General features: G+C 42.0%; 1 protein-coding gene across 1 annotated transcript; it reads right to left on the bottom strand.

Annotated features, from left to right (window-relative positions):
- Nucleotides 1-5202: 5202 nt before the first annotated feature.
- LOC136837998 (peroxinectin A-like) lies at nt 5203-33771 on the bottom strand (the record flags this gene model as incomplete). The annotated part of the gene is given in 12 exon segments (XM_067102861.1): nt 5203-5372; nt 5486-5682; nt 6288-6452; nt 10156-10295; nt 10418-10615; nt 10998-11100; nt 14265-14383; nt 28002-28412; nt 29216-29386; nt 32438-32562; nt 32765-32938; nt 33545-33771. Coding segments are annotated over 12 exon segments (2200 nt in total), but the record flags the coding sequence as incomplete, so codon positions are not given.
- Between the last annotated feature and the right edge of the window lie 26334 nt (nt 33772-60105).

Here is a 60105-nt window from a genome sequence, read left to right as displayed (position 1 = left end):
GGGCTTGCATTTTGATTAGTAGAACACTGACAAGTGTCTGTCACCTGTGCTCATTCAGGTCCAGCTTATATCAAGGACCAAATGTCCACATGTATGGGTTGTGGGAGAAAGGATGGGTCTGTACATAAGCCACCTCTCCTTCAGGAGCCGTGTACTCTGGTCAAAGCTCTAATAGCTGTGGGGTACTTAAACTGTTCTAGGAAGTAACTTTCACCACATGCTCCAACAAAAAATTAAAAAGGGACTTGTGGGTAACATCCAAGCTGGTGGTTTTAAACTGTCACATCCATTCCTCTTGGACCAAAAAGTTCTTCTGAAGGAGAGAAGGGGGGCCTAGTGTGCCTTCTGTCATGAGCTTGTCGACAAGTTAGAGGGTCCTCTAAAATGCCAAGGGACTCAGACTGAGGATTACCACCTCTAGCCAGGAGACTGGAGTCTCATTACCACCACCTTGCAACATCCTGTACTCTCAAAATTGCACATGCACTATGGTCTGAGGTTCATCCTTCTGAAGTTAACATTTAGGGCATGAATGAGCCCTCACAACATTATGCTCTTCAATGAATTACTGAAGAGAAGGAATCTATGTTGTCTGGCTCTCCAATGAATTATTGAAGAGGAATAATCTAGTAATTCTTGAACCCTGGGTTTGGAACAAATTTACTTCTGTCACAAAGTCCAAGATGGAGAACAAGAAAAAGCCAAAAGAATTTAGAAAACTTTCTAGAGCTAATTTGTCCCAGTGACAGTAACACTAAACTTGCAAGAGTGGTTTAGTTCAGACAGTGCAGAAAAGTGCAGGCTGGTAAAAATGTATCTCAACCAATCTCCAAAGACTCAGAGGAAAAAAAAATTAGGAAAATGATCTTGTCAAGAGAAGACAGAAGCTGCCATTCCTACCAAGGAATGATGGTATGAGAGCAATCTCCACCCTACCGAAAACAGAGTAATATGGCAAGCCAAGACACTTGTGCATCATATGCTAAAACCAGTCAAGAACATAAAAGGTGAAGAGACTGACAGAAAAATTGTCTTTAAAAATGCCTTGTGGTGATCAAAGTGCTAAGAACAGAAGTCACTTGAGGCTGAAGTTCCAGAGATGTTGGCTAACAAATTAGATAAAGACTAAAAACTCAAAGTCCTGGCCTTTACATCACATACTGAAAAAGACCCTGACTGCTCGGTAGGAAGGAAAGTCTGCAAACTGAGCATAAAGTTCGAAGCACAGATTCACTCTTGATACTCATAGTAGCAGTTCCCTGAAAGAGTCATGGCCTGAACTCTCACAGGCCAGGCTATTCTTTAATATTCTTTAATACCCCAAGACTGGGCAACTACGGTCAGCCAATTTTTAAAAATCACTGGAAAGAAGATATGAAAATGCACATCTACAAGAAAAAAATTAATTTTCTGTACCTTCCATGGGAAGTGGAAGGTAAATATTTCCAACCCTATGCAGAACATGTTTTCTAAGACTAGTAACATACTATAAATTTTAGTAGTTATACAGGTCTTTACTTTAATTGGAAAAATAATTACAGCTCACAAACTAAAATCAGCAACAGTCCCAAAGTATATTTATGGACAAATTTACAATATGTCCTGGGACAGGGAGATTTATCTTTTAGTCAGTTAAATGTTTTTATATTTTTGTACTCTGCAAAATTAAAATTACAACTGACATACTGTTGTAAATTATAACTAAAACCAACAGCAATCCCAGAGCATATTTGTGGGCAAATGCATACTGTACAAGACGTACTGGGACATGGAGATTAGTACAATCCCCATGAAATCTAAGGTCAGCCTAGCCTAATCCCCCTTGTATTCTGAGCTAGGGTGTGTTGCCATGTTACAAAGTCATTTATGGCCCATTCAAGTGACGTTCCTGCAAAATTCTTTCAAATACGGCAAAAAATAAGGATTACCATATGATATGCACCAGAAGATTTTTGCCATTTTTATACACAAGATGCCTGTCACTCTTAGAGGGTTAAAGGTGCTAATTTAACTTGAACCAAGACAAAAGAAAACCCTTCAAGGAACCTAAGCTGAGCCAAATGCAGAAACCAATATTCCTGGGAAAAGGTTGTTGCCAGTCCAAAATAACATTACTTAGTAAACTATTCCACCTTAGGAAAAGTAGAGATACTACCCAGTCAAGAAGAATGGGTACGAAGTACCTACCCTTGAATTCTCAAAGGTAGGAAGTCTCTTCTCTGATGGGTTAATAGCCATACCCATCAAAAAGACTACAGTATTTACTAGAGTTTGTAACAATCTCCATAGGGAAGAGGTCAAACCTCTAACTCCTCATTCCTTATTCTTCCCTAACAGGAATTGTCATTAGACCAGGAAATTATTAAATGGCTTCTAACAATTCTGCCCCATTGAGAAGCAGTCATGCAAGTCCAGAGAAAAGTTAGGACAATAAAGTCATAAGCTCTAGCTGTTCCAAAGCTAATTTACAAAAATGGTTCTGCTCCCTGGACCTGCCTGTAGGGGTTACCCTCTGTGGCACTGGAGGGGGAAGGGAGAACTTTCACTTACCTTACCCCCCACCCCCCAGTATTTCAAAAGTGGTAAACAAGAGGGAACTATTTATTTTACTCAAAGGAGGATGGGTTCATGTCTGCCCAACCATACCAAAGTGAGAAGAGATCACACTAATCCAGTTTCAAGCAAGAGCACATTTCATGCGTTGAACCAATTTCCTCCAGTTGAACTGCCCTTAAAAGTGCCAATGAGAGTCTTAATAAATCACCTCCCTAACTGCTGTCTTGTAGCTGACAATATGCCAGACATGCTGTAGATCATTAGCACACTAACCATACATTAAACCAATATTAGTATAAAGTTAGAATGAGACTGCTACTATTCAACCCTTCATTTAAACCTATGTTACCAGGAAAAACTTAAATGGGAGACCTCTACATAAGATGAAGTTGGTCTTGTCTGTTATCCAGACAAAAACAATTTTCAAAACACACTAGCATTTCCAGCCAGGATTGATAATTCACAAAGGCACAAGTTTCGTGCAAAGGAAACAACCAACACCTGTAAGAATACTGAATGCATGAAAGTCTGCAACAATGGGGCCCAAACAATGAGAATTGTCTTGGGTGAGTGGGCATTCTTCCTCCATCTACACCTGGATACCACTCTTTCTAGTCAGTAAAGAGCCAGTCCAAGGCATGAGTGGAAGAATACTCCATGCATAAAGGGCAGTGTTTTTAATAGTTTAATAAAAAGGCTATTTTACATACAGTAGTTCCCAGTCATAGGTAACTAAATCAAGTTTGGTTATTTTCCACATGTTTTTTATACTTTAGATTATATGAGAGAGAGAGAGAGAGAGAGAGAGAGAGAGAGAGAGAGAGAGAGAGAGAGAGAGAGAGAGAGAGAGAGAGAGAGATATGGTGAAGAAACAGCAAACTTTCAACCCAACTGTCAGCTTATGGCTTGAGGATTATGCAGCTAAAGTTGATTGCAGACAAACTTGAAACAAATCAGAGCCAACAATTTAAGAAAAAAAATTTCTCAGTCACTGGAAAGTTTCAGTAGGTCTCTTCCAGATGAAAAGATACATGAAAATCATTTAGGAACTAATACAATTTTCCAAGCCATGAAAAAAGAACCATAGTAACTGCCTTTGCTAAAACTAAGGAGCCATGTCTCATGCAGTCTCTACAAAATAATGGTAAAGACAAATTCCCAAGAAATCCTCAAATTTGAATCTCAAAACCTGATCCACAGATCAGCTTGGAGAGGATTTTAATGAAAGCAAACAGTGGAGAGTATTTTAAAAGCAAACAACAGCAGTGTTGCTGATGTTCAAAAAGCATGACAACTTCGTTAAACTCAAAATTTATGGTTTGAAAGTCATGGTATCTCAGATTTATGAGGAACTTACCAAGAAATTTTTTCATGTGCATCAACACCTAAACCCTCACACATTGCTACAGCAACATTTACATTACATACCAGTAAATATCACTGAAGGACTACCTATTGCTTTTAAGCAATTATGAAATCTTATTCATATTTAACTAAAACCCAACTTTTGTAAATCCCACTAAACACTGTGATCAATGCTGTCCATTTGCAGTACTTAGCAGTGAGCACTGCTGTGTTTAATAAAGCAGCTGTACGAGGCTAATGTGACCTACTCAAGATTTTGGATGCCATTTACATATTAGCAGCAAACCTCAATGACAAGTTCATACTGAAGGGCTTTGAGTCTGTTCTGGATCTTCTGGATCTTAAATATCATTAACTGAACTTATTGGAATGAAACACTGCCAACCCCTTGTACTGTGACTTTTCAACTATTTTCATCAAGGAGTCCTTTACATAATCACTGCCTCATTAAGACAATTTAATTACTCTCATCTAATAAGTGCCTCACCACTGAAGGACTATGGCCACCTTAAAAGCACATACAAATTATACCAGCTTCACAAAAACATGTCCTCATGGACACTAGGGACTTCTAAGAGTTCTTAATTATTCAGTTTTCTTAATTATTCAGTTCTATAAGTCCTAAAAAACTGAATTTAAAAATCTGAAACATACTAAGGCAAAGTAAACTACTCCAAATATTCTGAAAGTAAAGAACTCACTGTTTATCTCAAATTAGCTAAAATACTTTGTAAATTACTCATATGTACTCCTTAAATGTACAATTTTTAATGCTTTTCATGAAACTGCCCAATAAATTCAGGATGGAGTTTACCTCACTAATATTTTTTCTAATATTTTTTCCATTGATGTACCTTAAATGTATAGAGCTACCTCAACTTCCATAATCTCCACACAGCACAAATATAACCTATAACGTGAAACACTTGGCATATCTTAATATTCTGTCATTGCACAGTTTGCCTTCAATAGCAAAAATAACCCAGTTTGTTAGCCTTCTAAGTTTTTGAGTAACAACTATTCTAATTTGTCAAATACTTAATGCATTACATGCATTACAAATTTGTACTTTGTGGGGCATTACAAATTTATACGTAGTATGACAATCTAGACAAAATGAAATTTCCACTGCTAAATTATTACAGCCAGTCCAAGTGATTTATGAAACTTAAAACACTTTACACACTTTACTAACTAATCCAGGGCCTAGAAAAACTTATACAAAGAAAACTCAATGCACAGAAAACATTTTGTAATTATCAAACTTAATACTGTACTTACTTTTAGTGAAAGCACCAGGGCTGTCTTTATATTCATACCAAAATCTATCTCCTCTTTTCATTCTTAAAAACTGGTCAGCAATTATGCAGCTAAAAGTGGGTCCCAGTATGCCATCGAGGAAAGGGCGCTCTGAAACCCCTCCTATGTATAAATCTACATCTTCCAGGTCACTGAAAGTTAAAACAGTACTGGTATTATGATACACCGGTTCTAACCCAATTTAGAATTACCTATTAGTCAACTATTAGGAATTCATAAAAGAAAGCTTCATCACTAAATTTACCTGTAAACTTCCTGAAGAGAATCAATAACTTCCTTATCCATAACTGATGACAGATCAGTAAATTGGGATACTACTGCACCACAAAGTGACTTCCAGTGAACATATCCAGGTAAACCATGGTCTCTTCCTCTTTGAATGTTGAGTGCTACCAAATCTAAACCAAATTTACCAGACCCCTTGAACAGCTTGCCAGCTACCTATAAAAAAAAATCTTGCTTGTTTCCAAGTTTAACACACCCTCAATACATGGGATCACAGCCCAAGAGCATGCAGTTGGACAGGTTTGCTATACGATTAACACTTAGATTTGCTATTATAAAATCAAATTATATGGGGACTAATTACACAGATACTGTTAACTACACTTTACATACAGCAATACCTGTGCACTATTGAATATAAACTTGCAGATTTGTATACAATGGTAATATAGTAAGTCATCATGGTACTTAATTGTTCCATTAAGTTTAGGCATTTGAAAATTATCATGTAAACAAAAAAATCATGCAAAGTACTAAAAACCCCTAAAACTTTAATACTTCTTGTAAAAACTACCAAGGTCAGTTAATAATCTGGTCTTCATAGGCAGTTCACAAAATGCAGAAGGCAACACTGGAAAATAGGCATATCACCATAATGAAGTAAGTAGCTGGATTTAAACATGCATTAATCAAGATATTCACAAAATATCTGATTAGAACTTTTAACTTTAATGGTTTACGACTATAATTTTTGATATGCTGTGCATTTAGATTTAAATTAACTTAATACTACAGTCAATGGAAAAATCCTGTATTTTTACCTCTTCAGTGAAATAAGCATCAACCTTCCGAGCTCTGTAGGATGTACTTCCTCTACCAAGATCTTCAACAGCTTCATTTTCATACATGGTGAATGGGTTGAAGAACATTGATGATGTATGTGCAGTCTCGACCACACCATAAATGTTAATTCTTTGTATGAAATCCTGAAATCACATTGATTGTGGTGGTTTATAAAAAACTGATTACAAGTCACATACAATGCAGTACAACTAAATTTACAAGACCTACTACCTGTTTAATCAATATTTTGAAACTAGCAAGATACTTCCTGGTTAGGTTTAGGCCATTACATAATCCTCCGACTCAATACTAATCTTCCCTAGCTGAAAGGGAGCGAGTAAACTTATTGTCAGAAAACAGTTTCCACAAGGACAAACCACTACCCAAAGTCTAAATTTGTAAGCCATAGCAGAAACAGCTCTCCTTAGAAACAATTTATGCAAGGATTTTAACTCATGCAACCATAGATCAGTATGCTCTAGTTTCATTCATTGTCAAAACTGCATCAGTAGTCATGATGAAAACTGGACAGACCAAAATGTTCTTCTCTTTTGCCCCCTCAAAACATGCAAGACTATGGATTTCTCACCCATTTCTTACAGATAAGACTAACATTCATTATACAATACAGTCCAACCTCAAAAAACTGGCAACCTTGGGACCCAGCCACTGCCAGACCAGAAATTCTGGATTTTAGAAATCACTCCCAACAAAACACCTGTGTAAACAGTTAAGTCATTCCACAGTGCTGCTATCAAAAGGAGAACAAAGCTTATGAATAATCACTCATTCGTTTGGTTAGTTCCTAAGCAAAATCCTGCTCTGCTCCGTAAGCTTTTCTCCAGAAACTCGTTAGGTTAGTTCCTAAGCAAAATCCTGGCCTGCTCTGTAAGCTTCTCTCCAGAAACTCGTTAGTTTAGTTCCTAAGCAAAATCCTGGCCTGCTCTGTAAGCTTCTCTCCAGAAATGCTTGTACCTTTGCTATGGAGCTTAAGGGGCATGCCAACCACTGAAATTCGAGGAATTATCCTGCAACATTAATGCTAAAAAATGTTTTTAAAATGGTTTATTGAAAATTTTATTCATTGCTTGTATGGCACTGAACAAATTGTTAAAAAGACTGACTAATTCTTGATAGGTCCAAGTGAGTTATAGACTGTTTTGGACAGTTGTGTATAAAACATCTTGAAGTGTTATGGCTGGAAAAAAAATATGTTTAGATTGATTCACAGAAATCTGTTCATTGCTTGTATGGCACTGGCCAAAAAACAAGTCTGACTAATTCTGGATAGGTCCAAGTGAGTTATAGACTGTCTTGGACAGTTAACATCTTTAAGCATTGCTAAACAGTACTAAAAAAAATTTTTAGATTGGCACAGAATTTTGTTAATCGCTTGTAAGGCACTGAACAACAAATTGCAAAATTGCTGTAGGAAAGTATCAATAACTGGTGCAAAAATAATTGTCACCAACTAGAATATCCCATTTTCTCCAGTAGTAGCACCAGGGAAAATGGGTTATAATGATAGGGTAACTCACTCAAGATGTCCAGTAGCACCAGGAAAATGGGTTATAATGATTTTAACTTTTGCCAAGATGTCCAAAACTTTCAAGTATTTTTTTGTTTTGCCATTCCAAAAACTTAACCAAGACTTAACCAAGTTCAACGAAACTTTTACAGTGTAGTATAACTATGCGTTATCGGGAAAATTTTTTAGAGCAACTTTTTTATTGCATTTTTGAAGATTTTTTCAATGGCAAAATAATGAACGTCAAATTTACAAATTTCCTCAAGAGAGAACTTTCACTATTAGTTGTAGAATAGGTGGTAAAAATGTGAGGCAAATCCCTTCAATCATAAGGCAGAAACAGTCATTTGAAGAAAGTGTGCAGGCCACAAAATGTTTTGGATGAGCCAAGAGCAACACCTGATACTAGTGATATCACAGTTTTACTTAATCTATTTACTCCTATTTATAAATACTTTAAGTTGCATTTTTAAACTCTGGTAATTTACGTATAAAATGAATCTCCGAAATGAATTTCATTCAGCTTCATTCAGCAACAAATGGCTGTGATGTTTGTAAAACACAATCAGCTGATAATTTCAAGAATGTAAACATAAGCAGAATGCAAATGGCATGTTTGATATGTATAAATTATAATACTGTACAATATGACAGTACAGTACAGCTGTACTGTGATGCATGAGCAGTTTTACACTGCCATACAGCACAGATTTACTAAAATTATTCTTAACACTATTTTTTTGACTTATGCAAATGGATATGTCAGTGTAATCAATCAAGAGTGTTTAAAGTAATAAAGGCAGCAGATTTTTAGATTTTCCCTGTAAACTAACTTTGAAGTGCTGAAAAATGAAAAATGATGAAGGTTGGAGATCAGAATTTGACATGCACTAATGAGGTTAAGGAGAGTGCCTATGCCATAAGGCCCCATTATAAAGTATCCACAGCTACAACCATACATTTAGAGGCATACTCTCATAATATGTTCCTCCATGAGTGAAGGATGGATAAAGAATTTATGGAGGTCACTTAAAAAGCAGCAAATTTTTAACAAGCTAATAACTAACAACCCTTAATGTGTAAGTATGGTAACTGACATCAGCAAACAGCTATTTCTCCATTTGTCAGTATTTGCTATAGTTTACACCAGTGTCTTGCACACAGCAGTAAGTGGTTCTTAATTATAAGAGTGATGAGTTCTTATACAAGTCCAACTCTGATGTAACATGCACCATCAATGGTATCAAAACCTAGACAAGCACAGAAAGAAAAACAGTAAAAAACTGAAAATACATTGTACACGATGTATATGATGAAATGTTTTTGGACATTTTAACAAACGCCTGATACACTACATCAGAAGATACACTAGCACATAAGCAAATTACTGTTCTTTTCTATGCTGTACAGTTTGTATGCTGTATATTTTTGAGTTTCACAATGCTTTCATTGGAAAAACTGCCTGTATATTTACAGGAGCAAGCTTCAGTTCCAGAATCAGAATAAAATCTAAAATCTGAAATTGTGGCACCACCCTTATAGCTGCTCAAGAACTAATAGCCAATTCCAAAAATGGGATGCTGGATTTTTGAGGTCGACCATACACGTTAAAAGTACCAAATTAGGCACACATTCTGAAAAACCACCCTCTCCTGAGAGTGCTTATGACAACAGGGAAAGAGCTTCCTCAGCCTCCAAGAGCTCATGTACTAGTTTTAAGGGGTCAACCAACCAAATTTTTCAACATGAGGGGGAGAAAGGGGCCCTTGAGTATTACCAGGAAAAAGCAGGAATCCCATTTGTAAAATTAACTTTCAATGCCACCTGATATTCTAATTAGTGTATTTTTTACTCTATATACTATACCTTACATTGTGTACCTATACATGATTTATATAATGTCATGTTTAATCTACAATAAATAATTTGACAGTATTAAACTTAAATTCAAAGACCAAAAATCATCTACACCACTGGCTTTGAAATACTGCAATATAAGTTAAAACAGGTTAAACAGGCGTAAAAATTAAAAAATCACAGAAAATTTACCACAACATACATTACAAATCCAAATATAAATTACTGGTTATAATTAAACATTTTCCTTTGGAAAACCACTGATATGTAAGACAAGTAGCTTTGTACTCATGAAACTTCTAAATCTCAAACACACCAGACATTTACCTCACCAGTTTAGGTGCTCAAATTCATAGTAATGTCAAACTTAGAAAGTGAAAAGTAAGCGACAAAACTGAATGAACGGTTCAGCATTCAAGATAAACTAAAACTTAAAATTAAATTAAAATTAAATTACTCACAGAGATCTGACTATGTCCATATCTATATGCAGCAGTTGCAAAAGAATTAGCTATTGCAGCATCCAGTGTCTCATCATAATCTGATGTGTATTGATTACCACTGAGAGGTTTTAACTTTAATGTTTCCATTAACACATTACCTGCAATACAGATTAAAATAAAAACTACCAGTAAAAACAGTTAAAAGTAAAAACAGTTCTATTCAAATTCTCACAAGCAGCATAATACTGCCCACACTTAACAGCTTATGAACTATCCTTACCTAAAACAGCTGGAAGAAACTCATTGTATGTAACATGCTGCAGTTCAGCAATTACAATCCTTCGTGTTTCTTGGAATAATTTCTCATCATCCCAGTCCTGGTGGAACTCCTTTAAGACTGTCGCTATCCTATTGTGTTCACGGGCCCAAACAGTTTGCATAAATACCAAAAGTATTTGTTCATTGACACGCCCATCACCTAAAAAATAATTTTCAATTAAAGCTAAGCACTTCAAACAACATAAGACTTAACTATGATTACCACAGCAAGCAGTATTTTGAGGTCTCGTCTAAGCCGACCACAGCTGTACTGTCCCAGTGGTAAAGGTTTGCTCAAGCAGCAAGATCCACAAATAGTATATTTTACAATCACAGGGCATGCCTGGATACTTTGAGGCTCAGAAGTTTAGACGTCAAGAGAAAAATAAAACTAAAAAACAAGAAGGCAATGCAACTAGATTAAGAAACCTACAAATAGAAAATTTCTATTCAGAAAAATGAACTAGTTTAAAAATACAGTACTGTACTGAATACCTTAAAGAACAAACTTCAGTGGAATCACCAAAGCATTAAAAACTTACCAGCTCTAAAGCAGAAAAATCCATCAGCATACTTGTCATGAACATTACAACCATCATCAGGATTTTCCTCGCCAGGTAACAAGATTTTGCCTTCCAATGTAACCTAGAAAATTTACATTCAGAATTAACAGACAAAATTCTAGTCAAAGTTCTAGTGACATTCTGGCCCTTAAAGCAAACTGTACAAACCAGATTAATAAAGAAATTAGTACCTCTGAAACTAAATTACTACAGTACTGTAAATGCCATTGTCTCTTATGTTAAAAGCACTTAGGGTCAGAAGAAAAATTTACAGTTCCTCTGCCATATGGAGATTATAACCACTCAATTTAGTTCAAAATCCACCCAAATTTCTCCACTCAGTAAAAGTGAAACTGCACTATCAGACTTAATATAAAGCTGGTGCAAAGCTGTACAGAAAAATATATAGCCATAGCTACAAATTTATGGCCCTTTTACCACAATTTACTCCTGCTACTCATGTTTTGGTACAGTTTGCTTCATTAATACTGGCCATTACAACTTCACTGCAGAATATTAAACAATGGGGTCCTGGATTACTGCTAGCAAGAAAAAAATTTAGGTTGAAATTAAGCTTTTATCTACAGACTTCCACCAGAGACAACCATTCCACATCTTCGGGTTATTTTCTCATAGCCAACATCCCAAGTTTACCAAATACCAAATATGGTTTTTGTTCATTAAGCCTTAAAATTTGTCATACTTCATTACGGGTATATTTACTTACAATATTCCTTTGAATCTAGTCCCCTTCAGTTTAGTGCCAGAGGTGAGCAATAATGAATTACTTTAAAAGAGGCAAAACTTTATAGAAGACTTAGCTTATTTTTAGTGCAGTTACCCTCTATCATTTGGTAGAACTCATAAGAACACTATTCCAAATGTTACTGGCTATTTTAAATTGTCCTCTATATAAAAACCTAGCCTCAGCCATAGGGTTATTAACCAAATATAAATGCCGAGTTCTATTTACAAAAATGTCTCCTGTATGGAAAAGGCTGATATGTAAGACAAGTAGCTTTGTACTCAAAAAGTTTTCAAAAAATCACAGCACGCTTAGTTTTTAAGATTAAGAGTTCATTTTTGGTGCCAAATTTTTGTAATTGTCAAAGTTTAGTATGCAACCATCAGAAATGGAAAAATATAAATATTGAAATGACAGCACAAAAATTAAATTAATATAATTTTATACAAATCTGGGCTATGAGCAAAACGGTGCAAAGCTAAAGGTTATTTTGTTTTTTCTTTCTCATTCATAACTAAATTGCGATGATTTTGGTGTATAATTGTAAAATGATCAAAGCAACACAGAAAATATCAAAAATGATGCATGAACAGTAAAACGTAAAAAAGTTTTTTCAAAATTCACCATAAATCGAAATATTGTGCTAGAGACTTGTTGTTTGTTGAAAAATTAAGCTAATTGATTGAATATTACATAGACTAAGTGTTTTAGCTATTACAATTGCAGTTTTCGACCATTTCGGTCGAGTTAAAGTTGACCGAAAGTCAAATTTTTCTATCGTGATTTATATGAAAATATTTCAAAACTGATAAAAAGCTACAACCATGAGTTATTTTCTGTTGTATTGTACATGAAATTGCGCACATTTTCATATATAAAACTATGTCAAACAACTAATATAAAACTCTGCAAATATTACGACAACGTGACGAAAGAATTTCCGAGATGTCCCGCGAAGTTTGTCTCAAGCAGCAAATCCAAATGGTAAATTTTTTTTTTTTTTTTTTTTTTTCAGAAATTCACCATAAATTGAAATATTGTGCTAGAGACTTAGTTTATTGCAAAATGAAGGTACATGATTGAATATTACTAGAATGTAAGAGATCTAGCTTTTAATACAGTACTTTTTTACCATTTCGGTCGAGTTAAAGTTGACCAAAGGTTGAAATTTTGGCAGTTATCTGATATGAAAATATTTCAAAACTGATAAAAGCTACAACCATGAGTTATTTTCTGTTGTATTCTACATGAAATTGCACACATTCCAATGTATATAAAACTTAACGTAACGACTAATATAAAATGGTGCAAACATTAGTGACAACGTGATTTAAAGAATTTCTACAAACCCGGATTAATGGAAAAGGTTTACAAAAATTCACCATAAATCGAAATATTGTGCTAGACTTCCAATTGGTTGCAAAATGAAGGTAAATGATTGAATATTACTAGAATTTAAGAGTTTTAGCTACAATTGCGTTTTTTTACCATTTCGGTCGAGTCAAATTGACCCAAGGTTGAAATTTTGGTAAGTTATCTGGTTTTTATGAAAATATTTCCAAACTGATAAAAGCTACAACCATGGGTTGTATTTTGCTGTACTTACATGAAATTGCGCACATTTTCAAATATAAAACTTTATGTAACGGCATTAATATAGAACATTGCAAAAATTACGACAAAATGACAAGAATTTCTGAAATTTTCGCCAAGCAAGAAAAAATTTAGGTTGAAAATTTTTTTAAAACTTCACCATAAATCGAAATAGTGCTAGAGACTTCCAAATTGTTGCAAAATGAAGGTACATGATTGAATATTATTACTAGAATGTAAGAGTTTTAGCTTACAATTGCGTTTTTCTACCATTTCGGTCGAGTCAAAAGTTGACCAAGGTTGAAATTTTTTGAAGTCGACTTATTTTAGTGCAGTTACATCCACTTGGCACCCAACAGAATTTTAGTCGATGTATGATACGTCCAGTAGGCGTTTAAGGGTTAAAATGCAACAAACAAACACCAAAAATGTTCCTGAGAATACCAGGAATTCCAGTAGTAACATTTCCACTAATCACTAAAACGTCAAAAGGAAAGACAGTATACGAAGGGAAAGGTAACCCAAATCAACTTCAAGCTTCTGTCCCCTATAACCATCAACCATTTTCAAGGACAATGATATAAGGGAGAAGGAATCTCTCATCAGTGAGGACAAGACCCTAAATAGTCTAGCAAAATTAGGTTATTAATGCCACAATGGAGATGTGTCACTATATTAGCCCAAGTATCAATGTAACTCCAGTATGCCTATCTCCTGGTACTTTGATTTATTTGATTAAACTACTGGTAGGTTAAAAACAACTGACATTTAATGGATTATTTTCATAACTCAAAAAGTGGGTTGAAACCACTTTAATGAAATTAAGATTAAAATATTAATAAAAAGTCAGTGTCAATCAAAATTAGTATCAAAAACATATTTTGCACATGCCAAAACTCAAACCTTACCTGCATCTTTAAGAGTCCATCTTTTAATTGTCTAAGCGAGTCTGTAATTTCCTTCCTTGAACCATAAATAACAGAGCCATCCAAATAAGCACTATTCTGATTTAACTGCTCTCTAGGACCTGTAAAATAAATAGCTACAGTATTTTAAGTTAATCCACAGTAACTTAGGAAATTTAGAAGACAGGCAAACATGTTACATGTACTTAGGCATTAAACTGACCTTTAGAAAGGAAATTTAGAAAGAACCATTAAAAGGAATGGACTGGCAAAATGAAGTTTTCTTTAGAAAGAACCTTGGTTTGCAAAAGTTTTCACCTGTAAAATTTTTTAGGCAACTTGTATTTTTTGCATCTTTTCTAGGTATGCACTGACTAAAGGGTACCCAGTTGATAGGGGACAGGATGCCCATGCTCACAACTGACTACCCATTATCTCCCAGATTGTATTAAAAAAAAACTGAAGGGAAATAGAGGGGGGCAGATGAGGAAAGTTACCTTGAACATGCAAGGCTACAGTTTGTATACTTAGGAAAAATACAAATTGCTTCAAAACCTTTACAGTTGTTCCTGTGGGGATACAAACAAACTTTCATATATGGAAGCTAACTAATTTGGTGGGAGGCATTATCACAGCAGCTCTCTAACGAAGTGGAGCAGAGTACCACTGTGCAGAAAGAAAATATGTGCTGCTCAGTTTATGTCATCAGGGAGGGAAGATTTGTGCTGCTCTGCTGACATTGCCCCAGTGTCTGCTTTGCCATCCCAGAGGGTGGGTTATGATGCTCTGCTGACACTATCCCAAGGGCAGGGCACCACCATAGTAGGGCAGTACTTCCCTCCTCCTCAGACCTGACCTCCATGTAACAGTGTTTAATCCTGAAGAGCCCAGTGACCCCTCTGCAGATGTGGGAACCATCAGTTGGCAGCCTTTGTACTACCTGTGCAATTAAAAGGTTTGGTGAAAAAGCTTAACTACCTCCCCTGCCTCCCCCACCTTGTTATAAAAGGAGACTAATCCATCTCTAAAATAGCCAATTACATAATATACTTACCAACTGCATATTCTATGAATTTTAGGCCTTCACACCAAGGACTAGGGCACTTTCAGCCATTTAACACAAATGAAAAAGGTGGAGCTAAAATTTTTGAAGCTACAGGGTATAACTGAAAACACCCTTAATGTCTACAGTGCAAATGTGAGGTTCTGACTGCATTAGCCACCTACAGGAACATTTTAAATATGCAGTCAGTAAATATGAACAGACAAAAACAAGACTTCCCAAATTGCCAATTAAGACAAACTTCCAAGCAAAGCTGCTTAGACAAACTGAAGCTGCTTACACAAGGAACTGAATCACACAAGACTGCTTTCTATCATGGCAACTCGCTCACTGCCACTTCAGTATTTCCTACCAAGATTTCAAAATACACTGAGCGAGTGCATGCTCATATGCACTTGAAAAGTAAACTTTTCTTAACATGCAAGACTAACCAAAACTCAATGTGCAACATGCCATTGTCTAGGTTAACTTTCGCAAGGTAAAGGATATACTTTACCTTACAGCAGTGATACCATTCACCAAAAATGACTTACCCAAGCACTTGCAAAATATTTTGCTTTCACAAAATATTTCTGCAATATCAAACTGCCTAACAAAAATTTACCTAAAGTCCTAAAGAATCAGGTCTAAATTATGAGTATAGTTTGGAATGTTTGAGGAACTATTCTTATACACTATCAGAGAACATCCTTATCTATTTCACTGTACACCCACACATTCTCTTAAACTACATATACACCAGTTCCAGTTGCTGTAGTATAAGTTTTTAATTCAAACACTGCTTCATCAGTAAGGGGCACCTACAACTTAGGTGGAAAGAGTGCACGTCATCTGGTCCAGGTGGAAAGATCGCACATCTGGTCCAGGGACCCTAAGCAGCAGGGACAATCTGATCTGCAGCTAGCCTTCCAAGACTTCATCTTCAGAGCTCTTATGTAGATGCAGCATCTGGATTAAGGACTACCACTTCCCTGCTGTGGCCTTGAGCGATTAGGAAAAGAATTTCAGCTTCACTCATCAATGCTTTTCTTGCCTGGTGTTCACTCAAGATACCTCCCAAGTGTGACATAGTACATTATTCTTTTCTGTTCCTGACAGTGTAGTTCCTTCCCTTAGATGACACCATGACCATAACTATATATGTGAAAGCCCTGGCTGTGCCTGTTCTTATCTGTCAAGTTAACTATTTCTTCTTCACAGCCAACCTCACCATTTCGTAGGATGTTCATAGCCCAGACTAATCCAGGAACAGTCTGGGGACTTGCATCCTTCCTATTCAAGGAATGCAGATGAGCTGTTCAGATGAGATGTTGAGTATCCCAAAAGCCCAGATGTTAATTGCAATTGCCACCTCTTTATGATGTAATTTTTTTTTTATTTCAAGAAAAACTATTCATATGGAACAAGCCCAGAGGGGCCATTGACTTTAAACTCAAGCCTCCAAAGAATATGGTGCTCATTAGAAAGTAGGTGACCGGAAAGGTGACGGGAAAGGTGACGGGAAATAGAGATCTCACTTTTTAAAAAGTATATTAAATACATAAAAATAAAAATGTAATAAAATGAAAGGGGAATTGTATTAGGGTAGTAAAAGGATTTTGACAAAGGAAAAATCTATTTCTGGAGAGGGGCCCGTGTCACCCGGTGAAATAGTCCATTCAGCACTTATTTCTAGGTAATTCCGTTGCTAGATACCAGAGAAAGCTAAATGAAATGCTGGAGTTACTACCCCCAGAGCGAGCTCCACTAGATGGAGTCGTGTATGGAAAAGGGTGAACTACAAAAACACGGAACCTTATCCTATAGAGATTCCCAATGTCAAAAGTCCCAACGAGAGAGGTGCCGATACAAGCCCATGCACTACTCGCGGACTGTATACAAGGCAACACTAGCCGCATTCCATGTTAGCACCCACCTCACTAGAATGAAGTTTATCAAGGGAGGGAGAGAATGAAAAACAGGGTGGGTCATTGGTGACACGGGCCCTCTCCAGAAATAGATTTTTCCTTTGTCAAAATCCTTTTTCTGGATCGGGGTCCCTGTCACCCGGTGAAATAGTAACAGAGAAATAAACATCATTCTTATGCTATTAAAGACTTAAATAGAAACGTTGAAAACTAGGAGAATTCTACCCTGAACATAAGTAAGGTCCTCTAAGTTCATGTAATGAAAATAATGTAAGTGGTCACCGTCTAAGATCATGAGCTTAGAATAGCACCTGAATAGGCTTGTATTAAGAAAATACTTCCTGCCTAATAGCAGACCCAATGACAGTGCCCCCCTTTTTTAAAGGAGAGGACCTGACAAAATTGCGAGGTCCTGTCTAAAAAGCCTGCAAGGAGAAAACTGGACACAGAAACAGACCTTGTAAAAGGGGGAGTACTTTCCAAGGTGACCACCAAAAATGAGGACCTTCAACTGTAGATAGAAAGTTAGGTGAGGAATTCACAACACTACCCCTGAAGAGGGGAAACCAAACTGATTGGTTCCCGCCAGACAAACCAAACTGATTGGTTCCCAGACAGGGCAGACAGTACAGGAAAAACTAACACTAGAAGCTAAGCTGATTAAAAATTTTTGGGACTTCCTTAACAAGGAAAGATAAGAACAAGGTGATTGTTGGTTACCAAAGCTAACTCCGATACATTACTCAAAGACCAGGAAACCAAATGTGGACGGAGTACTGTTCTTAGACGAACACAGACCTTAGGGATGAAAGTTAAGGGCCTGTGAGTCTGGTTCCAACAAAACACTTTCTCGAGGCCAATGCGGTCGCATCAGTACTATAGCTTCGAAAACTATGTGAAGAGTGCTAGTTACTTAACTGCAGAACCATACTGCAGTAGAGTAGGATCCCTTAACTGATTTCAGGAAAACAGTAATAACAGGACCAATATCAGTTTCCTCCTCAACTGTAAGATTCACAAAGACCACAAAGCCAGGACATCAGAGTTTGAGGGGGCTGACGCAGGCTGAGTTTATACCAGACGGGACAGCTTGATAGTTTGTGGCTGAATTGGGTTGCAAACAGACCTACTTCCAGGCCCAGGAAAAGGTCACAAGACTACCTGAATGATGCTCCGCCTAAGGACTATTCCGACACCAGGGGGGAGGCCCTGGATAGGAAAAAGCAGTGACTTTTTTTGGACCCCCTACGAGAAGGGTGGTAGACAGAGGCACCTGCGTCTGCTGGTTATGGAGAAGAATGAACCATAACCTGAACGGAGCAATTCGAGTCCAAAACCACCTGTTTACGCAGCGCACTATTGCTGTTTTTGTACAGAACCAGCCTAAAAGGAAACCTCTTGGGGGAGAGTTTCCAAGGACAGGAAGACTGTCACCGCCCTCCAAAGCGTTGATATGGAACTGTCGGAACGTGACCGACTAAGTACCATGTACCCACTGGGCCAAAAATAACCACCTCACCCGCCAGAGAGGTGACGGTGTGGAATACTGAGGCCGGAGGGGAAAGCTGGAGAGGAACTGACTTGCAAGCACTTGACAGTTGTGCAAGGCCGGAGGCCACTATTCAAGTAGGAGGAATCAAGGAGACACGTCCCTGACTCCACCATACCTGGTCATAAACTCCAGCTTTGACTTCAGAAGGAGAACTGTCACTGAAGCAAACTGGAGAAAACCAGGACCTTTTCTTGGGCACGGGAGAGGTATGCTTGAGATGATGAAATGATAAGATGCCCTTGCTATCTCTTTCCACTTCCACTGGATTCATAACTACGGAAGGCTACCCTCCTGAATCAGGTGGGATTCCTTCCTGGTTACTTAGAAGCCCAAAGACTAGAAACCGATTATAATGACCGGCGCCCTCAGGCACCCCGACGCTGGGTGCCCAAATGAGCCAGGCAACTAGATATGCAGCTAGCATAGCCTCCTAATACCGGAGCTGTTGAACTACGGTATTGTTCAAACTGGCAAAGACTCTGGAGCCGCATTGAGGAGGGCATGAACCTGAAGGGGTACGCCTGCTCCCCGAGTCTGAATCCCAAGAAGGGATAGGACCTTCTGCAACCAAGATGTGAAAGGAAGCGTCGGAAAGGTCTATAGAGGTGGTTACGGCTCCACGGCGCAGTAGGATCCGAACCCACAAGACTGTAAGCAACCGAGACTTGCCGCATGAATAGTGGAAGGGAACTTCCTTGGCAGACTGAAAAAGCCTGACAGGCCATTCACAAAGACCCCAGAACTCTGGCCGGAGGCTGATTGAACCTGATTTGGGGAACAACAGTCCAGCTCCACCCCGGCCCTGATAACTATACTCTGGGCCCAGGAACTGAAGTTCCAGTGGCCCTGAAAATGGTACAGCCTCCCACCCATATGAGAAATACTACAGGGAGGCGGCTTGATTGCCTCCCCGTGAAGCGAAAGCCTTCCCAATTTCTCGGAGAGGAGTAGGATGCATCCCTGCTCCTATGATAACCCCGAGGGTCAGAGCCTCTTGCCAAATGTCTAGTGAAAATTTTTTCCCTAGGTTTTCGTATGAAGCAAAGAAAACCCGGGCGGGCATTGCTATCTCTTTCCCGGGGGGAGGCAGAGACACACGGGGGGCGTTACAAGGGGCTGATGTGTTGGCTGAACCCGCACACATCGAGGTGGAGGCTGGGAGTGAGAGCTGACGGCTGTCTAGGGGCAGAGACCTGAAGAGCCTGCACCACCGCCTGAGCAGGGGCTCTTGAACTACATGAACTTCTTGCCAGACTTAGGCAGGTCCCAGCAAGATCAGACCGTTTCTGCTCGTAGGGTAGACACCCATGAGAACGGAGGCTCTGGTAACAATAGTAGCCCCAGATGGGCCATAACAACGCCCACCTGGGAAAAGATTAATTCTCCAGGTGAAACCGTTAAGATTTTTCAGCTCAAGGCGGAACGGGCAAGCCTGACTTACACAGAAAACCTGTTTCAGCTTCCGAAAATTGACTCCGGAAGCTTAGGAGCTGTACGCTGAATAAATTAGAAGCGTAGTCCAGGGTTAGAAGATTCACTGTGAATGTATCTGTGATATCTGTCTCCCGAAATGCCTCATACACATTTTCAAAACAAGCCTGTTGATAAGAGGGGCTACATTCGGAGCACAAGGGGTAAGAAACAGGGCTCTCCAAGAGAGCACGGTAAGACCCCACAGCTGGCATGAACTTGGAATTCTCCGCCTGCCACTCCGTTAGAGTCCTCAGGGAGACGATGTGTCCAGCCCCCAGCTGAGGGCTCACTTATGGATCCTGCCAGACAGATGCCATGCTCGTCCTGACAGTCTGGTAAAACCCGGATAAGAGGATACCAGACCGGAAGGGAAGAAATGCCCTTCCACCAACCTCCGTGTGCCCACACCCCGACAGGAGGGTGCCTTCATGCTGGGAAGCATAAAGGGAAGGCACCAAGATTCCCCAGACTGGAGGGGAAAAGAGGTGGAGATGTCCGAACGATAGAATTCCAGAACGGAGCAGGACTTAACAGGTGATCCATTGACAATGAGCCTTGAGATTAATCTCTTGGGATTTAAGCTCCTGGGAAAGGGAAGGCATGGACCATGACGTAGATAGTTAGTTAATAGGTTGACAATGACCCTCATAACGAGCTCCTTATAAGGAGACCCGAAAAGAGTTTTCAACAAAGGAAGGAGGGGGTAACCGCCTTGCTTTGCTTGGGCCGTGTCCCTTTCCAGAAGACGAGGCCAAACTCATTAGATGGCACCTGGATTAGAGATCCGAGACGTCCTTGAGGGGGCCCCGGAGCGGGTCTTCTTGGTTTAAAAAGGGTCTTTTTTTGACTGATTTCTCCTTAGGGACGGTAGACCAGGAACCGTCGAAAAGGGATGAGAAGGTAACGAATCCCCTAAAGGAAAAGTTTGCCTCACCTAATTCCGAGCTAAGCGGAAAAGGCTTGTCTCAATTATTCCCGCACCTACTTATCGCCCGGGACGATGTTCACAGGTCCGAGAACGAGACAGAAGGCCGCAACGTCTTCAGAAAACTCTCCGTAAACAATTAACTTTGAAGCAAAGAGTTACGAGATTTGCGGCCGGCCTCCAGGAGGGGGAAAATTAGAACCCCAGACACCGGAGGAACAACTAACAATAATTTATATAAGACGGAGTTTGGCGAAGGAAAACCGATAGGTGTATATGAAACCTACCAATTTACCGAGAATCTCGCCCGAAACGGAGTTTGGCGGAGGAAATCGATAGGCGATATGAAACCTACCGATCCACCGAGAATCTCGCCCGGAGAGAGCCCAAACACCGAAAAGATTTATTAATAAGCCACAAGAGGCGGAGAACCGATAGGTTTATATGAAACCTACCCGATTAACGAGAATCGCCCGGAGACGGAGTTCGAAAGAGCGACTATTAATAAGCCACATGAGGCGGAGCTTGACGGAGGTAAAACCGACAGGTATATATGAAACCTACGGATTCATCAGGTAGCCTGTTTGGGAGAGCATAGCGCATAACGCAACCTGCCGGGTGCCAAACGACTAATAATAAGCCAAAGGAGGCGGCGCTTATGGCGATAAAACCGACTGGTGTAAATAAAACCCACGGATTCATCAAGTAGCCTGCTCGAGAGAGCATAGCGCACTTTACAACCTTCCGAGTCAAGAATAAGTCACATGAGGCGGAGTTTGGCGGAGACGAAACCGACAGGTATATATAAAACCTACGGGTTCATCAAGAAGCCTGCTCGAGGAGAGCATAGCGTACTTCATAACCTTCCGTGCCAAACTATAAATCCAAAACAGACTGCGCACCGGAATGGGAGCTATAGACTCCGTGACCGCTGGTTTGTTGTAGGATAGCGGAGCATTCCTGCACTTGACAAAACCAGTCGAAAACGTATGAGAAAAAGGCATGCTGGAACGGATGCCGGAGCAGAGTACAGTAGCAGCCAAAGCCTAGTCAGACCAGGAAAACCCCCGGAGAAAACCGGAGAGAAAACCGGGCTAACAGGACAAAACTCATAGACATAAAAACAGAGTCAACGGAACATTCAAGCGATCATGTTTGAACAAAATGTGGGAAGGTTATGAACTGTTCGGAAGTGGGCGCACTCCGAGCCAAGAGAGGAAAACCCCGGAGGAGGATATCCTGAACGAAGTGATAGCGGTGGGGAATAAATGCCGACCGCTAAACACTAAAACCGCCGTAGCAGTAAGCAAGGAGAGCGCCCAACAAGATAACGAAACACCGAACAGGTAGTAGCAAAAGGAGGGGGAACGCTGAAAGTAAATAAAGCGGAAGACAGTTAGGTGGAGAACGCTAACTGGCCTCGTATGAGATCCCAACAGTGAGGTGCGAACGTGTAGGAAGCACCACGAAGGGGAAATAGTCGACGTAAAAGGAAGGGGGAAGGATAGGCCAGGAGGTTGGTAACCCAAAGCAGCGACCAGGGTGGGACAGCACTCCCGGGCGCCCAGAGATTCTCATAGATCCCTCGCTATGTAAGCTGTGTCGCACGACAAGAGCGAGAGAAAAAGAGAGGAAGGGCAAAACCTCACGGCCAGGAGAGCAATGAAAGATAAAAGGAGTGTAAACAGGAGTGGGGAGAGCACTCCTGGTCACCTCCAGGTCCAGGTGGAGTGCCAACTCAGACACACCGAAGGACAATCAATCAATGCAGAGGGAGGGGATTTAGGCTACGACATAAAATAGGATAATTGCTCTCAAGCCTTGGAAAGTTAAACTTGAAAACAAACCAAGGGGAGAGAGAGAGCAAAGGATAAAAAGGAGAGAAGGGGACTCTCGAAACCACAAAATAACATATATAGTCGGTAAAAGTGTGAACAGGAGTGGGGAGAGCACTCCCGGTCACCATTGGTAAACAACCCAAAGAAGGATTGAACTAGGATAGGCTACGCAGGTAAACCCTCGCTATTCCAGCTTAACTTATTAGGAACATTAGCCTAAGTGAAAAGCCGAAACAGGGAGAGGGGTGGACGTAGGCAATATATCCAAGTCAAAACCAAACAAAGGGAAGCACCAGACATAAAACACACATGTACAGAACGAGATCACCGACATGAAACTCATACGCACAGATCGAGATCGTCCCTCCTAAACGAATTTTTCCCCGAAGGGAAAAAGTGTTACAGCCAACCCCCAGGCTAACCTAACTGAGGCGATGTAAAGGAAGGAAGCCTAGGAGAGGGGTAAAGGCTACAAATAACTCAAAAAAAAATCATAAAACAAAAATTGTCTGTAAGGTACATGTAGGAGGATAGGCAGGCCCAACACGACATGGACGTGAAGGGACATGACCGACCTCCAGTTAAATGAAAGTATTCCAAAATTCAAAAGCATCCAAGCACAAGGTCAAAAATTAAATGTAACAATGAAAATCATGTTCCCATACACTTAGAGAAGTGAGTCTAAAAACAAGGCAAAATAAAGCCAAAATAAGAAGCGAATAGGCCTGAGGGGGAACCACGAGCCTAAACAGCAAGACAGCACTTGATCAGGAAGGGAACACAAAATTCACAAAATAAACAAAATTATGAAAACAAAGTAAAAACCGTAACAGTACCAATGAAAATAAGATCCCCAAAGGCTAAGAGAAGTGAGTGACAAAAATAAAGCATAATGAGGCCATGATAATAAGCTGAATGGGCTCGAGGGGGAAGCTCGTAGCCTAAACGCTCAACAACATTCTCGTATTGAAGCCACGATAAAAAAGCGAATGGGCCCGGGGGTAGCTCGTAGCCTAAACGCTAAACATCACTCCGTAGAAGAAGCCATGATAAAAGGCGAATGGGCCCGAGTGGGTAGCTCGTAGCCTAAACGCTAAACATCACTACCATAATAAAATCACTCTCGTAATGAAGTCATGAAAAAGCGAATGGGCCCGAGGGGGTAGCTCGTAGCCTAAACGCTAAACAGCACTTCTCGTAGTAAATGGGTACAGAACAAACAAAAATTAATCAAACCCACTAAAGATAGGGATCATTAATGGTAAAACATCCCAAATAAAAAGGGATACAAATAAAAAACACAAAACAAATATGCCGATCCAAGACCAAGAGAGGTCAAGAGACGACGTGAGAGGAGATCGAGACGGGCGTTATAAATTCCTTTAATTATTAAACTAAAGGAAAATAAGAAGCCTCAATCGCCTAAAAACAACAAAACACTGGTACTCAAGTAATTGAAGAAGAACCTTTGAGGATGCCATAAAAATCCAAAATAGAGCACAAAATAAGGATCACAACGAAATTACGTGTGAACGAAAAACGTGCTAAAATGGAATGCGCTAGTGTTGCCTTGTATACAGTCCATGAGTAGTGCATGGGCTTGTATCGGCACCTCTCTCGTTGGGACTTTTGACATTGGGAATCTCTATAGGATAAGGTTCCGTGTTTTGTAGTTCACCCTTTTCCATACACGACTCCATCTAGTGGAGCTCGCTCTGGGGTAGTAACTCCAGCATTTCATTTAGCTTCTCTGGTATCTAGCAACGGAATTACCTAGAAATAAGTGCTGAATGGACTATTTCACCGGGTGACACGGGACCCCGATCCAGAAATGCATCTTTGCTTTTGAAGTTGCAATTGCACATCATCCTCAGGGGGAGACTCCCACAGTCCAATGGTGGGACCTCTGGAACAGAAGTTCAACAGCGAGGCACATTATGAGAATTGGTGCTGCTGTTCAGCAAATCTGTTTGCTCTCAGCAGGAAAAGGGTGCCAGGGATAAATAGTGAATGAAAGATCTCTTAAAATACAACTTTAGAAAAAGTGACAAACAAGAGTATGTCAATGGTCTGATATTTAGGTATTGTTTGTAAGGCATATATTTATAAGTGATACCAATGCAACCTGTTTTAGGTTATTTTTAGTTTCCTTTACTAGAATACAGTATTCTAGGTGTGAATGTCTGCTTCTGCCAAGATAGTGTATTGTGGTGGTAGATTATTTCCTAATATGCTAATTATTAGGAAAATCTACCACCACAAAACACTATCTCAGCAGAAGCAGACATCCACACCAGAGAACAGTATTCTAGTAAAGGAAACTAAAAATGACCTAAAACAGGTTGCGCTGATATCACTTATAAATATATGATGCCTTACAAACAATACCTAATTGTGCAGAATTTGCTGAAAACTTTCATTAGAAGTTTCTCAAAATTAAGATGCACATCACCAGTTACACATCACCTAGAATAGCAAAATCTCATCCAACTGAAGGGGAGGATGGGGTGGAAAATCCGTACGAGATTTGCTAATCATGTTTTTACTCTAGTTCAGCCTCATACCCCACTAACTAACCATTCACTGACCTGGTCCATGACCCAACTGAGGCTGAGGGCAGCTTCCATTTCTCAAATGGAGACTACTACACCCACAAATGTTGTATCATCATACTGAACCATACTGCTTGTATACACCACAAGTAAGAGTGGACCAAGAAAGCTACCCTGTGGAACTCCGGGCACAATAGCTCTTGATTCACTAAAGATCCCATCAACAGCAACTTGTTGCTGCCTACCTGTAAGGAAACCTTTAATAATCCTAAAACCTACTGTCACACTCCAAGATTCTGTATTTTATACTGTAAATAAAGTGCCTTATGATTTAATATAAATCAAAAGCACTAAAATATTTTAATTACTCTGCACTCAAATTTTATCAGGATTCTCTTGAAAACAGCATGTCAAGTATAAAAGAGCATCACAGGTATCCAACTGGTTTCTATATACAGTACATCCATACTGACCAACAATCCTTCAGATTCCACATACTGTACTGCTTTTATGTGGCTTAGTTTTTCAGCAATTTGGGAGAGCACAGAGAGAATAGAAGTTGTCTTGTAGTTACTGCAGTTTGCAGGTATGTAGTTACTGCAATTTGCAGATATAACACTTTGGAACAGGCACTGCATTACTAAGCTTGCACTCACCTGCAAAGTTAGTCAAAAATCTACAGATTCTATACTGATCTTGAAAAAAAAAAAAAAAAACATCAGGAGGATTATCACCCCAGCTATCAAAGGTTATCCAAAATCTTATCACTAGAGCAAATTGCAAATGCATACTTTGTAAGAATAGGTTCAGAACAACAATTATCAGGGAGGGGGACATCCTCAGCTGACTGCTTAGCTTCAACAGCTCGTAGTAGTTCAGCCTTTTCTCTAGGGCTAGTAACCAATCTACCATCATCTGTTAGTAGTGGTAGAATGGAAGGCAAAATCTAGTCCACCACAGGTGAGGCTGAGTAATTCCTTCAAGGAATTGCAGTATTTAAATTCTCTCAGCTGTATGGTAAGTTCTATTTGCAGCACAAAGAAAAGTATTTTTCATATAAATGATTTTGTCTTCATGTGTTAAATTTGGTCTTGTTTGTCACAGTAAGCTCGTCTACATGTATCAAACCAAAATTGGTAATTCATCCAGAATTTGATAACCTTTCTAGGTAGAAATTAAAGTAGCCATCAGCATTTCATTCAACTTTTGAAAATTTTTTCAGAATGCTTATTCACACCATAATTTCTACGCCATTCCTATACAGTACAAACGTTTTGCTTTAGAAAATGTCAACCTCATCAGTCTTCACCCTGCCTTCTTCATTCATCCTCCAGAAGTACTGACTAACCGCAACATTAAGCTCTGGCTCCTGCAGTTAAATTCCATGAACCTTGAAGTCTTCTCTTGGTGGTCATCTCTTGGGATTATAATTTTACCAATTTTTTCCCCCTTAATTTGTTCCTCTGGTCTTGACCCCTCTTAACAGTTGGGCCTATACCTTTTCCATGATTAGTATTTTTAGGGGGTCAAACAATTTGCTCCAGTTTACCACTGAGAATTCCTCCTAGCAAGGCTTCTTTTCTGCCCTGTAGCATCTCCCTTCCAGCACTTTTCCATCTCTTAAAGTCTCCAGTCACTTTTTTGTCTGCTTAACAGATAAGTTGTGCAGGGTTGTATTTCTTGAGACCCTCACATCTCAGGGTCAATTCCTCTGTAGTTCAAGTACAGTATGTCTACAAGTTTTACTGGGTGATATCCATTATCCTTATCAGTCCTTAGACCTCGCCAAGTGTCCACATGCTTTTGGCTGGTTTTAGAGCATGCAGTACCCAAATGTTATAGGGCAATATCCATTATCCTTAGTAGCCCTCAGACCTTGTTAAGTTTCCACAAACACACTCACTTTTTATTGCAGTAGGTCATAGATGACAATCCAAGGGATTCTCCTCATGACTATCCCTTCAAAACTTCCAAGCATTGGGTACCAGTACTACTGAGGGTTTCATCTTCCATTGCATCCATTACTCATGGAAGCTACTCTTGTTCAATGCTTCAACTGTCATGTGCAGGAAGTGGACTATCTCATACTGTATTTGGGTCTTCAAACTAAAGGACTTCCACAATCCCCAGAGATTCACCTTAAAATCAATAGACTAATTATGACAGGTTCACTATAGCCAACTTCACAAAAGCTTCCCCACAAGCTTCCACATAAGCCACCTTTCTTCCTGATGGGACTAGCACAAAAAATAACTCACTGGTTGGAGAGATGACTTGAGTTGTCATGTACAGTGGAGCTGTTCAACTCTCTTGCTGGGTCAGTTCCATGCAAGGATATGTTTAATAAGAGTTGTATAACAAATTTCATTAAGTTTATAACCCCTATGCTTTCTTGTAAATCTTGTTTTGAAAAACTTATAACTTACTTACCAAATGTGCATGTTGCTGCAGGTGAAGAGCGAACAAACTCCATACAAGTTTGACCATAACAAGAGTAAAATTCATCATCATGTGGAATTGGAATAGGGGCACATTCACTGTCTACTGGTCTTAAAACATTTAAAATTTTCAAGTCTTCAGTGCTAAATGGGAGAGACTGTTTTAAATTTGTTAAGTTGAAGACTTGCTGGGTGTTCTCCAGTAACCTCTCTCCCTGTGCTATCAAGTTTTCCAGTGTCTTGGAGGCAACTTCTAGCTCACTCAGGACAGTCTTAGTTCTAAGAGACGGCTCTATCATTTCAACTTCCTCTAAAGCTAGTTTGGTAGCATTAAGATTAATAGCAGCTAAATCCAACTTCACACGTAGATCATCACAGCATTTTATGGGCCCTCCGAGGTAACCTACAAGGAATATTGCAGAACAATCAATGCTACTTAGCATTAAAATACTTGTCATTCAAATACAAATTACCATAGAAATGTGCCTACCAAGTTAAGTAGCTGCCTACAAGTTATGGCTCATACATGCTTCCTACCTAATCAAGTGTTGGGGCAAAACTGTACTGGTTGGTGATAGTGGTAACTGGCAGAATGCATGCATGTGGACATTCACTGTCAGTTACAAAAATTACTTTCAACAATTTAATGTTACTTCAACTAGAGAAAAATTTTTTTCTAAAAATGTACCTCACTGCAACCAAATCAACCTCTGAAGTTAAGGAAGGGATAGTTCACCATCTCAATGACAATAGTTTAGTATAAATAAAGGTTCACTTTTAGTCAATGGCATTAAGGAGTATTCCTAATTTTAAAATAGTTCCATGATGTGTATCTAAAGCTAAATAATTCATAAATTTACAAAATCTCGTCAGTCAGGCTTCCAAACAAGCTTGCTAATTAGGTAACAGCAACTAAAAGTCAGGAGATCCCTTAACATGAATGTTAAGGCAAAATCAGTGCCAATGAGATTGCATGGTAGTAGACATTTGTAGCAAATTAAAAATCTAAATTTAAAAGCTTGATTTAGATTGCACTTTCATAACCAGTCTTATCTCAAATCCAACAATTTTTAATCATCACAACAGCAACTAGTTTGCAGAAACCATTCTTGACTAGACATTAAAAATTGAAACTTTTTGGTAAAACCCTACAAAACATTACATCTACAGGCAAATGTTCAAGCAAAATGCCTATTCACAACTTACCTCTAGAAAGAGGAGTAGCAGTTATGTCATGATCAAGAAATTGTCCAAAAGTCACAAGGATGAAGGAATGTATTGCAGATTCCTCATTTGGTTTGGTGTTAACTTTTGTACTAACTAGACGAGCACTAGGAAGTGGGCTGCCATTTTTTGCTGTGCGTAAAGATGAAACTCCTGGGGGTAAAAAAAATAGGGGTAAAAAATGGGGATAAAAAAAGTTACAGTACACGGTATCAATTTCACACAATTTAGTACACAGTATCAATTTCACACAATTTTAGCTAAAAGTTTAATGAATAGCTAGTCCATCTGAACTCTCAAGACTGAAAGATACTTTACAAGCAGTACTGTAGCCTATATTGACATTTTCACATCTAATAACTAAAAACCACTCATTCTAAAATAATAGGTTCATGGAAACAGTAATAGCTGCAACTTTTTGGAGTGGCTGCAGAGTGGGTACAAAATATCAGACTGGAAATCTCTCTCCTCCACCCACCAGTATTGGGGACCCTGTTGGACAAGCAGGGTTTTTGGGTGGGTGGGTGGAGGGTAGGGGAATGGCAGCAACGAAGTCAATGGAACTATTGGTGGCACTTTATCCAACCCTCTACATTCAGAATGCCTGAGTGTGTGTTGAGCATGGGATAAAGTAAATGAAAATGTTGGGTAACTGCCCCCTCCCCCCACCAATATTCTAATTTAGGAAAGAACACTGGGGGCAAACAAACTCTCAGAACCTCAAACAGCAATTTCCCTTCACCTCATATCTAAGAAACATAAGGGAACCCAAACTTCCACCCACAAATATTGCAGAATAAAAATAGAGAAACTGCAACAACCAAGAATCTCAAGATTTAAATAAGCAACAGATGTGTGGGCATTAATAACCCCCTCTGTGATCTTTGGTTGGCAGGGTGCAAGTTCAGATTCGGATACGCGGTATTTTTGAAAAGGGCTGTTCTGTCACATTCTTTTGAAGTTATTTTTTTAAGAGGCAGTTCTGGGAGTACTGTACTGCTGCTCCCTTCACTCAAATTCCACTGTACAGCACTGACACTGCAGCAGAACAAGGGCCAGAGAAATCTCCCATAAAGGCCTCCTGGTAAAAAATGAGTAAATTCATCTAGTTCAGTAAAATCTGAGACAAACAATAGCTACTGAATTGCCCTGAAATCATCCACGGTCTTGGTAAACACCAGCGTCAAGTCTGCCCATTTTGGAGGTTGAGACAGTGACCCAACCTGGGTCAAAGCATGGTTCTGTGAATCATTAGTTCCTCGGACAAGTCGGCAGAGTTCTCGGCTAGCACTCTGCTAGGCCAGAGTGAGTCTCCGGCCGGCCAGTGAAGAATTAGGGGAATTTATTTCTAGCGATAGAAATTATTTCTTGCTATAATGTGGTTCGGATTCCACAATAAGCTGTAGGTCCCGTTGCTAGGTAACTAATTGGTTCTTAGCCACAAAGTAATCCTTCGGGCCAGCCCTAAGAGCTGTTAATCAGCTCAGTGGTTTGTTTAAACTAAGGTACATGATTTTTTTTTTTTTTGTGAATCATAGATGAAAATAGATTTTGGACTGGTTGGATTATAGAAACCAGTAGGTCTATGGAGATTTTCAGGTCATGCAAGGTTATGACTGGCTTGGATATTGTGGTAACAATGGAAGCCTGTGCTAGGTAATTAATACCAGTAATAAAATAGCAGCATATGTTAAACGGAGTTTTTTGCTAACACTTCAGCCCTCTTTCCCCGTGTCAACTGGGATTTTCAGATGAGGGTACGTAAGATAGGACTGACCCCGGAATCTAAGAGTTAATCTCAATTACTATTTCTCACAAACACAGGCAGAACATTGCTGGATACAATCCAGCTAGGGCGTTTACTGTCAGACCAGACATATAATTGTTTAAACTCCTTTTCATCAAAGGAGTCAATAATAAATTTGGCTATTCTTGCTCCCAGCAACAAATGCCATTAATTCCAATTTCGGAATTGTCCATTCCTTAATTCTCTACCCTCTGCCATAATTATATTAGAGCTCTCACCATTTGCTCTATAGGCCACACAACCATATGAAGTTTTGCTAGCATCGCAAAATATGTCGAAGTTATCAACAGTTCCCAGGCTAGCACTCCTAGGAAAGATATTTCAAGACACTTCTCTAAGTCCTTGCGTAATTCAGTCCATTCCTCTTGTAGCGGGTTCATGAGTTGTTCGTCCCAATCCAGATGTTGCTTCCACAATTTCTGTAAAAATATCCTTGCTTTCATAGTAACAGGGAGCAGCAATCCCAATGGATTGTATATTTGGGCAATGGTACTGAGAATTTCTCTGACTTGTTTTATTAATGAGTTGGATTGATAGTTAAGAAGTCTTTAATTTTATCCCATTTTAATCCCAATACTTTATGAATTGGTTTTGTTTGCTTCAATTTGATAAGCAGCAGCAATAGTTTGTATAGACTCGCTGTATTAACCCACTCCTTCAAATAAGTGAGCTTGAGCAAAAATTTTGTTGGCATTAAAGTATAAATCCATTAACTCAGATTCACTATTAGCCGTAAATTGCAAATTATCTACATACAGACCTCTCCATTTTTTCCACTACATCCACTGTATTGGACCAGGAAAACTCCACGAGACCACAGTGGTTAAGTGATGCTTGATGGTTGCATTTAGAAAAGGTGAACATGTAGCTCCAAATAACACTACTATAAATCTGTATACTATTAGTTTACTATTGGGATCTGTTGGATTTTCCAACCATAAAAACGCGTATAATTGCAATCATCTTCACGCAACTGAATCAAAATGCCTTCTCAATATCACTTATACAAGCAAAGGTTTTAGTTCTAAATTGCAGCAGGACTGAGCAGATCAGCCATTACGTGTGGTCCAGTCCATAGACAATCATTCAGGCTTAATCCATTTTTACCTTGTTTTGATGAGCAGTCAAACATTCTTATTGGAGTAGTGGCACTGTCTCTAAGCACTCCATGATGTGCCAAGTAATGACAATCCACATCAGATTATAGATCACCCTCTCAATGAATCCTCTATCTTCTTGCTCTTGCAAGATTTTCTGATAATGATCTAAGTAATCCACATCCTTCTGAAATGTGCTCTGCTTTCGAAGTCTGCTCATGGCTAATCCAAAATTTGTCATCAATCTGAATCTATTGGTTTTCCACGGCAACGCCACAACATACTGTTCTCGCAACTCACTGCAATCTATTCCCAATCTGTCCAAACTCCACAACGCATCCAGAACAGTCTTGGGATTTTCATTATTAGTAGCTTCAATTTCTTCAGTTTGTACAGCTAGCTTCAAAACAGTCACAGGAGTCTCCCTAGTGGGGGAAGCACTACATGTGCCGGTCAACACAACCGAATATGGTCGGCAGCAATATTAAATTTCTAACCCTTTTGAACCCTGGATGCAAAATATTGTAAACATTATCAACCCCTATTAACAATTCAGTAGTTGATTGATTTTCAACAGGCAAATCGAAATCTATATCAGCCAAGCTGATCTTAGTTTTACATAACTACCTCAAACTTCTCTTAACGTTGAATTTCTTCGCATATTCTGGCAGCTCATCCACCACTATGCAGTCCATTATTATCAATTCACCTTTATGCAGTATGGCGACGCTTATCTCGTATTCATGAACAGGTTTACTAGTTAGATTACCTCTCAAGGCTATCTTTTCAACTCCTTTGGACCTATATTGCAGTCTCTAGAGCTGATCTTTTAATGAACGTTCTCTCGGCACAAGTATCCAACAGCCCTCTTAGTCGTACCATGCGACCTTTCTTCCCTTTCAAGGGAAAGGTTGCTGTTGGTAATATGGATCGCTTACCCAACTTATTTGTTTTGTCCTTTCATTTACTGATAGCGTTCCCACTTGTACACCACTCGGTTTATTCTTGCTTTGTTTTCCTGCTTGGTCTCCATCACACAAGATGCGATGTCTCATCTTACAACCCTTATTGCAACTTGGTTTGTCACAGTCCACACTAAAATGCTTCTTAGAAGCGCACACAAAACAACTGCAAAGCTCTGATGCTATTCAACCTTTCATTTCTTGTTGCGTAAGTTTTGCACTGTGTCCACCAATGTTCATTATCACAAAGAGCACATCTTCTGGATTGCTGATGACTGGACTTATTCTCATTTCCTTTGTTTTTTGGTCTAACAGCTTGGGATTGATTTACTGTGAAGGTAGATATTGATGACAGAGTTTCAGATTTATTCACATCAGTTGAAACAAAAGTTCTTAAATTGCTAATTTCCTCTTCTAGGTATTTCTTAAGGTGTCTAATACCAACCAATTGTCTCCACACCTACGCTTCACAGTCTCGCTGACACTTTTAGGCAATTTGGTATAGAGCAAAATAGTATAAAGCTCATTTAATTCCAGCTTTTCACTTTCAAGTGATCTTATTGAGCATTCAAAACTAGCTCTGAAAGTTTGCAGGGATTCAGAATTGGCAGCAGGAGACTCCATTTCCAGCAATCTTCTCACCAGAACATGCTTAATCTCATCTCTTTCCATAAGTAGATAGAAGAGCTACAGCTTGTGGATAATTGGCAGCCTCAAATTTAAATCCTGAGATTAATTTCTGAAGCTTCTCCTGTGAGCAAACTTCTTAGATATGAAAACTTCTGAATTGGTTCCAAGTCTTTCTGCTGGTGTACTGACACTGTATAGTTCCCAGAAGGAATTCCATTCTAATATATCTCCAGAGAAATGCGGAAGATCCAGTTTGGGCAATCTAATACTGGCTTTAGATAGTGGTGTGGTTGCGTTAGCGGATTGAAGGGAGAAGTTATTAATTTAAAAATAAACATTTTGTTCAAAAAAGCTTTCAAAGCTTACTTAGGGTGTTTATTTAAAAGGTATCAGTTATTCGGTTACTGACTTGCTAAGCTTTGAAACTCATAAAGACCTTGATACATAAAGAAGTGATATTAATAGTGCTTGCAATTATAATCAGTGTTAAATAGCAGTTGAAAAAATAAAAAGGGAACTAAATCTTGGAAGGCAGAATACATGAAAAGAGAGGATATATATTTTTGAACAACATAAGAACTGAGAAACATTTTGTAAGCTGAAATGTAGTGTGCAGTATTAAGATTACTATTACTATTGTGTCACTACTAGGTTATAACAACCACAATGTCAGGTTTCTCAGTGTATAGTCCTTTATGTAAAGAGATTCTGCTGGTATGATCTTGCAGATAATATTCATGCTCCAGTTCTGTTATGTAAAAACCTGCACTCTTTCTTATTACAGATCTTTTCATTTGTTACTGTGTATATCATTCTTATATCTATCAAGGTTATCTGGTAATTTTTAGTGATTAGCTAATTATGTCTAGCTAATTATGCCACCTCACTTTGACTCACCATTTTTACAAGTGTTCACTTTGGGTTTCTAGTGCTGTTTTCTTATATTTAGGATTTTCTAGTGCTGTATTCTTCTATTTTAACAGATTTGTTCCTACACAAATACAAACCCTTGGTCCTTTACATATGGGAATACTTTCAGCGAAGCTGAACTGGCCACTAAAGGCATGTGTTGGTATTACTACCAGCTCAGCAGGTGGTTGGTAACAGTGGGAAGCCCACGGTACCAACCGCCCAGCTTCACGCATTCACTTTACTTTCCGGCCTCGTCTGAAGCGGACATGTTTCCTGACTCTCTGCTTGGACTTTCCTGGGTGCTAAAGCTTCCTTTTCATGGTGTTTGCTCTTGTTCCCCTGCATATTTGTGCATGTTTGTAATATGGATGATCTTTTTCAAACCCATGACTTCGGACAGCCTGTCGCGGTTGCCCTGGCAAGGACAAAAATGTGGCGCCAACTTCCGTTGTAGTGTGGAATCTGACCCACTCCTTTGTAAATGTTGTAAAGGGAGCAGGGCTTTATGATTGTACAGTTGATGACCCTGTGATGAGTGTAGGCTTTAATTTTGAGCAGTGGGACTCGGTACTCAGAACTACTGATACAAGCGGAAGGAATCTAAGGTGTCAGAGGGCTCTTACGCCTCATGCGACTCCGATAGTGGGTTAATCCTTCTCAGTCATATCTGAGTCCCGATGGCCTTCCCTTACTGCTAGCGGAATCTGTCTCCCTGTCCCTGTGTCTGCATCTGCGGTTACAGAGGAGGCGAATCGGTCGACTTCTTCACTCCTCTCAGTTTCCCCCTCATCCCGAGTCCCTGATCCCTGGGTTGGGGCACTTCTCCCGCCTTTGTCTTCTCAGAGTTTTGGTTTCTGTACCGGGTTTGAGTCAGGCGTAAGAAATTAGCTCCAGGATGATTGCAACCCTGATCTGCCTTCGCTCCTCGAGCATATCAGCTCTGCCTGGGGCGAGTGCTGGCCTCCCCTACTACTCACATGGTGGATCCTCTGTGACCACCACCGTCACCGCTGTGCTGCCGAGGAGCATGGTAATTTCGGTGGGAACTCATCGTGCATATGGTGCGGTTCCTACCCCTTCCAACTCAGTGTCAACACTGGCCGGTTCGGTCTGTTCAGTCACTCCGCCACCTCCCGGCTACGCTCTCATGCCTCCTGCCTCGCTTTCACCGTTACCCGTGCTAACTCCGGACCGCTCAACGTTCCCTGCTTCTCCTATTGTTCCTGCCAACAGGCGGCTCTCAACCTGAATCACCTCGGCCCAGTTGCTCCTGCTACTGTCCCTGCCCCAATTCCGTGAGCCCCTGGTCTGTCTTGATGGCTTCGGGGATGCGGTCTTGTCTCTACTCGATAAGAAGAAAAAGGAGAAGAAGCGAGTTCGTCAACCATCCCCATCTTTGTCTTCCTCTTTGTCATCGTCGTCATCATCCTCGTCTTCGTCTTCGTCTACCTCTTCCCCTCCCTCTTCTAAATCCAATTGGGCTAGGAAGGGGAGGACGGTCCTTCCCCTGTAAGAAATTTAAGCTCTTCTGAGGTGCAGTCACTCCCTCAGGAAGGACTGCTAGTTCTCTTGCTGTGAAGGGCACCTACGGTACCCTCCTCAGACAGTTCAGGGAGCTTCATCCTCCTGGACTAGTTCTGTTTGGTGCCTCTGGCGAGCATCGCCAAGGCATGGTCTCCTACGGGAGACCGCGCAGTCTCGACTCCCGTGGTGAGTTCGAGCATGGAACGGGAGAAGGAAATTGCCTTCCAGGCTTCTCCTCACCCAACCGTCGCCCTTACTTACGTCGGACAAAGGTTTGGCGGGAGGGTGCCCAAAGGATGTCTTGTCGAAGAGCGTTGCAGGAGGAACCATGAAGGGGTCCCCAGCCTTCTTTGTCTGTTTAAACGTCAAAAGAAGGCTTGAACATGCAGACGATAGGGACAACAGCCTCAATCGCCAGTCCGCTCCTGCATTAGTCTCCCCTCTACCGCAGCTCTAGTGTAGAGCCCGTCCAACGGTCGGAGCATGGATCGGCTGTGAGGAGACCGTCCCCTGATTGTCGTGACGGTCGCTCGCCCAGACGAGTAAGTCTGTCTAGGCCCTCTCACAATCCTCCACCGCGGTTTGGAGATCATGAGGGGTCCGTTGCCTCCACTGGGTATACCAGCAGACGCGACGGTAGTGTTCGCTCTGTCTCTCCCACCCCTTCAGCTTCCTCGGGATTCTTCGGGAGAAGCAGGGTCAGTAAAGTTGCTGGGCAGGCCCTTGGGCAATCAACCAGGCGTTCGGCCTCCATGTCCAAGCGAGCGAGGTCGTATGCTTCTGTTGTACGAGGCAGAGAGACGGGGTCTGTCTCGGGCTCTCCTGCAGTTGTGCAGTTGGGGCCTTTCCGGATGACTGTCTCTCGGAGGGTCCTCTTCCGAGAGATCCAGACACTCCGGAAATGCAGGGGGCTTTTGTAGAGGTCGTTGCGCTGATCCGTCAGAACAACGGTTTGGAGGAACCACTTCCAGCTCCTTTGGAAGAACGGTCGTCCAGGTTGGAGGAGTTCTACGCTTCCAAGAGGGAGCCCAAACCCTCTCTTGGTCTACCGTGGTCTCCCTTGGTGGACAGTGCCCTCAAGCAGGTGAACGACTTGGTCTCCGGGCCATCGTCTTCGCTTCGCTCAACTCGTTCCACCAAGCTGTTACCTCCCCCTCTCCTGAGGTGGAAGAAGTACTATATTCCATCGGAAGGAGTACTGCAGCAGAAGGTCGTGGAGCCGGGATTGACTCGTTTAGCACCTGGTGCCACTTCGGCTCAGCTGACGGGAGAGCAGGCACTTCTCTTGCAAGCTGAGCTGAAAGCTTTGGAGGGTATGGCTCTGTCTGCCCTCCAAGCGATCTCTTGGCTCGACAACTGGGCCCTCGCGTTGTCGAGAATTGCGTCTTCGTCTGGAGCTCAGAGCGAAGACCCGACCTTCAGGAGTCTTTGCCAATCTAGGGGTAAGGCTATCTCCTTTATAACCCACCAGACAGCAAACCTCTGGGCAAACCGGGTACTGAAGAGAAGGGATGCAGTGTTATCCCGGATCTTCAGATCAGTGGGCGCTGAAGCTGCAGTTTCTCTGCGCAATGGACTCATTCTGGACTCCACCTCCCTCTTCCCCAGGGGGGAGGTGGATGCTGCAATGGACAAGAGAAAGGCCGACGAATGCGACCATCTTGTCCATCTGGCAGTGACGAAAGGTGTGGCGCAGCCCTCTCGTCCTGTGGCCCGGTCAGTGAGCCAGGCTAGCACCCCAGCCCCGAAGAAGTCTGGTGCTTTGACGGGTGCTTGGGGTAAAGTCCAGTCCTCTGCTTCTTCGCCTCCGCGGAGGAACCGCAAGGTCCTTTTCGCCAACCTGTCCCCCCCAAGAGGAAAGGTAAGGCAAGAAGAAAGAGAGTGGCTCACTGAAGGACGGCTGAGCCCTCAGATGCTGCCGTCGGTAGGGGGGTGCCTATCAAGCCATTGGGCAATGTGGCAGCGATATGGAGCGGAGACCTGGGTAGTGGATGCCCTCCAGGAGGGATATTTTCTACCCTTCAAGTCGCCGCCTCCCCTCACCGACACTCCGGTCCAGTTCCCATCTTATCTTCAAGACCCCCTAAAGAAACAGGCCTTTCTTCAGGAAATTGAAGTATATTGAGCAAAGGAGCCATCGAAGTCGTGGATCGGTCCTGAGCTACATGGATCTTTCGTGGAAGGTTCTGCAGCGGCTGGAGGCAGTGATTGACCTCCCTCCCCTGAATCGTTTCGTTCGCCAGACACGGTTCAAGATGGAGACAGTGCAGACGGTACTGTCGGCCATCATGCTGACGGTTGATTTAATGGCTGCGTACTTCCAAGTGCCAGTTCATCCATCGTCTCGTCGGTACCTTCGCTTTGTCCTCAACGGAGTGATCTATCAATTCAAGGTTCTCTGTTTCGGGCTGTCAACCGTTCCAAAATTCATGGGTGTTCACCCTCATTTCAGTTGGAGCCCGTGCGCGGGGATGCGTCTGAGGTATCTCGGCGATTGGTTAGTTGATCACAACAGCTCCTGCTTGCAGTTGCTACAAGGACGAGATCGTCTTTTGGGGTTGTGTCACGAACTAGGTGTAAGTGATCAACTTCGGGAGTCGGATCTCACCCCCAAACAGAGGACTCAGTATTTGGGCATGCTGATCGACACGGCAGCAAGTAGAGTCTTTCCGTCTCAGATTTAGATCAGCACGTTCAGGAAGGTGGGGAGGCAGTTCCTGGCGCAACAGGACCAGCCAGCTCAGCAGTGGCAAGTCATGATCGGGCACCTGTCGTCCTTGGAGAAACTCGTTCCACACGGTCGGCTCCACCTTCGGTCTCTCCAGTGGAGACTGAGGGACTTCTTTGATCAGTCTTGGGAGCCCCAGTCGGTTCTCGTCCCCATCTCTCAGGAGGTGAGGGGATGATCTTGCCTGGTGGTTGGACGACAGGAACCTCTGCATAGGGACACCTCTGTCTTCTCGCCCTCCAGACATGCTTCTCTTTTCAGATGCGTCGAGGGAGGGCTGGGGTGCACACCTGGAGGAGTTGCTGACTTCAGGTGTGTGGGACCAACACAACAGGCACCTTCACATCAACGTCCTGGAGATGAAGGCAGCGTTCTTAGGTCTTCAGTGCTTCCAGGACTGCCTGATGGGACACTCGATGGCGTTGATGGCTAACATGACGTAGTGGCATACGATCAGCCAAGCAAGCAAGGGAGGTCTTGTCTCAGCTCTCCATGGTTAATGATGTGGAGTGCACCAATGGGTGGTCCCCCACTCTGTGGAGCTGTCAGCCAGATACATTCCAGGCAAGAGGAATGTTCTGGCGGAATGCTCAGGCGTCAGGATCAGGTAGTGGGGTTCGAGTGGTCCCTATATCAGAGTGTGGCGGACAGGCTCTTCGACCTGTGGGGGCGTCCAGTAGTGGACCTGTTCGCCACCGGTACAACAGGAAGCTTCCAATCTTCTTCTCCATCGTACCTGACCCGTGGGCAGCTGCAGAAGACGCCTTCCAACACTCGTGGGACAACCTCAGAGTATATGCCTTTCCCCTGTTCTGTCTCCTTCACCCAGTTCTCAGTCGAGTTCTGGTGTCGATGAACCTTCGAATGATCCTGGTGGTACCCAAGCATCCGGAGGCCACTTGGTATCCAGACCTGCTGGCTCTGCTCTCCAAGGTTCCGAGAGAGCTTCCCCTCTGGCACAACCTGCTTCGTCAGCCCCACATAGAACGGTACCACTAGGCTGTGGCCTCCCTGTCTCTTCTTGCCTGAAGGTTATACACCATCTCTTGCGGCCGAGAGGCTTTTCGCTAGGCAGCGACAGAGATGGCAGGATACCTCAGGAAGTCCTCAGCAACAGTTTACCAGGGTAAGTGGGCTGTCTTCTGTGGATGGTGCCGTAGATGGGGTTACTCTCCGGTCAGAGCCACTCTTCCAGCCAATTAGTGATTTCCTCGTCTACCTTCATCGGGAGAAGCTCTTATAAGTTTCAGCGATAAAAGGATACAGAGGCGGCCTTAGCCTTGGTCTGAAGTGGAAAGACATCGATATTTCATCTCCCTGGAAATATCTTTGCTGATGAAAACTGAGCAGTCTTGCCCACCCAGGGCTTCGGGGCCCCCTGGTGGGAAGTGTCCCCTCGTTTTGTGGAGCCTGACATTCGTGCCCCGCCGAGCCACTAGAGAAGCCACGAACAGGGATCTGACTCTCAAGACCACCTTCCTGCTAGCCCTGGCATCGGCAAGAGGATTAGCGGGTACAGGGACTTTCCTTTTGCAGTTAAACACTGCGAAATTGGGCATCGGTGGCCTTCGTTGTCCCAAGTTACGTGGCGAAGGCCCAAACAGCGCTCCCTGACGCTCAGTTTGAGTCTTTCATGATCCCATCCTGGTGACTTAGTGACAATGACCCTGTCGGTTGCGGCTGTCTGTACTGGCACTATGGCGCTATCTGAAGAGAACACGGCACCTCAGGCGCAAAGGTGTGGCGACTCTTCGTTAACACGGAACCTAAGAAGGTGTCAAGAGCACAATCTCTTTCTGGCTTTCTGAGGTTATCAAAAAAGCGTATGCAGCTGCTGGGGAGGACGGCACCAGCGCCCTACAGCCCTGTGCTCACAAAATCAGGGGATTGCGCCCTCTCTAGCATTCCGGAAGAACCTGTCGGTTCAGCAGGTACTGAAGGTGGGGGTGTGGTCACGCCAGACCACATTCACCTCTTTTTACCTAAGGGACGTTACCCATCAGTCCTTGGACACCTTTTCCTTGGGACCGGTGGTGGCTGCGGTTATGTAACTGCAGCTCTTGCTATGGGACGAGTTCGTCGTCTGTTGTACGTGCATGATTGGGTGTGAAAGACAATTGACTGGCTCTCTTTCCCTCCTATCATCCAACTTTTTACCCTCGGGCAGAGTTTAGGCGTACAAGCTGAACCAGATATTTTACGCAATTGAGTTTCATTCCTTGAGTATCTTAATCTTTGTTGCTATTAGTTACATTAAATGTAATGTCCCCTCTTTCCTCTGCAAAGGGCGGGGAAAGGGTTGTGGAGCTAGTGCAAACATTCCTATGTTGGTCCTTAGTCCCGGATGTTTCCCAATCACCTTACGTGGCTGAGAAGGGTTTCTCTCTGCTTTCACCTGGCTGTGTGCTCTTTTACCTACGTAACCTCGTCACAGCAAAGAATGGTCTAATGGGCATGGTCTGTGACACCACAGTTCTCACAACGGTGATCACCGGTCCGGTGGCCATGTCTCCTGGCTCTCACACCCCAGGAGAGAGCGTGGAGTGCGGTTGAACTTCAGTCATTCAGAGACCCTCCTCAGATTCCTCCCACAATCTTGAGTCCCCATATGTAAAGGACCAAGAATTTATATTTGTGTAAGACAAATGCGCATTTTCAAAGGTAAAATGCATTTTCCTAACGCTAAACCAGTCCTTTACTCGTTCTCCCACCTCAGCCTCGCCACAATCTGCTAGACCAGAAAGTAAAGTGAATCGTGAAGCTGGGTAGTTGGTAGTGGGCTTCCCACTGTGCAACCACCTTCCCAGCTGGTAGTAATACCAACACATGCCTTGTAAGTCTTTAGCGGCCAATTCAGCCATGAAAGTATTCTCATCTTGAGACCTCGGGTTTTGTATGTTAAGAAAAATGCATTTACTTAAAAAAATGTGATTTTTCTATTGCTATTTCTTATATTTAGGATTTTCTCTTATTTATTTTATGGTAATATTGAATGTGTTGTGGGCGCATTTGGTTTTGTTTTATTTTGTTGACAATTTGTGAGCTTGATGATCTCGGAAATAACCACTGTCCTTTTGTCAAGCCAGCGTATCGATAGAGCATACTAGAGTTCATTCAGGAGGGAAGGTAGTTTTCATGACTGCTATGGTGCTGCTTGTTTGTAGTGTCATGGATCAGGTTAATAGTATGCATTATGGATCAGAGAGTTTCTTGCTCTAATAATGTGCAAGCTATTCTTCGCCATTGACAAAGGCAGATGTGGTGTATTCTTTTCTTTATGCTCTTCTTCAGACAAATTTTAGCTGGGAATTGTTTTGCTCAGTGGAACAGATCAGTCTTGGGTTCTGTAATACTCTGAAAGAGTCTTAAGTTGAGGCAGAGATGGAGAAAGAGCATTTTGATAGCAGAACACCTGATCCACTGTTGTCTCCCTTCAAGTCCTCTGGGAACAAGCAAACCTTCAAAAGGAGTTGCCATATACCTTCTGTGTCATATATTGGGAGGGTCTTCCCTCAAAGCTGAGACAAAACTAGTCTTTGTCATCTGGGAAAGACAAAGAGAGTCTTCCTAGCCTTTCAACCTCCCACTTCAGCAGTGGCTAGGAAGGGAGTTAAAGGGGAAAGATAGAAGAAAGAGAAGACTTACTGCAAGTTGAGAGATCCTCCTGTTCAGTAGTCATGAGGTAGGGATCACGGGTTGTTTTCCATTAGGCAAGGTGGCAAAGACAGAGAGAGGACAGAACTCAGGTCGTCTGTGTGTCTTAGGGATGGTTTCAAAGTACCTTTCAAGGACCGAAGCCTTTCTGTATTCCATTTACCAATACTGTACTATCTTACCCTCCAGGGTCCCAAAGTTCTGGGTTGGTTGGAAAAGGCAGCAGAGTGGCTGGAGAAAGGTCATGTCTCTCTGTTGAACAAGTTTGTCCTGGGCTCTGTTCAAGATGGACACAACACTGTCAGTGTTGGCTTTTTCATCAGTGAGGGCAATTTCATTATCTAGATAGATGTGAGGGATGTGCACAGTCAAGTGCCTATCCAGCTGTCCTCCAGGAAGTGCCTCTGCTCTGTCTGCAGTGAAGGTACCTACTAGCTCAAAATGCTATCCTTTGAAATGGCACCAGGTGTTCATGCATGTATTCACTTTGGTGCTGACTTTGGCTTATTCACAGTTTTTATGTTTCCAGAGTTACAAGAGAAGATGGTTAGTAGTTTTGGCATTTGTTTTGACCTGGAAGAGACATCTCATGCCCAGGCAATGGGCTTAAAGTGCCTGGGTATGCCTAGACACGGCCACAAGAGTCTTTCCTTAGATTCTTGAGTCCCAGTAAGTGCAGGTATCAACAAACTTCCTTTCATGACAGGAACAACTAGTTTAGTTTGGTAAATTTAATCCATGGTCACCCGTCATCCTTGGAGAAGCTCGTCCTTCTTGGATAACTCTGCCTACATTCGCACTTCGGGCAACTGAAATGACATGGTGATGTAATGCAAGCCTCCCTCCAGCTCATGCCCTCCGAGTAGTGAGGTGAGGAAGATCTTGTTTGGTGGTTGGATGGATCTGTGTGGGAGTACACTCAAAGTTTCCACTCTCAGAGATGCTTCTGTTCTTGGATGCATCAAAGGAAGGGTTGGTGCACATCTGAGCAGCCTGTATGCCTCAGGTGTGCACACCAGTATTTGGGAGTTCATGTTGTTAGTGTTAATGAGTGCCAAGAAGACCGTAGTGGCTAATATCAACAAGTGAGGAGGAGGGATGAAGTTTCCCTTCACCTTTGTCATTTCTTACAAAATTTGCATTTCACTATAGGGATGTTACGAAAATTCTTGATAATCTTGATAGCGTAGGGCTGAGGAAAGATCCTGATGGTTTCTTCCCTTTGTTTTTTTAAAAAGGTTTCTAGTGTGTTGTCTCCAAAGATATAGTTTCTATAGATTTTAGGTCGACTTAGTATCTTTGGGGATGAGTACAAGCTACTAATGCAGGCAGGCCCCGGTTATCAGCGGGCTCGGTTATTGGTGATCCGGTTTCATGGCTCTTGTCTAGCGAAGAAAATCGGCAATTTTCAGGGCCAAAAATCGCCGATTTCTGCTTATTGGCGCTGATAATTGGGTACTGGCGCTGATACATACCTAACAGAGGTGCCGATAACCAAAAATTGGCATCATTTGGCTCAGAAAAAGGTGCCAATAAGACCGAAAATCGCTGAAGATCGCCAATTTTCAGTTATTGGCCGCTGTCAGAACGGAACCTCCGCCGATAACCATGGACTGCCTGTACAGTGCCTGTTCCAAAGAATGGCATATCTGCAGACTGTAGTAACTACATCCCAATTTCTGCTCCTCCTGCTCTCCAAAGTTGAAGCCAGTATATAGGCACCATACACACTCAGGTAATGTTCTACTCCATGTAATGTTTGGCCTTTATTTACCCAAAAATCATGATTTTTGGCCTATACCTGTGTTATGTTTGAGTCAAGATTTTGTAAATATTGTCTAGAGTTAGGATAAGTTTATGAAGCTTAGGCTGTTTTTTTAAATCAAAAGAATACAATAGGTTATGCTAGCCTTATGTCTAGTTAGCCTAAAATTCTCTCATTTTAAGGTTAAGTTAGCATAGTATTATAAATTTGTAAGTATAAAATACATACAGTATGGGTATAATATGTACATAGTAACCTGCAAATCATCAATAGTACCGATAATTGAATAAGAGAGAAAAATCTGTATGCTTTATTACAGCATCCTTTGTTTACGTATGTGTTTTCACAGCTACTGAAAGCTCTTGCATATCCACTGAAACTAGCAAGATTGGTTAAACATTTAATGGTCATACGTTTGAGTCTTAGAAGCCCTCCTCCTCTATGTTTGTACCAAATTACATGCATATCGTGCCCCATTATTCTTTAATACCAGTAATGGTACTTAACTGCAGTGATCGCCGTTACACTCAATAAATATGGCAGTGATGGTTGTTTATGTTAACGAGCGTAACTTGCCTGTAATTAATGTATACCAACTTTTTCTTAAAAGTTTGTCTTAAGGATTTGAATAAAATTTTCAAAACCATTAGGATGTCTTCCAATAAGTACAGAAAATTTACTGCTAAGTTTAAACTTCAAGTAGTTGGCGTTGCTGATGATACAGATAATTTGAACAACAGTGAATCTACAGATAAGCGATGATTTGACAACTGATAATTCAACCAGTTGTTTGTAGCTTCATGAGTTTTGGGTTTGAATAGTGTAGCTTTTTTTATTGAGTTCTGTTTGAGTTCTGCTTTTCTCATATGATTCTAATTTCAGTACCATATATTTTTAATGTTATAATAAATGTTTGTAATAAAATAAGGTTTCATAGCTTTTTTCAAAACCTTCTAACAAGGATTGCCTGTACAACAACAAGTGCTGATGAAAGTAGAGATTGGTAATGTTGTTCTCAGAAACATTTCTTGTAAACCGTCTCTTACTGAAAGTCAGGTTTACAAAATGCAAACAAAATATGGCAATAATGAAGAGTTGTTCGACACGATACGAAACTACACCATACTTTACATTAGGAATTACTTACGTGACTGGACCTGGCCGTTAAATTCATGAACAAGGTAGTTAGGCAGTAACTACCGTTAGGTGAGTGGGAATACCTGCCTGCCTGGATGTAAACATTCTAGTTTGCTTTCGGCCATCATGCATTGCAGATGTGTTTTCAGATCTCTTTACCCGACTATCGTTAAGCTCTTTATTATCCTAATGGAGTCTTCTGTATTTTTGTGTATATATTACGTGTGTTTGATATTTATTAATATACAAACCCATTATTTGTGATATCCTTGAATAGGCGTCCGTTCTGTGTGTCTGCAGCCAGCGTAGGTTTGATGGCGGGCGTATTTAGAGAGGTGTAATGCTTCTTTTTCAGTAGCCCTTTATTTAGATACTGAGAGTTTCCCACTGTATGTTCGGAATATTGGGTGGGATGTAATATCTTCATACATACGTTGATTGGGGCAATGTGATTCGCTCCTCCCCTTCTTGAGCTTCTGCCCTCCATGTACAAGGAGCATGACTACTTCCTTTCCTTGTGCTGAGTGTTGTTTTTTCTCTGCCTGCGCTATATGGAGTTGTGGGGTGGGGAGGTTGCGAGCGTTAATACGATAGTTTAAACTTCCTTGGCGCCCTTGGTAGCCTTCCCTCCTTCTTCTCTCTCCTGTGGTTCTTCTTTATCTCCTTGGGAGAGATCTCTCCCTCCGCCCTCTTCGCTTGCCTTGCTGGGTTGGCCCGAGACTGCAGTGGGGGTTTATTATTGCTGGTGGTCAGGCGACCTCTTCTAGGGGCCTCCCTCTCGCTCGTAGGGCAGTTCCCATGGGCGAGAGGAGTCTCCCTAATTATCGAATTTGCTTTTTCTTTCAGGTTGACATTGAGCATCGTAGGCACAGCAGTAATTGGCTGGATATCTCCAGTTGGGATATCTTTGTCTGAAAGAAATCTAGCGCTCATTCAGTGTTTGCTGGGATCGACCACAGTACCTGGTTGAATGGCATAGATCCACATCGAGATTGTTCCGACTCTGTTCACGTGTGGATCGATGCGTTGTGCTGGCCTTCATGTATGCTGTGGCTGCCTCTGGCATATCTGTAGTCTGTTTGCTCGTGCTGTGTTTCCTGTGTTATTGCTCCTGTTGACTCGACAAGTCTCTGGAGTGGCTCTTCTGGTTTCCAGCTGCAGCTGTCCCTGATCGTTCCTGTCACTGCTGGTAGCGTTCGTAGCGTTCCTGGCTGTTGCTGTAGCTACCTTCCAAATTGATTCCGTAGCTCTGCATTGGCTGTCTAGTTTGTGTCTGCTGCTTCTCCTGGTGATTTGTGTCCTGGGCTGCTTCACACCCCCAGCTGATCCTGCCTAGCTGCCCTGGAGTTCGATGTTTAGTAATCCCACCATCCTGTAGAAGATGTCGGAGTGAAGGTGAAGGAAGTCGCCCTGTGGAGGTAGCCACTGTCTTCTTCAGCTTATCTTCGATTTCGTCTTTTGCTGCCTCTTCCCTTCCTCTCCCAAGGTTTGAGGGGGCCCTGGGAAACTGGATAGACCTCCATCGGCTGAAGGAGAGGAAGGCTGCTTCTTCCCCCTTGACATCCTTTGGATGTCTAGGGACTGCCTCCTTCCAAGGAGGCAGTGGGTTTCTTGTTGGCTCTTCCCGACATTCGGGTTTGGGGACCGATTCACATATCCCTGGGGTTTTTGTGTTTCCCAGGAGCCATGGGCGCGCAGACCTAGGTTTGCACTCCCGTTCTAGTCCTAGAAGACCACCTCTAAGACCAGAGTTCTTGGGTGCTTGTTGCGAGCCGCTCTGAGTGTTGAGATTCTGGAATGTCGAGGTATCCTGATCTGGTCTGGAGAGTACTCTTCACGGCCCAGTTTGGAAGCAGCACGAGAGGACTGGGGCACCCAGGTGTCTCAGCTCTTCCTACCAGCACTAGGCATCCCCAGGTGCTTCCGCAGAGTGCTCGGTCTGGTTCCCAGCCTGGTGTCTCGATCCCTGCTCCAGTTCGAACACCAGAAGAAGCAGAAGAGGTTCCTTCAGGAGTCTCTCTTGGGACTTCTAAGGACTACCTCTCTTTTGGGAGAGCAGATTTCTCTTCGTGGCTCTTCCCGCCCTCCAGGTGAGAACGATTTGCGTTCTCCTCCTGGGGTCTTGCATTTTGGGGCTGCAAGAGCGCACAGACTTGAGAGACGCGCGCCCTCGTTGCCAGTCTTAGAAGCCTGTGTCTAAGACTGGTTCTGTGCCTGGCTCTTTTCAATTTCTTAGGAAACGGAAAGCAGCTGCTCCCAATTTTTGGGAGTCTCATAGGTCGCTCAGATTCTATGAATCACAAGCGCTCTCCTGGTGAGAGGCACAGGATGAGAGAAAGTGCCGAGACCTGAGTATCTCGGTGCCCAAGACACCAGGTGTCTGTACCTTGCCAGCTGCTTGGTAGCTTGTGGCAGGTTCCATCACTTGTGTCTTGAACCTTGGGTTTCGAGCATGCAGATGAGCACAAAATTCCCCTTTGTCCCTTCTTTTAGAGGGCCTCGGCCTTGAAGGAGTTTGGAGTTCAGGAAATTGGTGCTGATTCACAGCAGGCGAGTTCCGCCTGTCCGGATTCGATTGCGTTAAGCGCGATCGACTTAGCTCCCTTTCTTGCTCACCCGCCCAGCTCCTGGTCGCGTTCACAAGACTGGCTCAGCTCGGCTCGGCTCGCCCTGCTTGCCTCTCAGTCCACTACTTACCACCCAGTCTAGATCGGCTTGGCTCAGTTTTTCTGAATCGGGTTCTCGGCACTGTTCAAGTGAACTCTCTGCTCTTCCCCCGTGTGGCAATAATCTCCTTTGTTTGATTGTGCTTGCGGATCGCCTCCCACTGCTGGTCATGCTGGCAGGACAGGTATGGGTACTCTTTCTCCTTACCTGTTCTCTTTCTTCTGGTTATTCGAGAGGCATGAGATAAGCCCAGAAAGAGCACCGATGAATTTGCATCTTTCTTTGGAGTTCATTACCTGGCTTGCCTTAGGTATCAAATCCTGATTGTCTTGTACTGTGTTACAACCCAGTGGCGAGAGGGTTTTGGGATCTGTCAGGCCTCCTCAGGAGAGGTACAGGAGTTTCACGCCCGGAAGCTGCGAGGGTCTTCCTCTTCCAAGTTACAGTGCCCTCGTTTTCTCGGAGAACTTCGTGCCGATTTTCAGTACGAGGATCAGGACAGGACCGTAGCTGATGTACTTCATCACTCACAACCCACACAGTTGTTCTGACTCTGCTTTATCTGGACTGGGTTCTCTCTCTGCTTCTCCTTGCCGGGAAGGTATCCTCTTCTGCAGCGAGGCAGTGATCTTCAGAGGCACCTCTGGTTTCCTCAAAGACAGTCTTGATGGATCCAAGATCCTTCCTTTTAAACTCTCTCTAAGATGACCATTCCTGGAGAACCACACCTTCCTGGAACTGGTCCTGTCGAGGGTGAGTCTTCCTACACCAGGCTGCAATATAAAGGGCAATTCTGGTGCCAAGAGAGAAGAGAAAGACTTTGTCTAGTCGGATCCTCCAGCTTTATAAGTCGAGGTTAGCTTGACCCTCAGGAATGAACCTTTATTTGGGTCTGCCTGAGATTTGCCAGGTACCGCAGTAATCAAAGGTTTATTGCTGGGGCAATGCCTTGTCTTTTGGACAATGGTAGACCTTTCTGTCTTAGTCATCTCCACTTGACCTTAGGTTTCAACCAGCCCTCCTCAATAACTCCTAAAAGTCCCAGGCTTGGGAAGATCGCGGAAACACATAGCCTCTTCTTCCTTCTGGGAAAGTGTACATAATAACTGTCTTTCACCTCTTTTCCCATAAGGAAGGGAGAGCCCAGAGAAGGAAGAGAGAAAAAAAGTATCGACCAGGCAGTAGTAGTTTGGTGCAGACCTGGATGAAATGATACTTGACAAAGGTCTCCTGGACCTGGCAGCGACATTGCTGAGACCTGAAATGGATTCCTTCAGGAGAAGGAGAGAAGTATCTATTTCCTTGGGTCTCAGCAGTTCTTTTCTAAAATTTCATCGCCTCTTCCATGCTCCAATTCAGGAAATACCAGCCTGGCTAGAGCTAATCGTCTTGACATCAGTCATCTTGCAGAAGCTTCCCCATAGTGGAGAATGAAGATATGTTTTATGGAAGGAACTTCAAATATGCTTGGATATTCTCCTCATGTTGAGTGTCTACTTCCGGATTCACTGATTGAGAATAGATGCACACCTGTAAGACTTTGTCTTGAAGGTGTGTGCTGAAGACAGTGAAGCACCTTCTTATCAACATCCTGAACTCAAGGCAGCCTTTGGCCTTCGAGGAAGTCAGGATGAGTTTGCTGTTTACTCAGTGGTTTCGTTGAACAACAGAATACAGTAGTATATGTCATTAAAAAAAGAGGAATCGTTTTCCTCTATTTCATCTGTCAGCCTTTGCAGGTACTTGAGTGATCTGGCACACTCGATAGCTCAATTAGCCAGACACATTTCGGGTAGAATGTGACTTGGTAGGTGAGCTCGGCGGAAGTAGGTTTTGAGTGATCGGAGACGGGCGATGCTCTTCACTCTTTTCATGTGAAGATTCACAAAGAGACTGCTTGACTAGAGATCCCAGCCATCTTTCTGTTGCCTCCAGTACAACAAAGTTTTGTAGTTTTCTTGCTCCTTCATGCCAGACCCATGCTGTTTTTTGGGAACATCGATATCTACATTTTCCTCTGTATATGTCAGTTTCGCTAGAGTTCACAAGCATTGCTCACCCAGAATTACAGACAAATGCTGGAAGACCGCCTTTGCCCAACCTGATAGCTCTGCTTTTTGAGGCATGAGAAAGTTCTCATGACCAACTTGGTAGCAGCTACACAAGAAGCAGCTCTTGGGCCAGTACATCCTTGTGTGTTCAGGACTGGGAGACTTTCCAGCATTCACTTGCAAACATAGGCTGTCTCGCGGCGTGGCCCAGCAGATATGTGAATATCTCTTGAAGTCCTCTGCAACACTGTTCCAGGGACTGGATCCGTCTTACAGCTGGTTGGTGTCATTGATGGAACTTCTCAGGTCAGAGTCACTCTTAAGTCTGGAGTTCTTCGTCTTCTCCGCTGAGGGTTTCTTCTCTCCATTTTAGTTGTGAAGAACATAGGCCCTTGCAACCTAGTCTTGTATGTGAAGTAGCCTTTTTTCCCTCAGTCGAAATTTGGCTACTGATGAGAAGCTTCTTGATCTTGTAGTCCCCAGGGAACTGTTCCCTGGGTGGCATATAACTCGTTAGGGTTTCTGTCCCATGCTCTGCATGCGCCTTTATAAGTGTGGGACAGAGATGTGCCCTCTTAGGACCATATCATCTTGCTCCAGTCTTGGCATAGAAGGTGGAGAAGACATGCAAGGGATCAATACCTCGACTCCTCCTCGGATCTAAATGAGTGGACTCGAATCCATTTGCACACATCTATTGTCGGGTTCAGGTCTTTCTTGCTCCCCTCCTCCCTGGGCTTTGTGTCGATGATCCAGATCAATCATTACCTTGTTCTATTAGGGGGCTGCAGTACTTTCTGAAAAGGCTCAACATTCCTAACCTGGCGACAACGATACTGTTGCTTTCACCGAGGAAGCTCACAGAGTCAACGGCTTGGTCCATCCTCCCATTCCCGAGTTTCTGTCTGTCTGGAAGCAAGATGTGGTCTCATGGGTTTACTCTTGTCTTCTTCCTTCAGATCTTGCCCACAGGGCCATGGAACCTTTTTTCCTTGGTCCTGTGTTGGCGCAACTCAACAAGTTTTCTCTTACCCAGCTCCTTCAAGAGGACCATTCTAGCATCTCGCCTAAGGTGTTGGTTCTGGAAGTGAGAAGGGTACTGAGAGTGACTGGCCTCTCCTCCAACTCCCTTCCTCGTCTTCCCTACTTCTCTTCCTTCCGGGATGAGAATAGGACTTGAACGACCTTGCTGGATCTGGCGTCTGATGTTGTAAGACTACATCAAGCACCTGTTCTGGATTTTCTTCTAGAGATCATAGAAGCAATTCTGCTCCTTCCTCTAGGGAGGAAGGAGAGACAATGATATGAAACTCTATCTCAGGTTTTCCTTACTGCCTCCGACTCTTAGGTTCTTCAGCCTATTTCTTATAAGTTATGTTTCCTCTCACCTGCAAAGGTCCAGTATCTGACATTTGATCTTGCAGTTCCTACCTCCGATCAGTATGTCCAGAGCACGATCTCCTCCTCACTCTTTCGACCAGGAAGTAGCCCAGGAGTGCAGAACTCAGTCAGTTCAAAGAGACTCATCAAATTCCTCCTCTAACCAGTGAGTCTTCACAATAACAAAGGACCAATTGTGGTTTGTATATCATTGTCGGAACAAATCACAATTTTTAAAAAGTAAATTGTATTTTCCCTAACTGCTACAAACCACACAGAGGTCAGGTAAACTGAATGTATACATCCCGGGCAGGTGGGTGACTCCCTCCTACCTAATGGTAGTTACTGCCCTAATACCTTGTTGAAGAGTTTAACGGCCGTGTCCAGCTTCGCCGTAAGTAATTCCAAATGTAAATGACCTCAGGTTTGTATTGTTAGGAAAAATACTATTTACTTTTGAAAATTGTGATTTTGCAAAACGATGACTGTAATAAGATTTTCTTAATTTTACAAGGATGAAACTGGCCTTTGGTTGATTTCTGCTAGGAGGCAATCATATGCTACCAAATCTAGGCCTAGGGCCTAGGCTAGTCTTAAAATTTTATGGTTTCAAATGTATACCATGTGTCATATTCTTACCCCAGATTTTTAGGCTTAAATATAGGTCTCTGAAACTTGAACATTACACAAGTAGCCTATACATGATATGTGGAATCTGGGGGATTGTTAGCTGATAGTCATTATGCATATAGGAAGCAGTTAGGTACCTGCAAAGCTCTCTTAGATTTGACTTTCTGACATGCCATTGGCAAGAAAATCTGTATATAATCTTATGAATCTTGGAGTGGGTGGATGAGTATGGGGTTTACTTCGAGGTCTCATACAGGTAGGCAGCAGCAGAAGTTGCTGTTGATGGGATCTTTTAGTGAACCCGACTATATTGTAGTGTTCGTGGTCCACTGTTATTTTTAGTAATATACAAGTGATATGGTGGTTGGCTTAGAAAACAAGATTGTTCAGTATGCTGAGGTTGAATTAATCTCCATGTATGAGAAATGAAGCTGCCCTTAAGTCTGTCATGACTTGGGCCAGACTAGTGAATGGTGCAGTTTGTGTGATATGAGGCTGAACTCCAGTAAAACTAAAACACTATTAGTTTTCAGATCTCTTACAGAGTTCCCACCTCATCCTCTCTTTCAGGTGAATGGGACTCTGCTGAATGAGTCTGAAGCTTTAACTATTCTAGGTGTAACTTTTGAGTCATGTCTCATTTTTGCGAAACACTTAATGAAAGTTTCAGCAAATGCTGCCTGGAAGTTAGGTACTGCATTGTATGTAAGGTCTCATATATTTAGGCAATCCATGGTTAACGGCAGGGGTTCCATCCCCGGCTAAGTGCTGCTAACTGGAAGTTGGTGATAATAGCTCTGAAAACCCCACTTAACGGCGCTGTTAGCTGGATATCGGCACTGATAAACTGCTTACTGGTGCTGATAAACTGCTTACTGATGCCGATAAACCGCATACCAGTGCCAAAAATCCGGTTAACAACGTTGCTGGCCAAGTGCTCTAACACCGAAACTCCATTAACTGATGCCGCTGGTAAGCGGGGACTGCCTGTATAAGTGATAAAATCAGTGGAACCTGTTTTAAGTAATTTGTCATTCCTTTAGTGGAATACTGTTCTCTGGTGTGGATGCCTGCTTCTGTCAGAGATTTATCTCTTTTGGATAGAGAGGTTTGTGTTGGTAGGTTTGTTTCCTAATATTAGCAGTTACGGCTTGGACCATTGACAGATGCTTGTCTGTTTTTCATAAGTTGTATTTTAATAGAGATCTTTCATTCACAATTGATTCCTGATCTGTTTCCTGCTGAGAACAACAGACTTGCTGAAAATCAGCATATTATGTAAATATGCCTTGTCAAACTACTCAGTTCCAGAGGTCCTTTATTTCTCCACCGCGTTAGACTCTGGAACAGTATCCTGAGAATGTCGTGCAATTGGAACTTGAAAAGTTCAGTGAAGATGCAATGCATTACTACCATCTTGTTTATTTATTTTTTTCAATTATATTTTTCTTTTTTAATAAGTGATCCCTTCTTTCTGTTTCCTACTACCTTCTATTACTCCTTTCTAATGGGCACCATATTCTATGGAAGCTTGAATTTCAAGTCAGTGGCCCGTGTGGGCTTGTTCCATATGAATAGGGTTCATCTTCTGAACAACAACAACAACAACAACAACAACAACAACAACAACAACAACAACAATAATAATAATAATAATAATAAAAAATTTGATAAAGCAGATGCAGGAGTGGGTGGTTCACCACACTGTTGAGTTGTCAGCCAGGTGCATTTTGGGTAGGAGGAATATTTTAGCAGACCAGCTCAGCTACCAAGGGCAGGTGATATGGACAAAGTGGCCCTTACACCTTCATGTGGAGAAGGTTTTTCAAGTTCTAGGAATACCAGTTATCAACCTGTTTGCCAAGCAGCTGAACAGGCTCTCCAAGTGTTTTGCTCTCAGGGCCAGATCCCTGGACAGCCTTGGAGGATGCCTTCCAGCACCCCTTGGATAATCTGGATATTTACACCTTTTCTCACATTCAGTCTTATCAGCCAAGTTGTCAGTTGTGTGTTGACTGCCTTGTGACTCAAAATGACTCTGATAACTCCTTGTTGGCTCCTTGCTGATTGGTTTCTTGATCTGCTGGTTCACTTGGCAGGCTTCCAAAGAAATTCTCTTTGGCCTATTCTCCCAGAAGTTCAGAGGTTTGCTTGGTGATTCAGTCTCTCCAGGTATGCACTTGGAGATTATTCTTAACTCCTACAAGAAAATTTTTCTTGCAGGCCTGCCGGGAATTGCCAGGTTAACTCAAGGTGTCAGACGTGTATTAGGGAAGTGGAGCATCATCTGTGATTGGTGTTGTAGAAGGGGTCTCTCTCTGTTCGAAGCTTCTGTTCAACAGATCATGGAGTTTATATAACTTTGCTGAGACAGGCTCCGCTGAGGCTTCATGGTGAGGACTTAAGAAAGTCTTCAGACTAAAGTGCATAGGTCTCTTTTGTTTTAGCTGCCTATATGCCTTGTGAAGCACTTCAGGTAGTTTTGCTCTCTCTGGAGCTTCAGCCTCTGAAGTTGGACGTGACTTTTGTCCTCCCCAGCCTAACTCAGGTGCTTTAGAAGCCCTTGGGGAAGGCCTAAGACAAAGTTCTCACTCTCAAGGCTGTATCCTTAGCCTGTGTGTTTGTTTGGCAAGTTACACAGCCTTCCCCTCATATCCATCACTCAGAGAGTTGTAGATTTCTCATTCTACTTTCATGCCTGAGTTGTGTTGAAAAGTCAGGACCTGTAATTTCTGATGAGAAATAAGGACCTTTCAAATACCTTTAACCAGGCCTAGCCATGCCTTACTGTATGCATGAGTATTTTAATTGTAGAATTTCAGCCTTAACCCTTGCCCAGGCTGGGCTAGAAATATACATTTACAATACCCTGAGACTAGGCAAACCTTAAGGTCAGCCAATTAAATAAAAAAAACACGTCACTGGAATTTAAAAACTGTACTTTCTGCAGGAAGAGTAAAGTAAATATTTCCAACCCTGTGCTCTTTTGCCAAGACACTTAAAAATATCACTAATTTTAGCGAGTAACGATACACATTCTTTCAAATTTTTTTTTAACTTTATTATGCAAAATTACAATTGGGCTTAAATAATGTGTAGAGATAAAACTAAAACCAGTTAGAAGCTCTGAATATGTTGTGGACAAATATTTTCAGATGTACTGGGATTGGGAGATGCAGTGCTTTTTAGTGAGTTATATCTCTCTAATATTTTTTTATACTTTACTTTGCAAAATTACAGTTGCACCTGACATACTGTTGTAAAAGATAAGAACTAAAACCAACAGCAATGTTGAATATTTATGGGTAAATATTTCAGTGTACTGGGACAGGGAGGTGTAGTATATTCCTTCACAAAATCACTGATTATTCTCCCTTGTATCTGTTTGAGGTGCAGTGTTTGCCATGGTCATTTATGGCCAATTCAACTGATTTGAATGTTTTCCTGCAAAATTTGGTTGCACAAAATAAGGATTCCACATGTGATGTGTACTAGTCCTTTATACCATTTTGTGTAGAAACATTCCTGCACTTCTAAAAGTGTTAACATTATTTCCTGTGTGCTGAATGGCCACATGGGTCAGCACTTGGCATTCTTCTAAATTCTATATTCAGTCAATCAATCCCGTCCCAGCTAACCAAGACAGTGAGCGAGGGCCTCTGCTGAAAGAATGGAAGACATCATTTAGCAATGGTGAACCTACATATGCCAAGGATTCTGAACAATAGCCTTAAGCCTCAAAACACTCCTGAAGATGGCTGACATGAACAAAAGGAGACTGATGGGACGAAGACTTAACCTTTGTCCACTTTCTCTATAGCAACTTGTAATGGAAAAGACCACCACAAGACCAACAGGGTAACGGGCGCAGCGTGTAGAACGCATTGCAGTGCTAGTATTGAGGTGAGTAAGGTTGACATACAGGCAGTCTGGTTTTTGGCAGGGGTTCCGTTCTGGGGAGTGTGATAACTGAATCAGTGATTTTCAGGAAGCAATGGTACTGAAAAGCACCAATTTTTAGTTATCGACACCTCTGTAGTTTATGTAATGGCACCAGTACAATATGGCGCGCCAATAAACTGAAATCCTTGCAATTTTCAGCGCGAAAATTGCCGATTTTTCATTGCTGAACAAAGCGCTGTAAAACAGGATCGCTGTTAACCGAGGACTGCCTGTACTGGCTGAAGAGGCAGTAGGTAGTGGAACATCTTTGATGTTGACTTGAAGTCAGGTTGTAGATGATGGGAGTCTTCAGCCTGAGGCAAAAAGTGGTTGTAGAGAGATGGCAAAGGGCAAAGCAGCTGATTGTGTAACCTAGTAGTAGTGGAAGTAAATGCTCCTCCAACTCACAAATGAGCCTTCAGGAAATAGATGTAGAGCCATAGGGTTGGACACAAATAACGAATGGCATTCAGTTGAAGACTGCAAGCTGGAGAGGTCTTAGCGACATGCTTTGTCTGTATCTTCTGTTAAGGAGAACCACCTGCCAAAAGTTAGCCAGAGCCCTCAAGAAACCCTTCAGCCAGTTGAACAGTACCAGATTTTCCTTGCAGATTTTCTCACAAGTGTCCATCTCTACAGCTGTCTAAAGGATCAGTCAAGGTGTAAATGAGGTGGGGAGTTATTAGATGTCAGCTTCGTAGATAAGGAAAGCAGCATAGTCTGTGAAGTGCAGCAGTGAAGGTGCTGGTCTGGCAGAGGCATGTGATGAACACATGTAACATTGTTATGATCCCTACTGGTACCATAATGACTGCCATTGGAAGCCCAGGGTCTTTGCTCCCAGCATTTCATCATCTTCCTGCAGAGCGGCACCTGAATCATCATGCCAAGGCCAGGAGGGTCAATCTTTGATAAAGTGTCCCATACTCAGTGTAATATCTGCAAAAGGGATTGTGCTGTGGGTGTTTGGATCCTCCATTGCTCTCGTTTAGTTTTGTGAACTAAATTAGGATCTCTTAGAGATCCAAGTGCCAGAGAGAACAGAGCATTTCCTGAATCGGAGTCCAGGTAGAAGGCTGTGAAGTTGCATCATAGACAGGCAGGGTCCCGAGGCAGAGGGTAAGCTGGAAGAAGCAGCAGAGGAGCAAGAAGTATCACTGTAAGGCAGCTGAAGAGGACACAGTCAGACATTGGTCAAGCCCCAGCTTAACAGCATCAAGGAGAGTTAGTAGTGGGTCAAGAAGACCCTGAAGGATGGTAAGTTATATTTGAGTTCTCGATGATTGAAGAAAGCAGCCAGTGGGATGCTATTGAGATGATGTTCTGAGGCTCTGTTTATTCAGACTAAACAAGAAAATGGTAACACAGTTGTGACTCTGCCTAGGGAGCAAAGCACTTACATGCACAAGCCTGCTGGTAGTTTTAAGTCCATGGAAGACTTGTGGCATCGCAGGAAGGTTGTACGCTGGTCTCTAATTGCTGGATAGGAGAAGACCTTCCCAACAGTGCTGGTGCTCTGGAGTCTATAGGAGCAACAGAAAACAAAGGTAACTGAATCATACCCTGTGTATTAAGACTGAGAGGCTACAGTTACAGTAACAGTTAATTAACCAGGGCATTTGGGGCCACAGACAGTGTCAAGGCCACAGCAGTCAAGACTATAGGGGTGGGGATGACAGGTGGCAGAAGAGCGTTACAAGCACAGGCAAAGAGACATCAGGTGAAAGAGATGAGCAGAGGCCAGTGAGCTATAAGTAACAAAGTCACTAGATAATTCAGCTTGCTGAATAGCACTGCTCCTGAAGCCTGAAGATACTTCTTATTTTAGGCGATCCACTAGAGGCATCTGCTGAATGTGAAAGTATAACGGAGGAGGAGTGGAGTGCAACCACATAAGATTGGAAATAAGTAGGAAGCACAAATCCTGAGATTGAAGGAGCAGGTGATAGAGAGGCAGAAAAATCACTGTCGAGGGTAATGGAAGGCACTGGAAAGGGACTTCATTAAGGAAAAGACAGGAGTTGAGGCTTTAGACAGCCTAATATTTCATTACTCTGAATAGTATTGTTTGCACGAAGAGGTGGCATCAAGCACATGGAAACCTCTTACATTGAGACTTAAGTCTTGAGAGTAGGAGGCACAGTTTGATAAGGAAGAGCTTGACAAAGCATCACTGACGGTCTCTGACACTTGATGCTAATGCACCTGTCTCTGAGTAAGAGAAACCATTGATTTATGGGCTAGGCTACAATAAGTGCATGTCTTCTGCAGTGAACACTGTTGCCTCCTACAAAGAGGGCACAACAAATGTTAATCCATGTCAACAGATGACAAAGGAGCACACAATACTTCCACCATGACTTTGCACATGTACAGTGGCATGATTAGTAGTAACCCCATGAAAATAAAAAACAGGAAAGGTATGAATCACTGTACCCAAATATGTACCTTAACCCCAGACTGGGAAACTTTAAAAGTTGTGAAATAAAAAAATCATATTAATGGAAGAATGACATACATTCACACTGTATAAATAAAAAAATTCTAAAAATTTTCCCTACCTTCACAAGAAGTTGAAAGTAAACTATTTAACCCCTTTACAAGACATTAGTAAATTTTACCAACTTATATATATTTTTCTAATAAATAAATTCATTGTATTTTGTAAATTATTATTACTGCTCACAATATCAAAACAGATAAGAAATAAAAGCAGTAACAAATTTTTTGCTTGTTGTAAAAATATACGTAAATTCTGAGAAGGAGAAAGATTATTAACTTTTTACTTTTACGCCTTTTCTAATATTTCTTTGCAATTTTCTTTGTAAAATTACATTTACTAACCGACATACTATCGTAAAAGACAAAAATAAAAAACAACAGCAACCCCTCCGTATATTTACAAGCAAATTTACAAAAAGACTCGTGTGAGAGAGAGAGATGCAGTACAGTACTTTCCCCCTTAAGTCTGACGTACAGTACTGTCTAACTCTCACGTCTATAAGTTGCCATTAGTGAATTTATAGCATATAATTTAGAAATGTGCTTTTACTTTGTTTTGAATCATTATTGCCATAACAGTAGTGCTATAATTCTGCTTCACACTGAAGCTCAATCTGTCCCACCTCCCCCAAACCTGTTTTACTTCACACTGAGGCTCCAATCCTTCACTAGGGGTTAAGGCTACTAATAACAAAAAATGTATACACTAATAAAGGCTGAGACAGAAGCTGAGAACTGAAAGACTGTTACTGTGGACTTGTAAATCAAAATGTGAAGGTCACAAAGCTAATAAATACTGAGGAAACTGAGAACTGGCTAACCTAGTAATTTATAGTAATGAGCAATGGCAAGATTAATAAATAGTGTTGAAATAAAGAAAATGAATCCTAATACTGTACTACAGAACTGAGAAAATCTTGTGATTCTTAAAAATTGCTGAAAAGTTCACCCAGTGAGCTTTAAAAGTAGCTACTATACTGCACAAGCAGTAACCAGTAATCAATTAGCTCTGAAGTAAACCCAATGACTGGAAAGTAAGAAATATAAATGGAAATTATATTCACATAACTACCCCAATATAAACTAGGCTGAAGCAAAGAATGAGAAATGCATGGGTGAAGTCAGATGAATGGCACAATATAATAACAGGAAAATAGTACTAATCCTGGGGAGAGCTGCGTAGCAAACACTTTGCTGAAGGAAGATACATGAGGAATGAAATGCTGCCTTTCAGGACAACAGTTATTTATAACAAATAGGTTGGATGGACAAATCATCTTAACATAAAGATGATGTCCCTACTTTGAGTATTACACTTCCTACATTGCCAGTTTACACAGCAGTGTTGACAGTACCTGGTGTCCCACTCCTTTGACTTTGACTTGTTCCAGTTTTTTAGAACCACTGGGACAGTCCAATGAGACTTGGGAGGATTAATGCTTGTAGTACTTTATGCATGCACAACAGACAATTACTGGCTCTCT

Source organism: Macrobrachium rosenbergii, unplaced genomic scaffold, assembly GCF_040412425.1.
Source record: "Macrobrachium rosenbergii isolate ZJJX-2024 unplaced genomic scaffold, ASM4041242v1 13908, whole genome shotgun sequence".
Taxonomy (NCBI): Eukaryota; Metazoa; Arthropoda; class Malacostraca; order Decapoda; family Palaemonidae; genus Macrobrachium; species Macrobrachium rosenbergii.
The sequence above is the reverse complement of the archived record's forward strand: the minus strand, read 5'-3'. Positions and strand labels throughout refer to the sequence as shown.